Source organism: Sminthopsis crassicaudata, chromosome 2 (genome assembly GCF_048593235.1).
Source record: "Sminthopsis crassicaudata isolate SCR6 chromosome 2, ASM4859323v1, whole genome shotgun sequence".
Lineage (NCBI taxonomy): Eukaryota > Metazoa > Chordata > Mammalia > Dasyuromorphia > Dasyuridae > Sminthopsis > Sminthopsis crassicaudata.
In genome coordinates this window covers 83,341,046-83,413,134 of record NC_133618.1, presented here as the reverse complement: position 1 = coordinate 83,413,134, position 72,089 = coordinate 83,341,046, and the positions used below count along the sequence as shown (strand labels likewise).

The window sequence follows — 72,089 nt, the reverse complement described above, 5'->3', positions numbered from 1 at the left end:
ATTTTCAGATGAAGAAATTAAAGTCATTTCTAGTCATAAAAAAATGCTCGAAATCACTATTAGAAAAATGCACATTAAAACAACTTCACATCTCTCTGACTTGTTAAAATGATGGGAAAAGATAATGATAAATGGGGGATGTAGGAAAACTGGGTCACTAATATATTGTTGATGGAGTTGTGAACTGATGCAACCATTCAGGGAAGCAATTTGAAACCATGAACAAAATTGCTATGAAATTGTGCATAGCCTTTGATTTAGCAGTGTCTCTACTGGGTCTATATCCCAAAGAGATCATAAAAAATGGAAAAGATACAGCCCTTTTTTATAGTTGCAAGGAACTGGAAATTTTGACCATCAGTTGGAGAGTGGTTAAATAAGTTATGGCATATGAATGTATGAATGTAATGGAAATTTATTTTTCTATAAGAAATGATCCATAGGATGATTTTGGGAAGGCTTAGAGAGATTTATATGAACTTATGCTAACTGAAATGAGTAGAAACAAGAGAACATAGTACACAGCAACAACAAGATTATATGATGATCAACTGTGATGGCTCTTTTCAACAATGAGGTGATTCAAGCCAATTCCATTAGATTTGTGTTGGAGAGAGCCATTGGCTTCCAGAGAGAGAGGATGATGGAAATTGAATGTGGATCACATCACAATATTTTTACCTTTAATTGTTATTTGCTTGCTCCTTTTTTTTTTTCTTTCTTTTTTCCTGCTCTTTTTGATCTAAATGTTCTTCTTGTCAGCAGGATAAATGTGGAAATAAGGTTAGAAAAATTATACATTTTTAATTTACATTGGATTACTTGCTGGCTGGAATAGGGTAGAAGTGGGAAGAGAAGGTGAAATTTTTGAGACAGAAAATTTTGCAAGGGTAAATGCTCAAAACTATCTTTGCATGTATTTTAAAAATAAAAAAGCTAATATAAAAAAGGAAAATCCACTTCCTGAAAAAGACCCCAAAATGAAAACTCCAAGGAACATTGCAGCTAAATTTCAGAATTATCAGATCAAGGAGAAGATATTACAAGTGGCCAGAAAGAAACATTTCAAATATAGAAGAGCCTCAGTCAGGATTACTCAGGACGTAGAAACTTCCATTTTAAAAGATCAAAGGGCCTAGAATGTTCTGAAAGGCAAGGAACTTGAATTGAAGCCTAGAATCAACTACCCAGCAAAATGAAATATTATCTTTCAGGAAAAGATGGATATTCAAGGAAACAGGTGAATTTCATTCATTTCTGATAAAAAGACCAGAGGTGAACAAAAAATTTGATCTTTAAATATAGAACTCAAGAAAAGCATAAAAATGTAAAAAGAAAAGAAAAAAATCAGATGCATTTAGCTTCACAGAGAAATTTGTCTCATCCTATGGGGAAGTAGGAGGGGAAAAGGGAAAAGGAAAAGAGGAGGCTAATAGAAAGGAGAATAGAAGTACAAGGGGAAAGGTATAAAAAAGGAAGTGGGACTGTTAAAGGAGAGGGCTATTTGAGAAAGGCAGTAGTGAAAAGCAAATAACAGGGGAGGAGGGAAAAAAGGAAAGAAAAAAGAAAAATATAATTTGGGCAAAACAAGATGGCAGGAAATACAGAGTTAGTAATTTAAACTATGAACGTGAATGAGATGAACTTTCCCATAAAATGGAAGTAGATAGAAGACTAGATTAAAAGCCAGAATCCTGCAATATGTTGTTTACAAGAAACACATTTAAAAGAGTGCTACATTCAGAGTAAAGGTAAAAGGCTGGGTCAAAAGTTATTATGCTTCAGCTGAAATTTTAAAAAAGCAGGGATAGCAATCCTGGTCTCACATCAAGCAAAAACAAAAACAGATCTAATTAAAAGAGATAAGGAAGAAAACTACATCTTGCTAAAGGGTACCATAGATGATGAAGTAATATCAATACTAAACATGTGTGCACCAAGTGGTATGTCATCCAAATTCCTAGAGGGGTAGTTAAGAGAGCTGCAAAAAGAATTAGACAGTAAACTATATTAGTGGGAGATCTCAACCTTGCTCTCTCAGAACTAGATAAATCAAACCACAGAATAAATAAAAATAGTTAAGAAGGTAAATAGAATTCTAGAAAAGTTAGGTGTTATAGACCTTTGTAGAAAATGGAATGGAAACAGAAAGAAATATACTTTTTTTTTTCTTGGCAATACAGGGAACTTATACAAAAATTGACCATGTATTAGGTCATAAATACCTCAAAATCAAATGCAGAAAGGCAGAAATACTACATGCATTTTTTTTCAGATCATGATGCAATAAAAATTACATGCAATAAAAAGCCAGGGGAAAATAAATCAAAGAATAATTTGAAACTAAATAATCTAATCCTAAATATGAGTGGGTGAAACAATAAATCATACACACAATTGATAATTTTATCCAAGAGAATGACAATAGTGAGACAACACACCAAAATTTATAGGATGCAGCCAGAGCAATTCTTAGGGGGGGGAGTTTTATATGTCTAAATCTTCACTTGTATAAAATAGAGATAGATAAGATTAATTAATTGGTCATGCAACCAAAAAAGCTAGAAAAAGAACAAATTAAACCCCTCAATTAAATACCAAATTTGAAGTTCTGAAAATAAAAGAGGAGATTAACAAAATTGAAAATAAGAAAACTATTGAACTAATAAACAAAAGTAAGAGTTGAGTTTATGAAAAAACCAACAAAATAGTTAATTTGATTAGAAAAAGGAAAAAAAAATCAAATTTGTTGGCATCAAAAATGAAAAGGGAAAACTTTCCACCAATGAAGAGGAAATTAGAGTAATAATTGTGAGTTATTCTAAACCAGGAAAGGTTAAAACAGAGAAAGCAAATGATAGACCAATTTCTCTAATAAATATTTATGCAAAAATCTTAAATAAAATATTAGCAAAGAGATTACAGCAAGTCATACTCAGTATAATACAACATGATCAAGTAGGATTTATAATAGTAATGCAGGACTGGTTTGATATTAGGAAAACTATTAGCATAATTCACTATATCAATAACCAAACTTAAAAAAATCATATGATTATCTCAATAGATAAAGAAAAAGCATTTGACTAAATCTAACACCCATTTCTATTAAAAACACTAGAGACTATAGGAAAAATGGATTTTTCCTTAAAATGATCAGTAGCATCTGCTTAAAAGCATCAGCAAGTGTCATATATAATGGAGATAAAGTAGAACCATTCCCAATAAAATCAGGGGTGAAACATGGTTGCCTACTGTCACCATTGCTATTCAATATCTTACTGTTAGCTTTATCAATAAGAGAAGAAAAAGAGATGAAAGGAATTAGAGTAGGAAACCAAATTATCACTTTTTGCAAATGATATGATGGTATATTTAGATAATTCTAGATAATCAACTAAAAAAACTACTAAAAAATTCACAATGTTAGCAAAGTTACAGGATACCTAATAATCCCACATAAATCAGAAACATTTTTATATATTACCAAAAAGGCCAACAGCAAGTGATACAAAGAGAAATTCCATTTAAAATAAGTGTAAACAATATAAAATATTTGGGAATCTCCCTGCCAAGGCAAAGTCAGGAATGATAATAACAGAATTACAAAACACTTTCCACACAAATAAAATCAGATATAATCAATTCGAAAAAATATCAAGTGCTTATGGATAGGCTGAGGAAATATAATAAAAATGATGATATTACTTAAATTAATCTACTTATTTAGGACTATACAAATCAAACTCCTAAGAAATTATTTTACAGATCTAGAAAAAATAATAAAGTTCATATGGAATAAGTCAAGAATTTTAAGGGAATTAATGAAAAAACACTAATGAAGGTGACCCAGCTTTGCCAGACCTAAAACTATATTATATAGCAGTGGTCATCAAAACCATTTGGTACTAGCTAAGAAATAGAATAGTTGATCAGTGGAATAGGTTAGGCTCATAGGACAAAATAGTCTTTGATTATAATAATCTAGTGTTTGACAAATCCAAAGACTCTGACTTTTGGGATAAAACTCATTATTTGACAAACTGCTGGGAAAATTGGAAATTAGTATGGCAGAAACTAGGCACTAGCCCATATGTAATACCATGTACCATGATGAAGTTGAAATGGGTTCATGATATAGACATAAATAGTGACTATATTATAAGCAAATTAGAAGGACAAAGGATAGTTTACTCAGATCTTTGGAGAAGGAAGGAATTTGTGGCCAAAAAAGAACTGGAGTACATTACTGGATACAAAGTAGATAATTTTGATTATATTATTAAGCTAAAAAGTTTTTATACAAACAAAATCAATGCAGATAAGATTAGAAGGGAACTGTGTGACCCTTGGCAAGTCACTTGACACCAATTGCCTCAGCAAAAAAAAAATATATATATATATATATTAGAAGAGAAGCAATAATGAACTGGGGAAATTTTTGCACTCAAGGGTTGTGATAAAGACCTCATTTATAAAATATATAGAGAACTGACTCAAATTTATAATAATTCAAACAATTTTCCAAGTGATAAATAGTCAAAGGAATTGAACAGATACTTTTTGAGGAAATTAAAACAATTTCTAGTCATATGAAAAGATGCTCTAAATCACTATTAATCAGAGAAATGCAAATTGAGACAACTCTGAGGAATCACTACACAACTCTCAGATTAGCCTAAGATGACAGGAAAAGATAAGATGAAGGTTGGAGGGTGTTATGATTACTAAGTGAGAACTGAGGTTTTCTGGACAATTACAAGGTGAGAACTCAGGTTGACTTGATAGAGGGGGCAAGCTCATTGGCTGGGGTGGTTCTTCCCAGAAGCCCTTGCATTATCCCACGCCCATTCTCTGGGAGAATAAAAGAGAGGACTCTCAGAGAAAGAAGAAGACTCTGAATTGCATCAGGCTTGACGGGGCTCTCTGCAGGAAGGGAAGTCACTTCTTTGGACAAGAGTTAACAGCAACTGCCTGGAGACAACGGTTCATTACAGGAAGAAGAATCTGTCTGAGAGATTTGAGTAGACACACCAGTTCTCTTCCCAGAGAGTAATCCGGCAGCTTCTAGAGACGACAGCTCGTTACAATTGGCGTCCACACGTGGGGCAAGGACTTTTGCTTATCCTGACAAGAGGAGCTAGACCAGACCTTCGCAATTTGGTGCCCGAACAGGGACAGACACAGTCCTGATTCCAGTGGAAAAGCTTCTGATCTAGATCTCAGTCTCTCTGACCCAGAACCGTGAGTAACGAGGAAACTTTGTTAAAGATTAAGTGAGCGTGCTAATAGATAAATAAGGAACTTAACTTGTTAAGGGCTAAACCAGGAATCTCTTATAGTGAAATGGGGCAAACACCTTCTGTTCAAGGAAAATGTTTAGAGAGCATCATCAAGGTTATGAAAAGCCAAGGATTGATTATAATTTTAGAGGAGATTAGTGAACTTTTAAGAACTGTGAAGGTTATATGTCCTTCTTTTTCTCTGGAAGAAGAATTGGATCCAGATGAATGGGAATTAGTAGGAAAGCAATTAGGTGAACACTACAATTCCAGGCCAAACTCAATTTCCAAAGATACAATTCATATATACAATGTAATCCAATTGGCTTTAAACAATGTTATTCTAAAGGAAGAGATGAAGGAGCAAAATGGGGAAGTGTCAACTAAACTAGGTGAAAAGGATGAATCAGATAACAATGAAGTTAAGTACAATTCTGAGCAACAGCAACAGGAGCACCTCCCATCTCCTCCCTCAATTAACCCTTCAGGGGTGGAGCAAGAAGGAGGAGAGGAAGAGGCAGAAACACAAACAGAATTGCCTGTGAAGCAGCCTAAGCCTATGACAAGATTAGAAAAAGCATTGGTTAAAGCTAAGAGAGAAGGACAGGATATAAGTGATTTTATACATGCATATCCTGTGATTGAAAATATTGACTCTGTAGGTCAAAAAAGGAGAAGATATGCACCTTTAGATTTGAATAAAATTAAAGATTTGAAAAAAGGTTGTACCCTTTATGGGGCTATATCAGCTTATGTTAAAATGTTACTAGATGGTTTGTCTTATGAAGTCCTAACCCCAAATGATTGGAAATCCATAGCAAGGATATGCCTGGAACCTGGAGAAAATTTATTATGGCTTGCGGAATTTCATGAATTATGTAAAATTCAAGTCAGATGCAATTTGGAAATAGGAGTTAACACACAATTCACTTTTGAGCACTTAGCTGGTGAAGGTCAGTATGGAGAGAATTCGGAACAGATTAATTATACCATGACAATATATGAACAAATTGCTAAGGCTGCAATAAAAGCTTGGGGTGTCCTTCCTGGACAGAAAGATCGTGGAGAGGCTTTCACTAAAATACAGCAAGGTCCCAATGAACCTTTTGCAGATTTTGTGGGACGTTTGCAAACTGCTGTCAAAAGAACTATTGGAGAAAATTCAGCTACAGAAATAATGACCAGACATCTGGCTAAGGAAAATGCCAATGAGATTTGCAAAAGAATTATATGGGGATTAGACAAAGATGCTCCTTTAGAGGAGATCATAAGACGCTGTGCTACAGTGGGAACAAATGCTTTTTACACCCGGACAATGATGAATGTGGAAAGACAGGGTCCCTCCTGGCAAGGGACTTCTAGAGAAACTCGGCGATGTTTTCAATGTGGAAAAATTGGGCATCTAAGAGCTCAGTGTAGATATGGAGATACAGTGAGAAGACAGGGTGAGAGAAGACCTAAAACCCCATGTCCAAAATGCAACAGAGGACTCCATTGGGCATCAGAGTGTAAACTAATTCAGGGAAATAGGATGAGGGGCCCAGATCCAGGGCCCCAGGCAAAAAAGACTTGGGGCATGATGGCAACTGATGTTACACCCAAAGAACCTTTAGAAGGCCAGGACTCTGATTTAATCAATCAGCAGAGAAGCAATCACATGGCAAAAAGGGATTACCTGATAAGTGAGTCAAAAGGCAATCAGATTGCAAAAATGGATTACACTTGGGGAGAATACAGGCCTTTTAAACCAACAGGGCTGTGCCCAGTGCAAACAACTCCAATGTAATTGTCAGATGATGAGAAGAGATTTAGAAAGTGGTAAATAGAAGGAAATTAGATAGGTTAACTGCATGGGAGAGAGGGTTTGCTTGTATTTCTTCAGCAGGAGAAGGAATCAGATGGGTGCCAACGAGTCATATTCGCCTTATCCATCAGAGAGAGACAGAAAAAGAGAAAGACCTCAAAATAAAGGAGAAGATCTAAGAAACATCTGACACTGAAAGAGCATGGATAATAAGAAGACTGTTAAAGAACTTTAAAAACCAGCAGGAATCATTGGACTTCCTCACACAAGATGAGAATAATGGACAATGGACTTATGGACATTTATACATTTTCAATTTATGATTATTTGATTATGTTATATACTTCTAGCATGCGTTATGTTACTATGTTACTATATGCTTATGTAATTTATGTAATTATCTGTAATACTTCCCATATTGATGGATTTATGTTTCAAGGTCATGACTGTCCTATGTTCTAAATCAAAAGAAAGGGGGAGATGTTATGATTACTAAGTGAGAACTGAGGTTTTCTGGACAATTACAAGGTGAGAACTCAGGTTGACTTGATAGAGGGGGCAAGCTCATTGGCTGGGGTGGTTCTTCCCAGAAGCCCTTGCATTATCCCACGCCCATTCTCTGGGAGAATAAAAGAGAGGACTCTCAGAGAAAGAAGAAGACTCTGAATTGCATCAGGCTTGACGGGGCTCTCTGCAGGAAGGGAAGTCACTTCTTTGGACAAGAGTTAACAGCAACTGCCTGGAGACAACGGTTCATTACAGGAAGAAGAATCTGTCTGAGAGATTTGAGTAGACACAGCAGTTCTCTTCCCAGAGAGTAATCCGGCAGCTTCTAGAGACGACAGCTCGTTACAGGAGGGGATATGGGAAAACTGGGACAGTACTTCATTGTTGGTGGAACAAAGAATGGATCCAACCATTCTGTAGAGCCATTTGGAACGATGCCCAAAGGGTTATCAAACTGTGCATATCCTTTGATCCAGCAGTGTCTCTACTGAGTTTGTATCCTAGAAAGAACATAAAGGAGGGAAAGAGACCCACATGTGCAAAAATATTTGTGACAGTCCTTTTTCTAGTGGCAAGAAACTGTAAACTGAATGGATGCCCATCAATTGGAGAATGATTGAACAAGTTATGGCATATGAATGTTATAGAATATTATTGTTCTATAAGAAATAATCAGCACGATGATTTCAGAGACACCTGGAAAGACTTACATGAACTGATGCTAAGTGAAATGAGCAGAAGCAGAAGATCATTATGCCCGGCAATAGTAAGATTATATGATAATCAATTCTGATGGACATCTCTGTCCTCAATAATGAAATTATTCAGGCCAGTTTTAATAGTCTTGTGATGGATAGAGCCATTTGCAAAGAGAGAACTGTGGGAACTGAGTGTAGATCATAACATAGTATTTTCACTCTTTTTATTGTTGTTTGCTTATATTTTGTTTCTTTTCTCATTTTTTTCCTTTTCAATCTGATTTTTCTCTTGCTCTATGATATTTGTGGAAATATATATAGAAGAATTGTATATGTTTAACATATTCTGAATTATTTGCTCTCTTGGGGAAAGGGTAGGGAGGAAGGAAGAAAAAAATTTGGAACCTTAATTTGGGACATGTTAAGTTTGAGATTATTATAGGAAATATGATTTACAATGGTGGAAGAGGAAGTTGATAATGTAGAACTAGAGTTTAGGAAAGATTAGGGGCTGGATACACACACATATATATTATATATATGTATATGCACATATATACATATATATGGAAATTATCTGCATAGGGATAATAATTGACTAGATGAGAGCTGATGGAATTGTTAAGCAAGCTAATACAGAGAAAAAATATGAGAGGATCCAGGATAACAAAGTTTTTAATATTGTACTTTCTATTTAAGTAGTTGTAGACTTTGCATATTATTCATCTACATTCATTTTCTTCACTCTGCATCAATTTATAGCTTATCATATTTACAATTCTTCACATTTGTGTCTTATGGCATAAAAATATGAAATGCATTTATTTATTTATCCATTCTCCAATTTTTGGGTGAATAATTTGATTCCCATTTTGGACTATTGTAAATAGTGATATTAGGAATATTTTTACAAAGACATTTTTCCCTCTGTTTCCCACAATGGTTTCCTTAGGGGATAGTAGAAATAGGATTTTTGGGCCAGAGAATATGAATACTTATGAAATTCTTTGTATAATTCTATGTTTCTTTTCAAAAAGCTTGATGAGTTTAAATTTCATATGAATGCTAAAGTGGTAAGAACTTTAGAGTTATTCAACTTATTTTATAGATGAAAAAGGTCAGAGGGTTTTGAATTGCAAGGTACCTTTGAGATCTCCAAACTTTTCTTTCTACAGCTGAGAAATTGAGGGTCCGAGAATTATGATTTGCCTAAAATCATACAAGTAATTAGTGGCAGAATTAAAACCACAGTTGTCCTGTTTACCAGTCTAGTGCTCTCCCTACTGCACTTCTCTGCTTATCAGTATATGAAGCCTTCCCAAAATAACATGAGCACAAGTTTCTGAAACTGAGAGATCTTCTTCCTTCATTCATCCCTATAACCAGCTTAGTAAGAGAGATAGAGAGCTAGATTGAAACTGACAGGGTAGTTGAAATGGCCCTGGGTGCTGGGGAAGCTGATGTCACAGAGAATGCTTTGAAAACTCAAAAAAAAACCTGGTTGAATACAGTGATCTTATTATACTGAATGTGGGGGAACTAGCCAAGAAGATTGTTTCAGTTTTTGGTTCCTTAATTAATTTTTTTTTTACAGAAAGACAGTTCAGTACTGCTCTATTGTAGAATGATACTGCCCAAGTGGCTGTCCTTCAAGTGTGGTTGACTTTTAGAAGAAAGAGGCAAATGGCAAATAGAAAAAACAAACAAACAAAATAAGAATAGAAATTTATTTGATACAGTTCCTCTGTGATCCTGGAGAGCAGGATACTCTGTCCAACGTCCCACAGATTTTATATTTGCAGTGTGATACAGTAATTGATTGAGCTGGCTGATTTCTATGGCACCTTTCAATGCTACTAATCTATACTTTTATGTTGGTTTATAATCATTAATAGTTATAAGAATTAGAGCTTGGAAGTAACTTAGGAAGCTTCTCCAGTCTCTTTATTTTTACAGATGTGGAAACTGAGTTCCAGATAGGTTGAATAGTATTCCAAAATCAAACATAAATAATAAGGGGCAGATCCAGGCAACTGTCTTGTCTCCAATTCCAGAACTCTTTCTACTATTGCCCTGCCCTGAAGTCATTAAGAAAATAATAAATTTTGTCTGGCAGATTTTGAACATCCTGATATAGAGAGTATAATTCATATTCTTCTTTCTAAAATCATATTAACTAGAGGTATTTCTTTTATTCAATTTTTCATAAAACCAACTCTTAATTTTATTTATTAGCTCAATAATTTTCTTACTTTCAATTTTATTAATCTCTCCTTTGAGTTTCAGAATTTCTAATTTGGTGTTTAATTGGGGATTTAATTTTTTTATTTTTCTAGATTTTAAAATTTCATGCCCAATTCCTTGATCTGTTCTTTCTTTATTTTATTCATGTAAGCATTTAGAGATATGAAATTTCCCCTAAGAACTGCTTTGGCTGTATTCCATACATTTTGATATGTTGTCTCATTATTGACATTTTTTGATGAAATTATTGTTTCTATGACTTGTTATTTGTTATTTGACTCATTCTTTAGAATTAGATTTATTTTCTGATTAATTTTTAATCTACTTTTCCATGATTTTTTATTGTATCCTGATTTGCAAAGCATGAATTTGTTATTTCTGCCTTTCTGCATTTGATTATGAGGTTTTATGCTACAACATATAGTTAATGTTTGTGTAGATGTAGATGGTGCACAAAAAACTGAGAAATTATATTTATTCCTTTCTATACCCATTCAATTTTCTCCAGACATCTATCATCTTAACTTTTCTAAAATTCTATTTTACTCCTTAACCTTTCTGTGTTGTTGTTTATTTTGTGGTTAGGTTTATTTAATTCTTAGAAGGGGGGTGTTGAGGTCTCCCACTAGTGTGGTTTTGCTGTCTCTTTCTTCCTGTAACTAATTTCTCCTCTAAGAATTTGGATGCTATACTACTTGGTGCAAACATGTTTAGTATTGCTATTACTTCATTGTCTATAGTACTTTTTTTTTTTTTTTTTTTTTTTTTTTTTTTTTTTTACCAAGATGCAGTTTCTTTGTTTCTCTCTTTTGATTAGATCTGTTTTTGCTTTTACATTGTCTGAAAACAGTATTGGTACCGTTGCTTTTTTATGTCAACTGAAGCATAATATATTTCAGACTTTCATCTTTATTTTCTCTGTGTTTCTCTGTTCCAAATATGGTTCTTGCAGGACTCTAGTTTTTAATCCACTTTACTATCTGCTTCTATTTTATGGAAGAGTATATCCCATTCACAGTTATGTTTATTAATTGTGTATTAGTAAATACTATTTCACCCTATTTTCCTCTCATTTACACTTTATCTTTCTTTTCAATTTGTCCCTCCTCACTAGTATTTTGTTTCTGACCATTGTCTTCTATCCACTTTCCCTTTTCTTTTCCCCTTCCTCTTCTGCTTTCCCATAGGGTAAGATAGATTCCAACTGAGTGTGTATGTTTTTCCCTGTTTGAGCAAAATCTGATGAGAGTAAGATTCAAACAATGCTCATTCCCTCTCCTCTTCCCTCCACTGAATGAAGTTTTTCATGCCTCTTCATCTGGTAAAATTTACCCTAATCTGCCTCCCCCATTCTTCTTCTCCCAGTATAATAATTTTTTTATTTTTTCATCATCACAACAAAGTCATTTTATACTCATACCCCTAAATATTCTATTTCTAACTGCCCTAATACAGCTATAGAACTTAAGAGTTACAAGTATCATCTTCCTATATTAGGTAAATAGTTATGTATGTATATATTATATATATATGTATATACATAGGTTATGTATGTATATAAATTGTTAATCTTATTGAATAAAGTGTTTTATTTTATTTCCTGTTTATTTTTTCATGTTTATCTTGAGTCTTCTATTTGAAGATCAAATTTTCTGTTGTTCAGTTCTGTTTTTTGGTTTTTTTTTTTAATCAGGGAAGTTTGAAAGTTCTCTCTTTCATTGAATATCCAACTTTTCCCCTGAAAGATTATATTCGATTTTTCTGGGTAGTTGTTTCTTGGTTGTAAAATTCAAGATTATTTGTCTTTTGGAATATCATATTCTACACCCTCGAGTACATAATCCATATTGAAATATTTCCATTGAACAAAAATAAGTTTGAAACAAGTGTTACCCCTTACATGATTAACTTTTGGTTTTCTAGAACTACCTATTGATCTAGCCATTTCTAGAAAATGGAGAAGCTGCCAAAATAAGAGAATGCCTCTTTTCTCAACCAATATCCATTTCTGCTGAAGAAACTTTTGAGAATGCTTTAGAAAAACAACCTCATCTGTTTCATACAGAGTCCTAAGTTTTTACTTCTTTTCACATCCATCTAAACCAGAGATATCATATATAGCATGTGGCCCATCATCCTTACCCAATCCATATGAGAATATAATTTGGAAATTTTTTTTTGAGACTGGGGTTAAGTGACTTGGCCAGGGTCACACAGCTAGGGAAGTGTTAAGTGTCTGAGGTCAGATTTGAACTTGGGTCCTCCTGGTGCTTGGGTCAAGGCTGGTGCTCTATCCACTGCCTCAATTGGGAAATATTTAATAAAATAAATAAAAATACGATAAAATGTATACAGTATTACATTTTAAAAAATATCAATATATAGTCTTCCAGGATTCTTTTCTATAATTTTTGGTCCTCATTTCTATTTGTGTTTGATACTACTGACCTTAGTAGTCAAAGGAAAGTGATTGTTCAGAATTGGGGCCAACAGGTGGTAAAAGACCAAGGAGTTAATATTTCCAGTATTGACAATTTGGATCATAATACCATAGAGAAAAACCAGAAGAGAACATAGTCCTCTATATGTGGATCCCACTGATGATATAAGTCCTACTTCCTCTTGGGAGAAAAGTCTACTTCTCAGATCAACAAAGGGCGAATAGTTTATGGTCAAGCTAGCTAACAGAAATCAGGGAGATTTTCCTTCATATCATTCACTCCTTCAGTCCTGATATTCACAATGGGATCTAATTAGCCTTCTAGAGCTAAATCTGAGATGACATGGCAATTATTTAATGTGATTTTTTTTGTTAATTTTTTTTTGGTGTCTGGGCATCTTTAATCACTGACTAAATCATCATGGATCTGTCTGGGCCCCAGAGCTTCCATGTTGTCAGTTACTTTTGTAAAACTCTGCAGAGGGACATAGTGAAATACTGAGTAAAGGCAGTGTGGAGGTTGAACTATTAGGTCAATTGTCTTTGTGATGTACTTCTCTAAACATCAGCCAGAACTTATTGTGAGACAAGAACTTTCCTAAGCATGGCTGATACAATGAGAGGCAAAACTAGGAAGGACTTCCTTTCTAATGGGGATAGAGAATGCAAATAATTAATTACCTATAAGTGTAAGTGGGAGGCCTTTCATGTGTGGAAGTAAAGATTAGGAATGGTTTCTTTTTTCTTTTCTTTTTAAAATTTAATAATGTTTTTGGTTATTACATTACAAATATTTATAAATTACTCCAATTTCCTGAAATGTCTCTTTTAACAAAGCAAAATAGTTAAGTAAAATTAATAATATAGCAATCTCATCTAAAAGTACATGCAACATTCTACATCTATGGCAAACACCATCTCTTTATTTAAAAAATCAATGGAAATCTATGCTCTCTATTGCCCCATATTTCACTGAAAAAAAAGAAAAGAAAAATAATTACTTGTAATAAATGTAATTAAGTAAAGCAAATCCCTCAGTGGTTATAAATGTAAGTATATAAAATGCATATATAATACACATATGCATATGTATATGATGTACACACAACATATATATATATATATATGTATATATATATATATACATATATATATATATATATATATATATATCTTATCTGAATCCTAAATCCATCTATAAAGTTTCATAGTTTTATCATCAGTCCTTCAGAATCATGAATGGTCACTATATCAACAATTGTTCTTAAAGTTCTCAAATTTATTTTTATAGTATTTTCATTTTATAAATTGTTTCTCTCATTTCTGCTTATTTTATTCTTTATCAGTATATAAAAGTCCTCAAAATTGTTTACATATTAATCTTGATGTTGTAGTATTAAATTGTTGTTCTGGTTTTGCTTCCTCCACTCAGCATCAGTTTATACAAATTGTTTTTTCCTATCTCTGAAATTATCTTTCCTTATTATATGGAACATCATATTCTCCAACACATTCACACATCACAATTTATTGAGACATAAGTCAATTGATAATCATCTCATTAGTTTTAAGATTGTTTTTCTTTCACCTTCATAAAAAGAGCTATATAAAAATTTTGAAAACAGGACTATCAGTGGTATAACTGAGTGAAAGGCCATGTACTGTTTAATAACATTTTGTATATAATTCCAATTTGCTTTCTAGCACAGTTGTTTCTATTTATAGTCCCACCAATAGGGTATCAATGTGCCTGCTTTTCTGTCCTCCAAAATTTATAATTTCCCTCCTTTTTTTGGTTTATCTTTGCTATTCTAATGGATATGAGGTAGAATATTAGAATTAATTTAGTTTGTGTTTCTCTAACTAGTAGTGATCCCGAGTGTTTTTTCATATGGCTACAAATAGCCTGGGTCCCTTTCCTTAAGAACTGATTATAATATAATAAAGATAGACTATTTATTAATTGTGAAATGGATCATTTAATGGAGAATTTTCCTAAGATCTTTAACTGTTCAAAAATGGAACAAATTGTATCAAAGGGAAGTGTGTTCCTCATTATTGGAGATCTTCCTGAAAGCTCACTTATTCAGAAGGTTGAAGAGAGAATTTTTATTTTGGTTGGGGATTTTCAAAGGTGACCCATGTCCCTTAAGACACAGATTTAGGACCAGAAGTGACCAAAAAGACAATCCAGTCCATCTGTCTCTTTTTCTTGGAGGAAAAAACCAGGCTAAACAGGTTAGTATTCAGGGGCAAGAGTTAGTATCAGAAGCAAATTTTGAACTTAGATCTTCTTGTCTCCTGGTCCAGCATATAGTTGTTTTAAGACTACGAGATTGAAGAAAGATCTAATTCAGTTTACAGATTAAGATACTTTGGTCTATGATGATGAAGTAAATTTCCAGGGTAAGATATAAATACACTAAGTGTAAGGTATAGTATTTGAGCCCAGATTCTCTGAGCACACATCCACAAACTTCTTTCCCCGGTACTACCTTGCTTCCTTTCATAGAGTTAGAGTTGGGGGAGTGGGGATTGTGAGACCATCTAATCCAATCCCCTCATTTTACAGAAAATGTAATGGAGATCCAAGGTCACACATGTAGTGAGCTTTAGAAACAGAATTGAGCTCATGTGATCTGACTGCTGCTTCCCATTCCAACTCTGCAGTTTGATGATTCATTTCCTTGAGGTCTTGAAGAGCCAAGATTTTAATATAAAAAGCAACACAAATATGAGATATTAGTAGTTTTACACATTATTCTCTACATGCTCTAAGCCACTCAGGTGATGGAGAATGCACAAGTAATTATTAGAGAAGACAGTGTTGAGAAAGCTGGTGTCAGAAGCCCAGGCCATACATGCCCCATAGCTTGCTATTACATCCATTCTCCCTCCACAGTGACAGGACTTAATATCCTGGTTGCAGCTCTTTACTCCCACCTTGGTGATTTATGTAGGGCTCTCCAGCTTACTGGGTTGGCACAAATGTTCCACCACTCCAGAGGTACTAACACATTGTCATTAATAGATTTACAGCCCTACAGGCCCTTCTTACATACATCCTTATTTGTGAAGGCATGTACAAGCATTGTTAAACCGAAAAGGACCTGCTTGGAAAATTAAACCAATGGTCCAGTGTTTCAACAGACCCAGCCAGATAGAAGAAGGCAGAAGCTAAAAGGAATAGAAAATGATATGGGCACATTTGCATAAGAAAACCCTATCCAGTGCTTAATAATGTTTTACAAATTTATGGCCAATTATAATTTTTTAAATCCTATGATTATTATTATTTGCCTTATAACAACCTTTTGAGGTATCTGATAAAGGTATTATTATTCTTTTTTTTTTCCAGATGTCAAACTGAGGCTCAGAGAAATAATCAAGGAGGCATCCCGAGTGGGCTATACATGTAGACAATGGGGCTGTACAAATTATGGCAAGCAGAAAGGAAGCAGAAATGAAGCCAGATGCTCCAGACAAAAGCAGGGTAGACAGGTTTGGCCTGATTTCAGTACCTAGAAATGATAGGCAGAACATTGATCTTCAGTATGAGTTCAGCCAGAAATCTCTATTTCTATACTTTTCAACCATGGTTATTGAGAGTGGCTCAGTCTGTTCAATGCTAAGGGCAACTTCCTGCATCAACTTCCTGCATTTCAAAGGTCATGGTCAATCAATCAATCAACAAATATTTATCAAGTACTTTGCAGTGCTAGGTGCTGGGAATGCAGAGACAAAATGCAATCACAATAACAAATGAAATCACGTCTGCCCCTAGGGAAGTGTATATTCTAAATGAAGAGAAAAAAAAAAAAAATATATATATATATATATATATATAAAAGCATGTGCAAAAAGGTTCATCAGACTCAAGAATTCTTATCCTGAAGGTGAGAAGAGTCCTGCAATCTTTTAAAAATCTTTTTATAAATATTTCTACATAATTGTGTTCCTTTATAATGATATACAAGTAAAAACATTATTCTGGGAATCTTCATTAGATTGACAAATAAATCCATGACACAGAAAATGTTAAATATTCTTCTAAAAATAAAAGATCTTCCCTATCTAGCCAGCAGCCTTGGATGTTTGCAAATCCAGGGGATTCTTTTAGGTTCTATGGGGGTGCCTATGCATATTTGAGATGATTCCTAAAGAGATTGGTATAGTTTCTTGGGAGGGATATCTCATTCTTTTCAGGTTCACAATTCTTAACTTTCATGACTCAGTTGTTCACTGGAATAACGGGGTTTTATGGCAACTGGAAATTCTTTCTCCCATCTCTATAGCTTTCCCAGAGGAGATCATTAATCAGTACTCCAGCTGCCTCCTGGAACACTGAGAATTCATGGTTCCAGAAAATCTTCCTTAGCCATAAAACATGAGTGCTTATGGCTGAAATCCTAGTGTCTATAACCCTAAATTCCCATCCAGAAGAGTGGTGCAGAAATCAGTCTTCTGCTAGAATATGGGGAGATGATGGATAGTGGGTAACTCATTTAAATCTGACAGTTTCCATGTTATCTAAAATAGACAATTAGGGTAGGACCAAATGAGCTGTTAGAAGAGTTAACTGCAAAAAATAATTAGAGATACTTAAAGAAAGGTCAGTAGAAGAGAAAATTTATAATTACATTTCATGCTTGAACAATTACAACATTGACTAGTGAATTAGTCTTTAAAAAAAGGAAAAGTAATTTATTGTGTCTTTGCTAAAGTCCTTTTGCAATTATTTATGATGATGTGGAAATGATGCCGGACTCTCCATTATTCAGTCATCAGAACAAACATTCTGGATATTTGCACCAAGTTGAAAAGGCTCTGGGCAGAGGCCTACCAATGGGTGGTATTCCTCTTAATCAAGGACAAGTCTAGGTAAATTTGGAGTGGATCAACCCCAGGTTGACAGCAGAATAATGACTTTTTTGGCCACCACTATTCTTTAACTAGAGGGTGCTCTAGTGCACAGAGTACCAGGCCTGGAGTCAGGAACATTTATCTTCCTGAGTTCAAATCTGATCTCAGATACATTTTTTAAATAATAAAAAAGGAAAGATTACACTAAGGATAAAGAATACATATTAACCAGGTTCACAGAGTGCAGAGATGCAATTCTTTCTCTTGGGGAGACTGTGACTGGTGGATCACTTGAGCATGGGTAACAAGATACCTAACAAAAGGCAAACCAGCCCAGGATGGAAAGGAAGCAGATCAAAGCTCTGTACTGATTAACGAGGGGGGGGGGGCAGAGCTAGCAATTGATCACTGAATTTCTAGCTTGAGTGAGATAGGGAGACCCAAGCTCAAAAAAAAAAAAAAAAAAAAAAAAATCTATCTAAGAAAAAACTCCTGGGAAATTTATGTTTGTCCTAAGGCTTACCAGGGTGTGATCCTCATTTTGCAAGAACCTAAAGCTATAGAAAGACAGCAGGGGTTTGACCAGCCTCATGATCTATCAGCAATGATAATAACCTTTTCAATCTCTTTAAATGCTTAGCCTGCTTTGCCCAGGTTTCGGGAATCGGCTGATGTTTCAGTTCATTGGATCCATAAATCGACACTGGTCTTTGCCAATTATAGAACTGACACCTCCTCTCCCAACCCCCTATACTCTGTGCCTTCCATAGCATTTATACCAATCTGCCTTGTATTGTGGCTATTTGTATCTTATATCTCTGATTAAACTGCAAATTCCTTGGAAGAAGGAACAGATGGATTGTGTCCTACACATAAGACCAAATTCAGTGCCATGACCACTAGAGGTGCATCCAGATGTATTTGTTGAATTGACTTGAGCTGAATAGAACTCGAGGCATATTTTATATGAGGGATTTCTCTAACCTCTATTCCTAAGGAGGCAAATTGAAAATTTCTAGATGTCATTAAACCATTGCTTGCTTCTTTAAACCAAAAATTGAGGGAATTTAATTTTCCACTTAAGATGTAAAGTATATTCATGAAACTGAAATGAAAAAGAAAAAAAATAGAGAAAATAATCTATTTTTCTTTTTCCTTTGTCTCTTCTGCTCCCTGCCTGTTTACTCTCCAGGAATTGAATTCTGACACTCAAAGATTACTTATCTTTTATGGGATTCATCTGCTCCCAAGTCCTCATTCTCAAAACTATTATCTTCTGATCTATTGGTCTCATGTTCTTACTTTTTTTTTGCTTTGCCTGCTATCTAGAGTCTTAGATATTTCACTGACCCCTGAAATTTATATGCCAAAAATCAGAAGCAACATCTTCTTCTTCTCTTCAGTAATGACTATATGGAAAAACCACAGGGATGATGAGTGTAAAAGAAGGCATAAGAAGAGTCACTTAGATATAAATATCCAACCTTCAACAACCCTTTGAGGTCACTCCCATTTGAAGAGGCTCAAGGAGTGAGGAATTTGGGGCAGCTAAATAGTTTCCTGCTTCTTATCCTGGTCTGTTTCCCTTTTCCTTCAAGATCTTTATACTATATATTTTTAAAAGTACAAAGACTACTGACTCTAAGGAAAAGTTGTTTTCTCCCACAAAATTCTGACTACTTTGTCATCTCAACAACGAACAGACTGAAATGAAATAAAAACCTTGGTCTTGGGTTGCATTTTCCTCTCAAGCTTAGAATCACAGAATCTTAAAATTGGACAGGAACTTAGAGGTCCCTCTAAGATTCTTCATGACCATATATCTCCAAAGTGGACATTTAGCCTTGGTTGTCAAGAAGGGAAATTTTTCTTCAGAAGTAGCACAATTTACTTTTGGATACTCTACTTGTTAGAAAAGAGGAAGTAAGTGGCTCAGTGGATAGAGTGCTGGACTTGGAGTCAGGAAAACTTGAGTTCAAATATAGTCTCTGATTTTTGCTAACAGTGTGACCTAAGCAGACTTTTAACCTCTGTTTGCCTTTATCCAATGAAGAAGGAAATGGTAAACCCCTACAATATTTTATCCTTACAAAAACTATGGTGGGTAGATGCCACTATTATCACCATTTTAGAGATAAGGAAATGGAGACAATCAGAATTAAGTGACTTGCCCAGGGTCACATAGCTAGTAAGTATCTGAGACCAGAATTAAACTTAGAAAGATGAGTTTCCTGACACCAGGTCCATATTTCTAGGCACCATCTTAGCTTCTCTTTCTCCATCTATTCTGAAAACTAAACATTGAGGCTTGAAAAAAGTCTCTGTAAAACATTTTAAGAAGGGATATTTGACAGCTATATAAGTTATAAAGAATTAGATTGCTGATTATATTTATGCACAAGGAAGAATTAATACAAGAGTTAAGGAGAGTAAGAATTCATATTTACCTTTAGGAAAATAGTATTTTAGATTTGAATTGGGAAGGCCTCTGTGATATCTCTAATCCATCTGCAAAATCATTGCAGATTACAACATTGAAACTCAGAAAAAAATAATCCCAAGGTTATTCAGTAATAGGTACAAAAACTTGGATCTAAACCAAAACTTTTTGTCTCCACATCTAGGATTTCTTTTTTACCATTGAATCATGAAGTCTCCTAAGTTCTTGAATTTAGGGGACCTTCTTTTAAAAACTTCTTAAAATTTATTTTATTTTTAATGTACTGAATAAAACAAACATTTCTAAAACAGTATAATACAAAAGATGATTGCAATGAAGTATATAAAGCCTGCTATTCCTTTTAAATATACAACAAAGTTATGTATATTTCTTTTTCTCTTTTTCCTTTTATTCTCTCTTCCCAAGATGGTCACCATGTTCTGCTCATTTTGTTCTGCATTATTTCATGCAAGTCTTTCCATGATTTTCTAAGATCATTGAGCTCATTATTTCTTATAGGACAGTAATGTTCCATCACAATCAGATACCACAACTTGTTCAGCCATTCCTTAATTGATGAGCATCCCTGCAATGCCAAATTCTTTGCTACCATAAAAAGCATTGTTTTAAACATTTTAGAACACAGAGATTCTTTTTCTTTTTCCCTAATCGTCTTTGAATAGACCTAGTAGTGATAACTTTATGTACATAATTCCAGATTGCTCCCCAAAATGGCTGGATCAATTCACAAATCTAGGACCTTCTTGAAAGTTTCCAGAATATGACTTGGTGTAACTAATTATATCAATTTCTGGATATTTTTCATTCCTTACCAGTCTTAAAGCAGGTGAATTAAAGATTCAAATGAATCAGTTTATTAAGTTATTCTGCCCCCCAAAGCTCTGGAAGAAGACTTTGGGTTTTGTGAGCTTTGTTCTTTCAACAGAGGAAATGAAGAGGGATAGAGATTCTTAGGTCAGGGATCTTAAAAACTTTTGTATGGGTGTGTGGAAGGAATTTTAAGAGAGGAAATACTAAAACATATAGTTGGCATACCAAATGGATGATTCTGGGCATTGAGGCATTTGAAGCTATAGTAGGATATATGGGCCCTCATGAGGATGTATACTTTCAAATTGTTGGGTAGTCATCAAGAAAGGTAAATGAATTTGACCAAAAAGGATAGACTAAGGCCTCTTAAGGACATAGTTCTGGCAGTCCTAAAATTGGCTGATTCTTGTATGGAGATCATATATCTTAAGTCAGCCTTGTATTCCCAGGGTCCCATCCTAGATGAATATTCTATCATATCATTTAAATATCCCAGTCCTTTTTTATTGGAGCTGTGTGGTGTGTATGTATTTATGAAGGGACGATTTTAATCAGGTGTTAAAAACCCTACTTACAGAAATTGGTAACTTCTGCGAATTTATAGTATTGGATAGTTTTCTGGTATTGTGAATTTTTGTGATTTGCCTATTAGTCTTAAAAGGTCTTAGAAAGATCTTGGAAAGTCTTAGAAATATGTGTCAATGGCAAGACCTAAACCCATTTTTCCCTGACCCCAAGGTCTACAATGTCACTAGTGAGCTTGATGCCTCTAATTTCATTATCATATTAATCATTGCTGAAGTGTATCTCTAAATTAGTTCTACTTTCACTTAATTCTATTTTGATACTGGCAAATATCCTATAAAAAACAAAAACTCACATATAATTTATCTTTTGTATCAATCTGTATTTTCTCTTATGAGGTTGTGCTTAAAGTCAATCTCTCTCTCTCTCTCTCTCTCTCTCTCTCTCTCTCTCTCTCTCTCTCTGTCAGTCAATGACCTGAGAAATTCATGGTCTAAAAAAAGCTTCAATTCCCAAATCTTGTTATAAAAAGGAGGCATCTCTTTTTTCTCTCTTCCAAAAATGATACAATTGCTCCCAATTGTCCTAACTTGCATTGGTTAGGAGGACCATTAGAAGGACAGGTGAGTCATTCAAGCAATAGAGTAAGCAAAGAAATCTGTTTTCACTCCCCTCTTGTAGCAGAATTAGGACTTATTCCTCAGTCTTTCTTTCCAAAAATTTTCAACAGAACAAGATAATCATTCTGTTGAGATAGAATGGGATTCATAGAGGAAGTCTATCTCAGTGTCTGAAGGTAGCCCAGGAAATAAATGTTTGTCAGTAGTGAAAGGAGGAAAATTAATAGAGGAGAAAAATCTATCATTCAACAATAGATTATGTTGTCTCTATTACCATCCTAAGTAAATCCTAAGGGACCAGAGAAAACTTGAACAATTTTGCTGTGAAATGTATTAAAACCCAAGTTATTCCACTGCCTCCAGATATGTCCTCTCTGACCCATTAATTTCATTCTAAAGTCTTTGAGATTGGTACTTGATTTTGTTATTTTCAGATTTAAGTCAGGCAGGGGATGTCCAAAATCAGATTACGAAAGGGTTTATGTTAGAACAAGAGTACAGAACGCTACCATGTAACTCAGGGGCTTGTTACTTTCTTTCTCCCTCTTTCTCCTCCCTTTTTATTTCTTATTCTCTCTCCCCTTCCATTGGCTGTCCTTTTCCCCTGTCCTTTTCATCTCTGGAGAGAATGTTTAAAGGAGAATACCGATAGTTAAGGGTCCTTTTAAAGAAATTTTTTTCTTCCAAAATTCTCATCCTCTTCTTTTTGTTTTCATTTCCCTTTCTATTACTCCCTTTTTCTTCTTTCCGTTTTTGGAAGTGCTTTTTATAAGAATAGTTTTGCAGGATTCTCATCAATCAATTGCACTTTATAATTATAAAATATTTCCCTTTTATGGACGCATTTTATTTAGTGATGAGGAAGAAATAAATGAAACATTTTTATGTGAAACAGAAAAGTAGAAACATGAAATTTGTGAGAGAATCTAAGAGAAAAGCAACCCATCAGATAAAAGAGTTTAAAGAGAGATAAATAAATTCAGAAGCTACATGAGAGAAAATATGTCTCCTGGAGGCTAAATTACTGACTGATTTTTAAAGATTACTACAATGTATTTTTATTTCATAATTAATTCACAAATGCTTGCTTTTAGGATTTGGAGTCAAAGAATTGTTTGGGGGACTAAAATTCTATTGAATATTAACTATTTGTGATGTTTCTGTGATATGTGGATTTTGGGTTTCTCAATCTCAAGATCACTAGACCTTGATTAATAGAAGGTAGATCAGAAATCAGAAAGAAATAATAAGAAATGCTGATAAAAGAAGCTGTTACTGAAGCTGAAACCCCAAAAACAAACAAACAAAACCCTCCCAAACTCTTAAACTAGAACAGAGAAGATGATGAAGTCAAGCATAGTTGACTAAAGACTAAAGACAGGCAGATGATGTGGGGAGGTAATTTGAATGGAAGAATATGGCATCTCTTGTTGGATGAGCTGGTTGGATGAGATTACTTTGCTTTTTTACACTACCTAAAGAATAGGGCTTGAATGTAATGTCATGTGTCATATCCTATAATATTATTCTTATTCATGTTCCACCTTTTTCTCCCAAATGCAAAGTGCAAAGGGATGAGAAAATACCCATTAAAATTCTATTTCATAGAATTGAACTCTTGTTCTTGTCTCTGTCTGTCCCTATATAGTGGTTGCTTCTATGACTGTCCCTATGTAGTGGTTGCTTCTATGACACTGGAACCAAAGCAAATTTAAATCCAATTTCATATGGCTGATGAGACAAGATACTGGTTCTATTTCCAGAAGTTGGCTGACGATTTGTATAAACTATAGTCACTATTGGAAAGTGGGCTACAAATGTAGACTTATTCTTAGCTTAACTGGATTTATTTGTGTTGAAACTAATTGTGAGGTTTTGGTAAATATGGTGGTATATTTAATCTTTTTTTTTTCTATAGTATGGCTTTCTTTCTTTGTTGATGTTTTCCTGCCTCCTCCCCCCCCCAAAAAAAAAAAACGCATTAGTATTTTTTACCTATGAAGATGTTATTAAATAGATATGGCAATAACAAGAAGAGAACTGGACTTATGTCTTATCTTTGGTCCATTTTGACTGTATGGCTTTAAGCAAATCATTTAACCCCTCATTGTCTGAGCCAACTCTCTTAAGATCATAAGCTCCAGAATAGTAACTGAACTGTACTTTATAGAATTTCTTCACTAAGAATTTTCAAAACTCATGGAAACATAAACGTGTCTATGCCTTTTCTCTGTCTCTTTCCCATGCTCCCCACCATCACCCTCAAAAATAAAAACAAAAAACAACAACAAAAAAAACTGTATTTAGAGTCAGAGGATTTAAATGTGAATTTTGGTTTGCTTTTTTCTGCTTTCTTAACATTGGATGTCTGTAAGTATTTAAAATTCTAAAGTTGTAATAATTACTGATTTTTATGTAGTACTCTACATATGGAACCTTCTTTGATCATGTCCCAGGAGGTATGTCTAGAGTTTCCTTATAGATGGGCAAAATTGTTCTCTCCTGCTTTGGTAATCACTGTCCAATATGACTATTTGGTATGCGATGGATTTTTATTTACATCACCAAAGAAAATATATCAGATAAAAGAACTTATTGTCACACATGAACAAATACAATTGTACTAAGCAAATAGCTAATAGTAATATATAAATACGGCAGCTAGGTGGGACAGACTCTGGATCTAGAGTCAGGAAGAACTGAATTCAAATCTGGCATCAAACACTTAATAACCCTATTATTATAGGGTTATATATTACCCTAGCCAAATCATTTAAACCCTGTTTGCCTCAGTTTCCTCATTTGTAAAATGGATTGGAGAAGAATTTGGCAAACTACTTTGCTATCTTTGACAAAAACAAAACTCCAGATGGTGTTAGCAACATCAGTACATTCCTTTACAAGGAGGAACTACCTTACCACAAGTTACCACAAGGTAACTACCCTTTCTAGGTCTGATGAAAATATGTCATCTTTATCTTGGATCTGTCTGGTCCAAGAAATATATAACAGTTATTCAAGAAGGTAGCATGTTCAAAATCTCCTGGCTCCTCATTGAATGGTTTTACTCCGGTAAAGGCAGTATTTTCCAGCAACTTCTTTTCTTCTTGGAGAAGCATACTTTTAAGAAAATCTCCTCTTTGTAGGTGACCGACTCAGGAATTTTTAAACACAATATTACCCAGGAGATAACTAATAAGCCAAATTCTCAGAATTTCTACTTATTAATTTGTACTAAAAAATGGAAAGGTAAAATAAATAATAATGATTGGAAGTTTAAGAAACTGCAGTCTCATTTGCAAATATTTTACTCTCATTGCCATGTATTTCTGCTGTAAATTGCTGAATTAGGATTGGGATTAGGGTGGTGATGGTAGTAGTGAGAGATGGGAATTTTGCTTAAAATATAAAAGAGAGAAAGGATAAGAAAAGGGAAAAAGGTCCAAAAAGTGGTGGATCCATTTCTCTATAGTTTTGGAGAACACATAGAGAGTCGCTCCTTCCAAACAGTCTGTTTTCTAAGTCTCAATCAATAATCAAATAATTTCAGTCATTGGGAATCAATTAGGAGTTAATTGTGTACTTTCAGTAAAGCACATATGTTCAGTAACTGGCCAGTGTATATGTTTAACTCTATGGAGAAATTAAACCTTTCTGACAAAGATCTATGCTATAATTTTCAATCAGATTTATTGGGGAACTAATATAATTAGGCTATATCCTGTTTATTTAAAATGAAAATCAGATGAAGTAGATATTGCAGGAGTTATCCCCATTTTACAAATTAACTTCAATGACTTTTCTGTGGTCATATAACTGGAAAATTTTTGGAGAAGAGATTTGAAACCAGATTTTTGTAAATTCAAATCCTTTACTGCATACAAATGAATGAATGAATCAAACCCAAATCCTTTTATCAAGTAGGTAATTGAAATGATTAGTTAAAATCACATAATTAGTAATTATGGGAGCCCAAGTATTAATATTAAAGAGTTTGTCTGTTACCTAGATAGAGAAGATTTAAATGAGTTTTTGAAAAGCTTTACACTGCCTTTTGTTGTTGATAGTGAAACTTAACAAATTTGCAATCTTGTTGACTGGGTATCCTTGACTGATCTCTGGTTAAAAATAGGTAAGATTTGTGGTTTGAATTGATTTCCAGCAGCAGCATTATGTTTGTTTGTACTGATCTAGTTGCTCCTTTTTACATATATAGTATCATTTCAAACTTGACAAACACTAACAGATATTAACATTTCTATGTACAAAGAACAGAAAAAAAGGAGACTGTCTATGGAAACTAAATATCTACTGATATATTAAATTTTTTAAAAAGTAAATAATAAATTCAAAAATTCATTTCAATTTTCTTCTGTTTATCTGTTTTGTATTTGAACTTTTTTCCTACTCTTCTGTACATTTTAAAATTGCTTCAATCATCCTCCTTTTTAATATTTGCATCAGCTCTTTTTTTGTGGTAACAAGAAACTGAAAATCTAGTGGATGGGGAATGGCAGAACAATGTAATGGGATATTATTGTTTTCTAAGAAATGATGAACAGGCTGGTTTTAGAGAAGACCGGAAAGACTTACTTGAAGTAATGCTGAGTGAAGTGAGCAGAACCAAGAGAACATTGTACATAGTAACAAGAATATTTTGTGATAGTCACCTGTGATGGACTTGGCTCTTCCCAACAATATGGTGATTCAAAGCAATTCTAATACACTTGGGAAGGAAAATGCCATCTGCATCCAGAGAGAGAACTATGGAGACTGAATGAGGATCAATGCATACTATATTTCCTTTTTTTGTTTGCTTTTTCTTTCTTGTGGCTTTTCCATTTTTGTTCTGATTTTTCTTTCACAAAACGACTAATATGGAAAAATGTTTTAAATGTTTACTCTGTCATCTTCCCAGAATCCTCCCTGATCATGTCTTAAAATAAGCACCTTATTCTATTCCTCAAATCTATCTAACAATCAATACTTATTAAATGCCTATTACATGTCAAGCACTGTCCTAAGTGCCAAGGATATCACCTGTCAGGAGGTTGGAAACATGCTTTATCAAAGTCTTTACACATTAAAATCATCAAGTTTTTTTTCAGAGTTGTTTTTCTTTATAATATTGTAATTACTGGATAAATTGTGCTTTCCAAAAATAATTTTTTGGAGCTGACTGGTTAGAGTTAGGGATGCAGTTAATGGTGTCAGAATGGAATAATCAATCAATAGTCAATTATTAAGTGTCTTATGTACCTAATACTATGCTAGGTTTTGGGGATATAATGACAAGAAAATCAGTTCCTTTTCTCAAAGAATTTATTTTACTTACAGAACTAGTACATACATATCTAAATAAAAACTAAATAAATATATATAAAGACACAATAATTTGCCAGAAAAGGTCTTAGAAGATTAAAGGATCTGGAAAGACTTCATGTTGAAGGTTATTCTGGAAGTGAATTTTGAAGGACATGAGGGCTTTAATGAAGCAGAGGTGAAGAAGAAAAACATTGTAAACCAAATAAAAAGAGATATCTGGGAGATGAAGTTACAGGGATTGTCATCATTAAATAGGCTGGTTTCATTGGAACACATAGTATATGAATAATAAAAGTGTATAAAATAAGGCTGGAGACACTTGACTGGAGCCAGACTGTGAAAGAGCTTTAAATACCAAAGAGAGGTTTGTATTTGATCCTAAAGGTAAGAGGGAGTAGATTAAGTTTCCCAAAGAGGGAAATGGGATGCTCAGATTTGTACTTTAGGAATATTAATTTGACAGCTGGATGAAGGATTCATTGGAGAAGATAGAGGTTAGATCCAAGGAAAACAACAAGGGTGTTATTGCAACAGCACAAGTAAGGTGATAAGGGTCTGAATTGGAAAGGTGGCTGTATAGGTGGAAAGGAAATGGATATGAGTGTCAAGTGAACTACAAGTTCAGTGAGGTTCAAGTGAAAAAATAGTTGTTTGAAGCTTATATAATAAAACTGAATCACAAACAATTGTAACATCAAGAAATGAATGAAGCTTCCATGGATCGATCAACAATTCTAGGATGGTACATTAAATATGAAACACTGAACCCTGATACCTTTGATAGGACATACAAGAAAGCTTAGAAAAATTAATTGCACATTAAGACCTCCTAGGAAGGACAGACTAATTTGGAATTATGAATAAGCTTCTCATGGTTAATGGCTGCCTTTTGAATTGATTCTCAAGGTAATTAACTGGAATGTCATTGTCGACCCCTCCATGGTTTTTGATACTCAGCCATGCTTACTTGACTATTTTAGATGTGCAATAATAGCTTGGCACTTAACACTAAGCAAGAGATTCAAAACACTCATTTTCTTCTTTTGAAATTTTCTTTAAAAATGTTAATTATTTAAAGGCTTGAAAATCCTTTTCTATAATTCATACTGATCCTAAGGGCTATATTTTTCCGGCTTTGATCCTTTGTCTACTAGAATTAATAGATGATTTTTTTATCCCTCTTAGAAGTGACACATTAGAGACATAGCTGTCAAAATTTGTTCCTTATTGAATCTGAATTCCATCTTTTGGAGGAACATACAGCTTTCCAAACCATTCTCACTATAGAATCTGATTAGGGTTGTCAGAAAAGCAGTGGAGTGTAGTGGAGAAAAGGTTCCAGTGTACTTACTCCTTGTTCTAATCTTAGGCTCTGCTATCATTTATATGACCTTGACTTCATTTTGCTATTCTTTGTTTCAGTTACTTCATCTAGAAAATATGGTTAGATCATATGATCTCTAAGTGCCTTTTGAAAATGAAAATATTGTGATTGTGGAACAAAAGAAGGAATTAATTTTATGGAAAGTTTTTTATATGTCTTCATTTTTAGGTTTCTCTTCCATCTTAAGGAAATATAAGGGGCAGCTAGGTGGCGCAGTGGATAGAGCACCAGCCCTGAATTCAGGAGAACCAGAGTTCAAATCTGACCTCAGACACTTAACACTTCCTAGCTGTGTGACCCTGGGCAAGTCACTTAACCCCAGCCTCCAAAAAAAAAAAAATATATATATATATATATATATATATATATATATATATATATATATATGAAATATAGTTGTACACACACACACACATAAACACACACACATAGAATCTGAAAGGTCATAGAAAGAATTTCAGATTACAAATTGTGTAAAAGTTTTGAGATATTTCTGGTTTGATCCCAAATGATGTTAAGATAGCATACAAAACAAATTTTCTTGATCTCTTGCCAATTAGAAAGTACTACTATACAATTAAAAAACAATTAAAAAGGTCTAAAATATATTTCTTAGAAAAGAAACTGACTGAAATTTCCATTATGAGCTTATGTGCAGGATGACTATACGCCAGAGGCATTAAAGTCATTTGACTTTGCCATTGAATCAAGAACCATCAGTTTTGAATAGATGGAACAGATATCATTCCAACAATGAAGACTCTTCTAGTTTTCTTGAAGCAGTGTAGAACAGTAGATTGAATGCTGAAGCTGGAGTCAGAAAAGCCTAGGTTCAGATACAGCCATGGATAGTAACCAAACAAGTTGGGTCAATTTGCAATCTTTCTAAGCTTCAGTGTTCTTACTGATGAAATGAGATTAATAATTCTAGAAAGACTTACCCTATAGGGTTGTTGGGAGGTTGAAATGAGATAATATATGTAGAGTGTTTTACAACTAATCTTAGAAAACTCAAAAAATGTCAAATCTCATTACTATTACCTCTACAACTACTACTTACTATTACAACAACAATAACAACTACAACAACTACTATTATGCTATTACTATTACAACTACTACTGCTACAATAACAACTACTACTACTACAACTACTACAAATACTACTATTACTACTGTAGATACTAACAGTATCTGAAGTTATAGACTGGATTACTGTATGGACCAGTATTTTTTCCAGTGTCCTCCTTGTTTTAATTTTGAGCTCTGCTATCATTTAAATGACCTTGCCTTCGTTTTGCTATTCTTTGTTTCAGTTTCTTCATTGAGAAAATATGGTCAGATCAGATGATATCTAAGTGCCTTTTGAAAATGAAATTGTGATTCTGGAACAAAAGAAGGAATTAATTTTATGGAAAAAATGCATATGCCTTCATTTCTAGATTTCTCTCCCTTCCTAAGGAAATATAGTTGTATATATACTATCTGAAAGGTCATAGAAAGAATTTCAGATTACAAATTGGGCTTTGCTCACTTCCACAGTTACCCCTATCTTTGACCAGCTGTGTCATTCATTCTAACCACTGTACAAAAAAAGGATGGGATAAGAGATCAGAGATTGTCATTTCCTGACATATTCTAAGACCGGTAGCAGTATCACATCCTCAGTCATCATGTTTCTTGTTTTTCTTCCTCTTGATAATATCATTCTGCTTTTGATCCTCCTCAGTATTAGTAGTGGGACTCTGGGCTTAATCCTGCCTTAGTTTTCCCATTTGTAAAATGAGCCTCAGAAGGAAATGGCAAATCATTTCAGTATCTTTGCCAAGAAAACCCCAAATGAGGTCACAAAGTGTTGCACATGATTGAAACAACTGAACAACAATAAGAATAAATAAACCTAGGTATTTGGAATGACATTAAGTATTCCTGTCATTTTCAAGCCCCAAACCCTTTCCATAATTTTTTCCATATTAGCTGGAATGGCCATATCATTATATTGTATAAATGAGTCTTTTTGAAGCTGATTACATTCTCTAAAAGAATGGAAGAAATTTTTTTGTCATTTTGAATTTCTCTTAAAGATTACTAAAACAGAGATCTTATATTGAGATTCTAGTTAAAATGGATATCAGTGTAGCCCTAAAGCTAATGGTGTGATAACTTTTGGCATAAGGAAATATGGGACTACTTGATCTTAAGTGTTTTACATTCAGAGAAAATTAAATTTACTTTTAACAATAATTTAAATTTATGAAGAGCTTTACTTTTTAGGAAAGAAAAAACTGCTTGTATTTTTTTACACTCTCATATTATCTTTCCAAGAATTCAATAGTTTAATTTAAAATATATTAAACTGACGTTGTGTGCAAGCATTCCTAGGAAATTTGCCTTCCATTTGAGGGATTCACAAATAAACAATATCTAAAAGTGGGGGAGGGGGAAAAAGGGGGAAAGAGAGACAGAGAGACAGAGACAGAGAGAGACAGAGACAGAGAGACAGAGACAAAAAGACAGAGGGAGACAGAGACAGAGACAGAGACACAGTAAGAGACAGAGGTGGAGAGGATCGAGGAACACAGATATATGCAGTGAGATAGACTGACAGAAACAGTGAGAGAGATCAGGAAAGCCTTTGAGTAATGGCTGGTACCTGAGATGAAACTAGCTATTCTGAGAGAGAGAAGTGAGAAGCAAATATTTTGGAGGGAAGGGTAATAGTTTGGACAAAGACATAGAAGTGATAGCAGTTGGAATGTCTCTGTAAAATGAGGCTATTGTGCTAGAAAAGCTCTAAAGTCACTTCAATGATAGATTCTGTGATCCTAGGCAAAGTTTGAGAAATAGCTCAGTTTCATTGGAATTCAACACTTGAATTTAACAAACATATATTAATCTCTATCATAGGCAAGGGATTATGCAATGGAGAATAATGTGAAATTAATATGGAAATATATTTTGGAATAAGGTAGAAGGCTTATATTCCAGATTTAGCCTTTTAAGTCTTGAAGTAATAGAGACCTTTAATTGTTCTTATTATAGGTTTTGAGTATGGTCTAACCTGTGTTTAAAGTGCAGTTATTACTTTGAAGGCTTTGTTTATATGGAGAGGAAAGGGGAGAGAGCCTGGAAGGAAGATCGTAGCTGAGAAATTCAAGGACCAGAACAACTATAGCACTTTTCCATTCCTTTTTTTTTTTCTCCAACTTCTTGTTTTCATTGTAGCTTTGCTGCAATCATTGTTAGATTTGGAAAAGGCTTTTTTTTTTTTTTTTTTTTTTTTTTTTAATGGACTAAAAAACTATGACTATTCTGTTCAAAACAAATAATTAAATCATGAATAATTGAGTTTTGTGATCAGATTTATTATTTTTGTTAGAAAATATTCAAACAGTTTGCAAAAATGCTGTCCACAAACATTCCAGAATGATATAATTAGTCTTATAATCATGTAATACTCTGGTCTTAAATACTCTTGTAATAAATATTATCTCATTGTGTAGGCTTAAGATAACAATGGAAGTTACTATGTCAGAACAGAATGTTTATCACACAAACAAACAAATCAAATTTGTACTTTGTGATGTTAAATCAGAATAGTCAGCATCATACCACTTTAAGGACTTTTAAGGAATAAAGCTTTCATGAAGAAAAAAATTCAGACAAAAGTAGTTTTATTAGAAGAAACTAAATTCTGTTTCATCATGGATATTAAAATGTTATAATCTGATGTAGTGAATTCTAGAATTAATACTTTTGTTATTGTTTTGATTACCAGCTAGCAATTTGGAAAATTAGCGACTTTTTGTTAAGGCTTATAATTTATTTTTAAAACATTACTTAGTTTTATCGATAAATTTGTGACCCCAATATTTTGCTTTCATAATTCACTGATTAGTGCCTTTTGACTCAACTTGAGTCTCCTTGTCATTACACATGAAATCTTCTTTCTATTTCTTCAAAATCATTCCTTTTAAATTTCTCAGGACAGATATTATAGGCATCTTTTCTTTTGTATTCTAGAGTAAAACCACTTGATCCTTGAGTCAAAGTAGCTACCAATTAGTATTAATTATACAATTATAATTATCACACAATTCTTCAATAGTACAATAATTAGTATTAAAAGTCTATGTATGACAGTAGAAGCAAGGGATTCAAAATAGAATTTTACCCATTCTTATACTATACCAAGTTCTATTGATTATCTTCATGGAATTTAGATACTCATTTGATATGAATAGTTGAACATGAATATGTTCAGATACAACAGGAGAATTATAAGAATACATATATTACCTTTAGTAGCTAATACAAAATCCACAACCATTCAATTCTACTTTGAATGTTGACCATTTCTTTAATTATTTCAGTAGGAAAACTATCATTGCTCATTTGTTCTTAAAATTTGATAAAAAAATATATTTTTCTAAAAGATTTGATGACTTCTTAAGTTGGAAATAATGTGACACTTTTGAAAATGGATTTCACTGTGAGAAAGTTATTGTAGGTGTCATATATTCCATAAAACATGATCCTGACCAGTTTGCTGGTCACCAAGCATAAACATAAGTAAAATATATAATTATATATACCATTAAGGATTAAGTAGTAACTGTTGAGAACAATTTAAAATATAGACAAATAAATCCTTTGATTATAACAAAATGAAAGCTGGATATAAAATAATTAAAATGCCTATAGCTAAATCATAATGCTAACATTTTTATAGCTCTTTACACATAGTTATCTTACTTGATCCTCACATTGTGTAAAGTACTATATGTGAAAGAGGTACAATTATTATCTCCATTTTTACTTGTAAGGAAACTGAAATTAAGAAGTTAAGTGACTAGGCCAGGGTCATGTAACTAGCATGTACTTGAGGCAAGCTTCAAATTCAGGTCTTCTTCCTGATTCTGAATCCAATTCTCTATTCATTTTGCCAACTAGTTGCCTTTGTGACCCAGTGAAAATGACCATCTTTATGGGAGGGGCTTTGATGACATTCTTTGATGTATTGAATAATGCCATCTTTAAATTTTTATTGTCTCATTCAAGAATTTAAGTAAGTAGTTTTTTTTTTAAATTAAGGCAGAAATTTTAAGCATATTTTTGTTGATAGTTAATTTCTCATAACAAGCAAAAGCAAATAAGTCTGTGATTGTCTTTAGGATACATATCAATGGTAGATTTCTCATGTACATGCTCAGAATTCAGAAATATTTTAGTCTTTAGAAAACTTGTGTGATCTATGTAGGAAAGTATTATTATAGCCCCTTAAGACAGATGATGATGACCTTTTTACTTGGAACAGTAAGTTGGTCTGATTCTGAGATTTTTCAACTTCTAACCCTGATGAATAACAAAAGATAATCAAGAAGAGTCCACTAAGAAACAGCCACAAAATAATAACCCATGTCCATTCTGGGAGCCAAATGCTTGGTGTAGATGTGGTTTCTTGACTGGAAGGCATAGCAGCAACTCTGTGGCAAATCTCCTTCACTAGTGGGCACTTTAATCACCATTGCATTTATATTAACTTGCTGACTGGCACTTGGCTCACCATTCATTGATGGGAAAGTTTCTGATGGAGCAAGTAGTTCTTGTCCAATGTCTTGTGGAATGGTTGTCTTACAAAATGAAATATGGATCCAAATGTGAAAGCTTGGACACCTTATTGAAATAAATAGAACTTGATATGGGTCTTTCCGAGGAAGTTTCAAGTAGATTTTCTATTGATGCATCTTCAATGAACCCAGTCACTACTGTTACTCCTGTGGATCTCTAAATAAAGTAGTTTATATCTTTGCATAAAAAGCTTTAATACATTTAATTAATTCAAAAATAACATCCTGACAATTTAAAATTAGATCATTGAGCGGGCAAGGGAATGACATAGCAATCTCATAGACCTGTCCATTAGCATTATAATCCATTCTCTAAAATGAATGCATCTCATGCTATTGATAAAGAGATACCAAATCTAGGAATACATTTTTTAAAAAGTCCTTTAGTAACTGTAATGGTATCTACCTTCTTACCATGAAAAGTCTTTATTAATCCTAAATATAAACACACACTTATAAGCATATATTTCAAAGAACGACATTCTGAAATTTGAATAAATTTAATCTGTATATTTATATAAGATTTCCATGGTGGGAAATGAACTACTTAATTCACTGTTAAGGTTTCCCAATGTTATGTGTCTGACAGATTGGTTTAAATGCTGTAGAGTTTGAATGAGCAAAACAGAATTAAAGTAGCTCAGAAGGTTTTGATTCTTTGATTCTTGAAACTTTGACCAAAAATAAAAAAAAGCCTTGGACAAAACCAGTTTAAATTGCTTCTGAAACTACATCCGTTGGATTATCAACAATATGATTTTTTTTTTCAGTGATCCATGAAATCTGGAGGATTTTCATTTTTATACTGTTTATAATTATTTATGTTTTCCCAATCTATATGCCTAAGGCAATCTTTTAGAATTGTCTCAAGGATTTGTTGTTGAGTCACAAGAATCCCATCATCATTTTCTGTCTGAATTAGGACACTGAGCCTTTTTAAAATTTAATGAAGTGATACTTTTTTTAAAGTAATGCTTCTAGAAGCAAAACTCTTTCTAAAAGTTAATTTGTGAGACCAAGTTGTATTGATAATTAATATTAACTCATAACACCTTAGTTTCAAAAGATCCTCTTTGATATTAAGAAAACTTTTTATAAGATTACAAAGAAATCAATGACATTGAAACACAGTTTACATATATGTATGTGTATATATATGTATGTATATATAACTGAGTACATGTTATTGTACCTCTATAAATATATTTACCTAGGCAAAAATACATACCTATTAAATGCAATATATGTATAGTTATATATATATATATATGTGCATATTCTTACATAAACATACATATATATACACACACACATATATATATACACACATGTGCAAACACAAAAATATTATATACATATTCCATAGACCCTAGCCTAAGAACTCTACTCTCCTGATGATCATGGTTGAAAAGATGAAGAAACAGGTATAAGATTTTCTATAGTAGTATATATTTTAGGGACTTGAACTGGTTCTTAATAAGATTTTACAGTATTATTGAAGTAAACAAATGCCTTGTAGGTTATTCTTTGATATCCATCAATTTAGGCAACTGTAGATATTTAATGAGACCATTTGTTTAGAATATTTAGTATTTTTCTGTTGTTGTAAAGCTCTGGTTTGATCCTTCAATTTATCCCAGAAGTCCTTAAAACTAAGAAAATGAATGTCCTTTTTGTCTTTTAGTAGTTTCTTCATATTAATCTTCTCATCAACCACCTAGACTCTTAGAACCTTGAGAATAAAATGCTCTTTTCAAATAATTTTTTTTTCTAAATAAAATTTCTACAATCCTGCTTTCATCACTATTTAAAAGTTTCATCACTGGTAAGATATTTTTACTCTTTCAAAAATTTGCAAGCTTTGGGTTTGTACTTCTGGGAATACTTTTTCTGGGACCAATAAAACCATAGCACCTCTGATATCCAATTCAGTTTTTCATTTATGTGAGTTTATATACAGAAAGTTAAGGAACAGTTTTATGGCAGACATGTAGTTTGCCTGAAGTAATGTGAGAAAGATCACAGGATTTAGTTTCAACAAAGGAAATGGAACAGAACTTCACTTTTAAACTCAGAAGCAAATATATTTCTCTCCAAAATGTAAGGAAATAGGGAAAAATGAAAATCTCCTCCTTAATGAATCATGAGGTTTCCTCAGTGTCCCTTGTTTTTTGGTGTACTGATAGTGGCAGTTAGGGATAGTTGGTATTGGTCCAGGTCTTAGAGATAGTAGGTGGGTTCATGTTACTAAGGGGAAAGATATCAGAATGTGGATTTCAGGAATGGCACATATCCTTCCCTTGGGAAGGGTAAATTGTCAATAATTCTATAAATATATAATTATAATTCATACATGGCAAATGTGATTCACACAGGGTAGAAAAATATTTGGAAACTACCTGTTAGGAATGTAATTCATTCAAGGTTGGTGATAGATAAGGCAATTGGGGAGGGAAAATACCTCCCAAATGACCTAGTGAAAACCACAAATTAATTGGGAAAAGGGAAGGAGAAGGAACAAGCATTTATTAAGTGCCTACTATGCCAGGCACTATGCTAAATATTTTTAAAAATTATCTCATGTATTGAAATGACTCCATCTACAAAAAGCCTGATTATTCTCAAAATATTGCTATAATAAAACATTCTCAACTACTCATTTTAGCATGTAATCCATTAAATTTGATAGATACAAAATAGATTTGACAAGGTCCAAGCAAATACTGGCAGAAACAATTTCTCACTGAAAAACGCCAGAGATTTAGAGATTTTCTTACCTCTGGAATTGGGCCTTTGAAGTTCCATGAAAAAACAACAACAACTCTGTTACATCCTCTACTGGAAATTGATTAGAATCAAAGGTACTATATTCTTGAGGTAAATAAATGAAGTCACAAAAAGTTGTGACTTAGCAATCCAATCTATTAGAAATAATATTGTTGTTGGAAAATATTCAAACAGCTCTTCAGAAGACAGTTGCCTGACAGAGATCCTTCTCTATCATCCAAGTATCCTAGATTGACATAATTAATCCGTTCCTCATATACTATTGTGAAATGCCTCGTGGAAAGTTCTAAAAGTTACTTCCCTCTAGGGTTTTACATTAAAGTTACAACTTGGGAACAGAGTGTTTATCAAACAGAAAGGAAACAAATCAAAGTTACATTTTCTTATATTAAATCATAGCAATATCCTACAGATTTAGTGATTTGGGGGAATGAAGCAGAGATATGGAGAATCACAAAGATTCAAAAAATAGTAATTTTGAGAGAATAAATAATATTTTATTTTATCATGTATATAAAATATTAGCATCTTCCAGTGTTTTTTAGAATATTCTATAATTTGCACATAGGGTTTTTTGGGTTTTTTTTTTTTTGGATATTCAATTAGTTACTTATAAGCTTTTGTTGTTCAGTCATTTTTCAATCATGGAGTGACCCCATTTGGTGTCACTATATACTGGTTACTGGAGTGATTTGCCATTTTCTTCTCCAGTTCATTTTACAGATGAGGAACTGAGGCAATCAAGGTTAAGTGATTTGTCCAGAGTCCCACAGACATTAAATGTCTGAATCCAGATTTGAACTCAGGAGGATGAACTTGCTACTCTATCCATTGTGCTACCTAGTTGCCCACACTTTGGAGTTTACATTTCTATTAAATTTCTAATTAAGTTTTATGCATTACTTTAATTTTGACAACTTAATATTTTACTTACATGTTTGGAATATGACAAAAAACGTAGGCTTCAGGAAGATTGATTGCTATTTCTTTGGCTCTTAATCACAAAGATGATGCTAGAGGGATCACTCTGTTCCCTAAAGGGTTTGAAAAGGAACTAAATTATGCTGAATTTCAATCCACAGGGGAATTTAGTGTAGGCATGCTCTAAATTATTTCACTAAAGATGGAAGCAGTCAGCAGGGACAGAGTAACCTAACATTTCAGGATTCAATCAACAATAGCAATGATAGCTCATACTTACATCATACCTGAAAGTTGGCAAAACACTTTACATACATTATTATATCCTCCCAATCTTTCTGTAAAACAGGACTACTGTTTATCCCATTTTACACTGAGAAAATTACAAGAGGATATAATTACATTACATGAGAAAATTAAGGTTGAAAGTGGTTAAGTGATTTGTCCAGAGTCATGTAAAAAACAGAGTCACAAAAATGGACTCAGTGGCTCTTACTATTCCATAACATTTCACTTTCCTTCACTACACCTTTGTAGAAGCTGGGCTCTTTCTTAGGATGCTCACTTCTATTTCAATCTCTAATTTTCTTTAAAGCAAGCAAAAAAGATGCTTCTCCCAACATGAAAGTTTTCCTGACTCTCACCCAGCCCCAGCTGTTAGTACTTCTCCTTAACAAATTACTGAGTATATGGCATAGTGTCTGGAACATAGTAGGTCCTTCATACATGCTTTTTTGAATTAATTTGAATTGAAATATATGCTTTTTCATGCTCCACAATACCTAGCATAATGATGCACTTCATAAATGCTTATTTTTAAAAAAAAATTTACTTTCCTCCCAATTGCATATAATTTTTTAAAAATCATTATTTTTGAAGGAGTGTGTTAAATGTTGAGTTCCAAGTTACATTCCTCTCTTCTCTTCCCATTCCCCTGAGATAATAATTAATCTGATATATATTCAACATGTACAATCCTGAAAGACATCAAAAATACTTATTGATTGAGTGGATGAGAAGTTAGGGCTCTGTATTAAGGCCTAGGTCTTTCCCATGTACTGATATAATGAGAATCTTGAATTAGAGATAAACTTTTGAGAAAACTGAAAAATCAGTGTACAAATGCCTCTATGCTGAAGATGGATCATGTTTGCCTCTGCAATCCATAGCTGCAAGTAGGTGAGAGACTGCTTTGAATATTTATTTTCTCATTTTCATTTGATGGAATTAAGCTGTTGTCTGTTTGACTCCATAGGACAAAGGTAGATGCCTTCAAACCAAAGCAGCCTCTCAGTTGTGATATCAGATCTAGAGATATTTTTGTTGCAAAGTATAAGAGCCATCAGGATTCTGGAATTTTCCTTTCAGTGTTTTTAATTAACATTTTTTCTTAAAGTATAGCTTTAGGACTTTAATGTAAGCATAATCTTCTCTAACTGAATTTATGAAAATGTATTAGGATGGGAGACATTTAAAGAGCTTCAGGGAACATGTTAGAATTCAGTTTCCAGCAATGTGCATATGGAGAAAAACTATACTGTCAGCATGTTTATTTCCCCTTTAACTTGTGAACTGTATCTTAAACTTAGTTTGGTCTCTGGAGAGCAAGAAATTTGGCACATTGTGCATATTCAGTTGTAATTTAACTTTGGAGAGATGTAAGATCAATGAGGGGGAAAGAGACAATATTTGCTCCAGAGTCCTGCTAATAAAAAGCTGATTCCTGAATATGTTTATAATGGCTATTTCTTTCCTATGAGCCAGGTCACAAATGCTCAATTTTATGAAGCCATGTCCTTGAGCTTATATAAGAAAACAAAATGAAAGGAAAAAAAAAATGTAGTATCTGCTGATATATAATTTATCCATATCTGGGGGCAGCAAAATCCTATGAACTGGTGCTTCCCTGAGTTAGAATTGGTTGAATTAGTAGCTTCTCTTTGTAACTCTGGCAGTCTTCTCGTGCTTTACCCTGTGTCAGATTGGTGGGAGCATTCAACTTGAGGGTCAAGGGTAGTGTCTTGTAGCAGCAGGAAGAAGCCAAGAGACCTCATAGGTACTGGGCCTTTCTGAAGAGTCAGCTATGGCTTCTGTGAAGTGATAGTTCTTTTTTATTTTCAGCTATTCACGTAACAAATTGATACTGTTTTACAGTTTGGACTCAGCAAAAATTTACAGAGCAGAGCTTCTTCTTTACCTAGTGTGCAATTAATCTTAATTTCTGGAATTTGACTATTTGGAAAAATATTCAAGGCCTAGAAAAGCAGTTTAAGTTCAATGCTTTCTTGACATTTACTGGGGACAGTAAATCCTCTTTTCCTTTCTTTCCAAAGCAAAGAGAAATAGGGAGAGGACAGGAGAGGAAGGAGAGGAGAGGAAGGAGAGGAGAGGAGAGGACAGGAGAGGAGAGAGAAGGAGAGAGAGAGAGAGAGAGAGAGAAGAGAGAGAGAGAGAGAGAGAGAGAGAGAGAGAGAGAGAGAGAGAGAGAGAGAGAGAGAGAGAGAGCGCTTATTTATTCTGTGATATGGAATAGCTTCCTTCCTCCCTCCTCCAACCAACAAAAGTCATATAATTCTAGAACTTAGGGGTTAGAAAAGGATTTTTGGACTTTGTGATCGCTGCATATTTTAGTATAAGAAGATGTTTCCAGACCCATCCAAGAGACTCATTATAGGCAAAGAGAATAATTGTACCATTAAGCAATCATTCTGTTGCTCTGGAGAAATAATAGTTCTATGTACAGCCTCTGCAGTGTTTTTTATAGCTTACTTTAGTGGGCAGGAGAGTTGGAGAAGAGTAAAACCAGTTTAAAAACTATCCAAGATAGCCTTTCAAAAATCGTGGAAGGGTCTAGGTCTGGACACATTTTAAAAATTCATCTAGTCCAACCCCACATTTAACAGATGGGGCATCTGAGGCTCAGGGGTGACCTTCATGCAGGAAGTCAATATCAGAGTCAGAGTCCAAAAAGCCTTTCTCTCTCTCTCTCTCTCTCTCTCTCTCTCTCTCTCTCTCTCTCTCTCTCTCTCTCTCTCTCTTTCTCTCTCCCCCCTTTGGAAAGAAAGGAAAAGAGGATTTGCTGTCCCCCAAAATTCATCACTTTCCACTGAATTGCATGATGCCTACTTGCTCTGCGGCTGTTATTCAGAAGGAAAGAGTAGGAGCACTAAAAAATGATGTGATTGGCCAAAAGACTAAAGGGAAGTTTAGATTTGGGGGTTATACCAGAGTTACAGGTGTAAAAAGAGAACCTGTATAATATCTTCTCACTTCAGAATTAAATTTACAGTAACTATTAGTTTATAGGTTTTATCTATTGCCAAAAGAATTCTCTTCAGCAATCTGTAGGTATATCTATTTATACATAATATATGCATATACACAAATAGATATTCTATCAGAAGATGATTAAACAATTTATTCCACATTTATAAAATGAAGTTTAGTCAATAACTTAAATATATACATATATATATACACATAGATCTATGTATATATATATATATATACATATGCATGCATATATATATATATATATATATATATATATATACATATATATACCCAAGATAGCCTTAGTATTTTATAAATGGCAAAGAATCTGTGCATTATTATTCTTGTTCACCTGTTTATGGAGAATGAAAGATTATCACCTTGGGCCAAATTGCAGGGACATGTGAGAGATTATTTATATTGTGTGAACTCCTGTTTGGGTCAGCTGTGTTAAACTTCATAACTTGGAGTGAATTCCAACTGTGGTTTGACAACAGCCCAGGATCTTTCCTGGGTGGGTTGAAGACATATGGTAGATTTCATAAAACTATTCTAAAAAATTCATTTCAAGAATAAACATATGCCTCACAGCATATGGAAGAAGAGATGTCACAATACTGAACAACAATGACTGTAAAACAGCCACTGAAAAACCATTCAAAACAATAAGGGTGTATTTTCCCCTATTTCTAACTCTGGGAGAATTCTTCAATCTCTCACAGAATAACTGTGGCTTAGATCCTCAGGGTAATGATTACTATAAACACATGTGGTGTCTTTCATCAACGTTCCTATTGCATTAGAAGTTCTGACACATTGAATCTGGTTACCCTGGCAAATGTCAGCCCTTTTCTAGGGGTTAAGTCATGAAAGGGAATCAATTTAAAAGAAAAAAAAAAAGAAAGAAAGAAAGCAAAAAACAAAAAATAAAACAAAACACGCTGATCTTGACTTTATGATTGAAATTGCTGCTTGCCCCAAGAGTTGCTCTGTGTTGTAGAAATACATTCATTCCTGCAGGGTCTACAGTAGCTCTTGCTTCCCAGTGACTAACAACTCTGCTCCACTGCCAACACTGCAAAATTGTACAAATGCCAGATACAATCCACAGTCTACTTTCTAAAAAGTATATGGACAGACTGGTAATGGAATCCAAATGACATGTCCTTTAAACATTTTATTTCTGAATGTAGAAGCTCTGACCTTATATACACTTTAATTATCCTGCTAATTTAAGGAAAGACAAGGAAGCATTTGTTTCTCACTAAAGGGGAAAAGCAACATAATTTCCTTTTCTCTTTTTGGAGGGGAAAATTTGACCAGTTACATGGCTACTTTTAATGTATCATTTAAATTGTTTCCATAAGATATTGAACGAAAAGCAATTATGTTATTATAATATTTTCCAAGAAAATAGAATCTTGTTCATCACAGCTACCTTCAAGTGTTCCCGGAGTTGTTAAATGCAAGGCCAAATAGCAACTGTCTGTACAGAATCAGAACTGGGGGGAAGGGGACAGTTGCAAATTTTAGCTTGATGTCAAAGGAAAAATTCTTTAGAAATCTGAATTGTCCAAAACTCAAGGAGCCATTTGCGGAGTGTGTGTGTGTGGGGTGGTGGTGGTGGTAGTAGATTCTTCCTTCTTAGAAGTCTTTGAATAAAGGCTATTTGACTTTTTGTCTGGGTCTGATGTTGAGGGAATTCTTGTTCAGAGATGGGTTAGACTAAAGGGCCTCTGGGTTCTCTCTCCAAATCTGAAATATCCTGAAGGTATCTCTGCAATTTCTTCTACTAGACATAGAAATAAAGAATTATGTTAGAAGTCTTCTTGTCCAACCTCCTCATTCTGCTACTTAGGAAACCAAGATCTCATAGTTAAATAACTCATCACTGAATGGATCAGAAGTAAAATGTAGACCGACAGTGATCCCTTCCCTGTACCACTCGTCATTGTCCTAGAGCAGCTATTTTGAAATTTTATTATCTTATCACCAGGATTTCTTGGCTATTGTGCCTGGGAGGCTCATTTGCAGGAGATAAGGTTTTCATATGTGTCACCTGACAATATACCTCAGCTTTATGCCACTGGAGGTTTTCTTGCCACTAGACAATTACTATAAATAGGTATTTTTTTTCAATTAAATTTGACCATTTTGTCAATTCATCATGAATTTCAACATGTCATGTAATCTCTGTTTTGCATTCTTCATGGGCATTTAGTGGTTGCTCAAGTTGTCTGAATCATAAGCTCCTGGAGTTCAAAGAAAATAGCTGTCTTGACAACCTAGTGTCATTGGCATGTGGGTGCTCTGTGAAAGTGATTAATTTAGGGAATAACTTGAGGTCCAGGAGACACAGAGAAAGATAAAAGGCTGTGTATCACCTACATCCTGCAAATTCCAAGAGAAAGGGAAAATATATTTGTGGAAACAATTATTCAGTACTGCTGGTTTCAACAAAATGTCTTTTTGTTCAAATCTGGAAGCCTACTATTAATCAACTTGCCTTAGGGAAGATCACTACTTCCCTTGGGGTCCCACTTTTAGCATTGTAAACCAGATGTTCTGTTAGACAAGAGGCAAACACTTATAGCTGTAGTGTGCTAAGTTGAGTCAGCGGGAAGAACAAAGTTTAATTTACGGTCATGGTTCCTTCTGCTTCCTTCCCTTCTGCTGCTCTCCCACCCCCATAGCATTAACTTTTACAATGTTAACAGGTATCTTCCCCTCACCCCCTAGTTAAATACATAGAATGGAAACTATTTCTTAGCCTTGTAGGCCCATATATTTTAAGGAATGCATTTCTAAATTTTCCAAGTTGAACTATTAAAACTCATCTGAGACAACAAATGTTTTCTATGTAGCTAAATCATAAAATTTCAGCTGGAAACACCTTAAAAGTTAATTTAACCAACATTATATCATTTTTTTTTACAAATTCTTACTCTGAAGCCCAGAGAGGCTTGTTCTGGTTTACAAGAAGTCAATGACAGAACTGAATCTCAAGCTGAGGTCTCCTCATTTCCAGTCAATTGCCCTTCCCATTCTAATATGAAAGAAATCAATGAATAATGAGATCTTGACAATATATCACATATCCAAATGGTGATAAGGTGCCAGACAAGAAGAACAAATACTGGCCAGTTGGAAACTCTAAGAGATCTCTAACTGTAGTAATCAACTCTTTATATCTCTTCAGAGATGCTAATTGCCTCTTCTCACACTTTAAGGAGAATAGAAAAATAGGTTAATACAATCATGTTTTGCTTGAGGTATTTATATAGTATGGTGGAGAGAGGGCTGGATTTTTAATTAGAACAGATCTGAGTTCAAATCCTGCTTCAGGCAAATACTAGTCATGATACAATGAGTAAGTCACTTTCTGAAGCTCAGTTTCTTTATCTGTAAAATGAGGATAATAATAACACCTACTTCTCAGAGTTACTGTAAAGATCAGTGGGGTAGAATATTTATGATGTGCTTATATATTTGAAAAGATATATATTATAGTCTTTTAAAAATATTTAGACATCTTTTCAATTTTTAGTATTTTATTATATTTTATTAAATTATATGCTGTAGCGAGCTGTGGTCTCCAGAAGCTGCCGGATCGCTCTCTGGGAAGAGATCTGCTGTGTCTACTCAAATCTTTAAGACAGATTCTTCTTCCTGTAGTGAACCGTTGTCTCCAGGCAGTTGCTGTTAACTCTTGTCCAAAGAAGTGACTTCCCTTCCTGCAGAGAGCCCCGTCAAGCCTGATGTAATTCAGAGTCTTCTTTTCTTGAATCCTGGTTCTGAATCTCCTCCAGCTCTTATCCTTCTCCAGGCCGATCTGCCCTTTGCGCCCAATGCTGTCTCTTTTTATCCTCCCAGAGAATGGGCGTGGGATAATGCAAGGGCTTCTGGGAAGAACCACCCCAGCCAATGAGCTTGCTCCTTCTACCAAGTCAACCTGAGTTCTCACCTTGTAACTATCCAGACAACCTCAGTTCTCACTTAGTAATCCTAACATCTCCCCCTTTCTTTTGATTTAGAACATAGGACAGTCATGACCTTGAAACATAAATCCATCAATATGGGAAGTATTACAGATAATTACATAAATGACCTTGAAACATAAATCCATCAATATGGGAAGTATTACAGATAATTACATAAATTACATAAGCACATAGTAACATAGTAACGTAACACATGCTAGAAGTATATAACATAATCATAAATTGAAAATTTATAAATGTCCATAAGTCCATTGTCCATTAGTCTCATCTTGTGTGAGGAAGTCCAATGATTCCTGCTGGTTTTTAAAGTTCTTTAACAGTCTTCTTATTATCCATGCTCTTTCAGTATCAGATGTTTCTTAGATCTTCTCCTTTATTTTGAGGTCTTTCTCTTTTTCTATCTCTCTCTGATGGACAAGGCGAATATGACTCGTTGGCACCCATCTGATTCCTTTTCCTGCTGAAGAAATACAAGCAAACCCTCTCTCCCAGGCAGTTAACCTATCTAATTACCTTCTATTTACCACTTTCTAAATCTCTTCTCATCATCTGACAATTACATTGGAGTTGTTTGCACTGGGCACAGCCCTGTTGGTTTAAAAGGCCTGTATTCTCCCCAAGTGTAATCCATTTTTGCAATCTGATTGCCTTTTGACTGACTTATCAGGTAATCCCTTTCTGCCATGTGATTGCTTCTCTGCTGATTGATTAAATCAGAATCCTGGCCTTCTAAAGGTTCTTTGGGTGTAACATCAGCTGCCATCATGCCCCAAGTCTTTTTTGCCTGGGGCCCTGGACCTGGGCCCCTCATCCCATTTCCCTGAATTAATCTACACTCTGATGCCCAATGGAGTCCTCTGTTGCATTTTGGACATGGGGTTTTAGGTCTTCTCTCACCCTGTTTCCTCACTGTATCTCCATACCTACACTGAGCTCTTAGATGTCCAATTTTTCCACATTGAAAACATCGCCGAGTTTCTCTAGAAGGCCCTTGCCAGGAGGGACCCTGTCTTTCCACATTCATCATTGTCCGGGTGTAAAAAGCATTTGTTCCCACTGTAGCACAGCGTCTTATGATCTCCTCTAAAGGAGCATCTTTGTCTAATCCCCATATAATTCTTTTGCAAATCTCATTGGCATTTTCCTTAGCCAGATGTCTGGTCATTATTTCTGTAGCTGAATTTTCTCCAATAGTTCTTTTGACAGCAGTTTGCAAACGTCCCACAAAATCTGCAAAAGGTTCATTGGGACCTTGCTGTATTTTAGTGAAAGCCTCTCCGCGATCTTTCTGTCCAGGGAGGACACCCCAAGCTTTTATTGCAGCCTTAGCAATTTGTTCATATATTGTCATGGTATAATTAATCTGTTCCGAATTCTCTCCATACTGACCTTCACTAGCTAAGTGCTCAAAAGTGAATTGTGTGTTAACTCCTATTTCCAAATTGCATCTGACTTGAATTCTACATAATTCATGAAATTCCGAAAGCCATAATAAATTTTCTCCAGGTTCCAGGCATATCCTTGCTATGGATTTCCAATCATTTGGGGTTAGGACTTCATAAGACAAACCATCTAGTAACATTTTGACATAAGCTGATGTAGCCCCATAAAGGGTACAACCTTTTTTCAAATCCTTAATTTTATTCAAATCTAAAGGTGCATATCTTCTCCTTTTATGACCTACAGAATCAATATTTTCAATCACAGGATATGCATGTATAAAGTCACTTATATCCTGTCCTTCTTTCTTAGCTTTAACCAATGCTTTTTCTAATCTTGTCATAGGCTTAGACTGCTTCACAGACAATTCTGTTTGTGTTTCTGCCTCTTCCTCTCCTCCTTCTTGCTCCACCCCTGAAGGGTTAATTGAGGGAGGAGATGGGAGGTGCTCCTGTTGCTGTTGCTCAGAATTGTACTTAACTTCATTGTTATCTGATTCATCCTTTTCACCTAGTTTAGTTGACACCTCCCCATTTTGCTCTTTCACCTCTTCCTTTAGAATAACATTTTTTAAAGCCATTTGGATTAAATTGTAGGTATGAATTGTATCTTTGGAAACTGAGTTTGGTCTGGAACCAAAGGGTAAAATGTCACAAAGACAATTGTAGTGTTCACCTAATTGCTCTCCTACTAACTTCCACTCATCTGGATCCAATTCTTTTTCCAGAGAGAAACAAGGACATATAACCTTCACAGTTCTTAAAAGTTCAGTAATCTCTTCCAAAATTATAATCAATCCTTGGCTTTTCATAACCTTGATGATGCTCTCTAAACATTTTCCTTGAACAGAAGGTGTTTGCCCCATTTCACTATAAGAGATTCCTGGTTTAGCCCTTAACAAGTTAAGTTCCTTATTTATCTATTAGCACGCTCACTTAATCTTTAACAAAGTTTCCTCGTTACTCACGGTTCTGGGTCAGAGAGACTGAGATCTAGATCGGAAGCTTTTCCACTGGAATCAGGACCGTGTCTGTCCCTGTTCGGGCGCCAAATTGCGAAGGTCTGGTCTAGCTCCTCTTGTCAGGATAAGCAAAAGTCCTTGCCCCACGTGTGGACGCCAATTGTAGCGAGCTGTGGTCTCCAGAAGCTGCCGGATCGCTCTCTGGGAAGAGATCTGCTGTGTCTACTCAAATCTTTAAGACAGATTCTTCTTCCTGTAGTGAACCGTTGTCTCCAGGCAGTTGCTGTTAACTCTTGTCCAAAGAAGTGACTTCCCTTCCTGCAGAGAGCCCCGTCAAGCCTGATGTAATTCAGAGTCTTCTTTTCTTCCTGGGGAGTGCTGTCCTCTTTATCCTCCCAGAGAATGGGCGTGGGATAATGCAAGGGCTTCTGGGAAGAACCACCCCAGCCAATGAGCTTGCTCCTTCTACCAAGTCAACCTGAGTTCTCACCTTGTAACTATCCAGACAACCTCAGTTCTCACTTAGTAATCCTAACAATATGCTATATATTAAATTATGTATTTCTATATTTAAAAAATAAATCTTTGAATATATATGTATATATATACACACATACACACATATACATATATACATATATATATATATGTATATAGGAAGAGAGAGAGAGAGAGAGAGAGAGAGAGAGACAAACATATACACATATATGTATATATGTGTATTAGTGCATTTTTCCTCCCAAACCTTAAGGTGCCATATAAATGTTAGTTATTATTACTTTTTTTTTCTACCTCAAGCTAAGTGTCTTCATGATGACTGGCATAATTTGAGGATCATTATTCCTTTAAGTGAAATTAAGAACTGGGATTAAAGGGATGTTCTTTTGTAATATAAACATATCTTTTGATCCTAGGGCATGACTTTTCTGTAGGCCTTTAGTTAAATATAATGTTAACTCTATGGAAGTTCCTTTAAATACCTAGCATAAAAAGTAGTTAAATAAACTGGCAGACTTCCAACAATCTAAGCTGATAGTTAAGGTAATGGTTATTTGTCCTCTTCTCTAAAACTATCCACAACAGGATTCATACATAAGAGTATATATATTCTATACTTTATTTTGACTTAGAAGAAAATGTTCAGTCCTCTGCTATATCTTTAGAAATTAGGAGTTCAGAGGGATTTTATCCAATCTCCTGCCTAATGCTCTACAGCTTCTCTGATCAGCCTTTGTTTAAATACTTTCAGTGATGAGGAACAAAATCCTTAGACTGATGCCCATCCCATTATTGATAGCTCTAAATGTAAAAAAACAAAAAACAAAAACAACAACAAAAAAACCCCCACAAACATAAAAACTTCCATATATATTTTTAGATTTGGAATCAGAGGAGTAAAGTTCAAATCTGGGTTTTGCTATTTCTCCCTGTGTGGTCCTTGCAAGGGACTTTGCCTCCTAGGTCTCTGCTTCCTTAAATGAAGAATGAGGATACTGGCTAGATGTTCTTTGTAGTTCCTTCCAGATCAGTAATCATGGTTCAATGCGATCTTGGGCGGATCATTACACTGACTGGACCTCTGTCTCCCTGTCTGTAAAATGCTGACTTTAGCTAAGATGATCTCGCAGGATTATCCAGTATTTTAAACTAGGTTAAATGACAAAAAATAATCAATATATCCTCTATATAAGAGTAATAATAATATTGATTTATGTTTATTTGAGAAACAGATGGATTAATTATGGTTTGTGCTTTTTAGGTCATTGTAGGTTAATTTGTGAATTAATTATAGTTAATTGTTAAATTGTAGGTTAATTGTAGGTAGTCTTTCCCATTTCTTAGATTATTTTTAACTCAGCTGCCTACAATGATGAACCTTAGAATGCTGGTCCTTAACTTTGACTCTACAGTGGCTCTCATTGTCCCTGAATACACAATGGCTATGCTAGAGAAAATTTATAAAATGAATCAACTTTGCAAAAGCAACTTGTACTCTGAGAGATAATGTATAAACAAAATATTTGGATTGAGTGAGATAATGTGTGTAAGGTATATTTGCAGCTGAAAAGTGCTGCACATAATGGTGAGCTTGATAATAATTATAGGATATGGTCTCTGAGATTGGTATTTCTCCAAAAACTACCATTTATTGGAATACTTTCACTTGCCATCAGTGCTAAAATGACCAAGATTATTTGGCTGGACAGAAATGACATAGGAAGATTCATTGGGGGGAGATAGGAAAAAGACCAGGGACATGGAGTTGATAGGAAGGGATAGACTATCTCATAGGTTCTTTCATTGTGTGAATCATATTTCCTGTTCTTGAGCCACTGCAGATAGTAACTTCTATTCTTACAAGATAGCAGATGCAGCTTCATTCCTACCCTTCAGAAGATTGATCAACACAGTAAAGGAAGTCAATTTATGTGCTAGCCATATCCTTGCAGGTTGTCTGAGTAGTGTGGTCTGGGAATTAAATCCAGGGCACACTGAGTCATGGTCACCTAGACAAATAACCTAGAGATTGCTGTAAGTGGCTGTGATTATCCCCTGCTTCTCCCATCTTTGTCAAGCCAGTAAATTTCCTGAATTCTCTTCTTGATTCTCCCAAGTGGCAGGAAGGTGAGGCTTCACTTTGGCTTATGAGAATTGAGATTGGTTGCATGGTCCTGTTAGTTTCTGCTATTTCTACTGTTTCTGCACTTGTATTAAACTGTTTTCATCATCTCAAGAGGTCTAAGTAATTTGCTAGCAGTATTCTGTATATATCAGGGACAGGATGTGGGGGTGATATGAATAAAGAGAATATCTAGGACTTGGGGTGAAACAGAAAGTCAAGTTTTCTGGCAGGGCTTGCCCACACATCTTTGATTACATTATTATCCAGGATATAAAGGTTGTAAAAAGGTCATCTCTACTACTTCCATAAAGATAGCCAGTATTGTGCTGAATTTGTAGAAAGGAAAAGAATGATACCAGCAAGCTTTGATTCTCATTTTATATCAATTTCATTAGTATTTGTGTGTATTTCTTCTACTACACACTAGTACAAATCACAACTGCTCTGTGACTATGTAGACAATCTTTTATTTTGTTATTCCACATCCCTCTATCAAATCAAAACAAAACTGATTACCTGGAAGGAACCTGGTGGTAAACTCCATATACCAGAAATCAAGATTATCACCAACTCCATGAATGAAACTGCCTCCTTTGTACAGACCTGTCAGAATTATTGATCTGCAGCCATAATCTTCAAGAACACCTCTGTTTAGTGAGGTATCAATTGGATGGTGATCAGGTTAACTTATTTTAATTGGAAAACATTTTCAAAAGCTTTTCTTATTCATTGTATATAATTAACTGCTAACATGATAACAAATGGGAAATTTTAAAGGAATTGGTATATGCAATCATTTTGCCAAATTCATTCCTGTAGTTCTTTGGAAATTGCTTTTTAAAGGTGCTCAGAGGTCTTAAACAATTAAAATTCTTATAATAGTCTATGATGGAAATCCTTTTTAAAAAAAATGATGGGCAATTGGGAGTCTTGAGGACATGAAAGTGATTTCCTAAATTAAATAGCAAGTTAGTTGACAATGAATTTTAAAGGTTAATGTAGAAAACTCTGTTCACATAGGAAGGCCAAGCCTTTTCCTTAAATAGATTTCCTTTATGAAATCCATTTGTAAAGATAATAGGCATAGTGGATAATGTGCTGGGATTATGTTGGGAAGGAACAAGGTTGATCAGAAAAGGTTGAGAGACTTTTTGGGGAGGGGGATATTACCAGGGATCATTTTAGGAAAGATGGAAAAATTCTGTGCATAGGATAATTGGCCATGGCTAAGATTTTCTCACTAGTATGGGTAATCCAACTGGTCTTGCAAATGTATTTCTCCTTGTTACTTTTTTTCTCTCTGGCTAGTCCGAGTACACAACAAAAATGTTAAGCTAACTACATTACCATCTAAAATAATAGCACCACTACTAGTACTACCTCATGCTTATATATTTTAAGATTTTAAAGTAAGTGGATGTATTATGTGTCCCTATTTTACAGATAAGGAATAAAGCTGGGGCTCTAGTGAAGATCACATAATTACTTAGAGGGTAAGCAAGATTCAGATCCAGAAGTCCTCACAAGTGTTCCTTCTTCTGCACATGAATACCTTTCTTATGATTTTTGTTTTATTCTGAACTTGATTTCATTAGTGTAGGTATGCTTGAGTGAAGAAACTCCCTCTACCAATGCAGAGTAGCCACACCATTCTGCAAGTTGTGATACTAAAAAGATATCTGAGGAATGGAGAGATTTAATGACTTGTCCAGGTCACATCACCCACATCAGAGGCAGATGAACTAGTTTTTTCTTTTTTTTTTTCCTGATTAAAGTTCTCTCTGTTTACCACTCCAAAATGAGTCTATCATCACCATCATCATCATCATCATCATCATCATCATCATCATCATCATCATCATCATCATATCATTATCACTTTCATTGTTGTTATAATTGTTTCTCATTTCTTACATGGATACACTATACTGTATTCTCCAACTTTTCCATCAGGCTTCAGGAAACCATTATTAGGAAAAAACTCATCATCCTATAAAATTGCATCAGCCTAAGTATTATACTTCATCACTATCCTGTGACTCATTGATTGGAGGGTAGAATCTCCATTGAAGAAGGGAATTCATCTGGGACATCTCCTTCTTTCTTCCCTGATCGCATTACTTTGGGACTTCTTTGACTTCTCCTCCGTGCCCCTATGCTGCCCCTTTCATCCTTCTGTGTTTTCTCTTACCTCATTAGATTGTAAGCAACTTTAGGTAATCTTTTTTCTATTTATGTCCTCAGTGCTTAGCACCATGTGTGGCACATATTTGGAGCTTAATAAATGCCTATTAACTATTAATAATAATATTGAATAGTAATAAAATGATATTAACATCTGTGAATCCATAGTATTATTTCTATTTATAAAGTTATAAATGTCATGTTTAATTCTTTCATTGTAATTTTGGTGTAATCTGAAATTCATAGAGCAATATAACCAAAGTTTAGCTAAATGCAAAAAGACCTTTTTGTTTTTGCCTGTGACATTTGGAAGTTGTGTAGCTGTGACAAATCAAGTCCCACATCAGACACTTATTTGCTGCATGATCCTGAGGAAAATCACTTGGCCTTTCGGTACTTCATTTTCCTTGTTTGTAAAATGAGAAAATTCAACTTAGTGACTTCTAAAATGTTTAAAATGATAGATTCTTGAGGATAGGGCTTATCTTCCTCTTTTATTTCTATTACCAGCACTTAGCACAGTATTGATAAATACTTCATTCAACCATTCACTATAAAGTCCCTTCCAAATGTATAATGCCATAAGGTCTTTGAGTCCTTAGTTAAATTTTTATTTTGTGATCAGGAATTAAAATACTTGTATCTGTCTGACAGGATTGTTTTAGGCTCAAATGAGATAGTGTATAAGAAGCAGTTTAAGAGATTTAAAGTGCTGTGTGAATGTATATCAGTTGTTATCATTATTATTTAGAGGAAGAAAAAATGCTCTTTAAAAAATTGAATTTTTGTTTTCAACTAGTAAACTGTTTAGGTCAAACATTTAACTTGGCACATGCCCTGGGTCTGAGAAATCTTCAGCAGGCTTGGAAGAAGTTGAATGCTACCCTCTTTTACCCTCATATTTCTTCCATTCCTTCCTTTGCTTTTCTTCTGAAACCTGTCAATCATGCTTTCTGGAGGAAATTTGATTGCATTTTCAGGAATTCCAGCATTTAAACCACTTAGTCACGTAACTTACACATACATGCACACACACACATACACATACACACACACACACACACACACACACACACACACACACACACACACATCCTCCTCTCCCTTTCCTTGTTCCAAAAGTCATTGTAATTCTGCAAATGGAATACCAATCATATGGGTACTAGGGTAGACTTAAATTACAAAAATCTGTGAGAAATAGGTGCTTCATAGCAGAGTGAGTAAGCAAAGTGGGAAATTGACATATTTCAGGCTAGGAAGCAATGAAAAGGTGACAAAATCGCCTTTTCAAAGATCATTCAGATGTAAATTGTGTCTAAAACTTGATTAGATGTCAAGTATAAAAACTCAATACTTTTTCCAAATGACAGAACCAAGAACAATGGTTTCTGATAGGTATAGTTTGTTTTTTCGAATATGGTTTCAAAGCAAAAAGAAAATATTGAGGCAGTAAAGCACATACTCCAGTAACAGAATTTTTTCCCCTTTTCATTGTGCTTCAATGGAATGGCTCTAACCGAGTTGTGTTAAAAAGAGTTGTGTTATCCTTATCCATGGAGAAAGTGTTGCCTTTATCATGCTTAAGTAAATATATCAGATTTTATTAAAGTGTTATTTTCCTTGATCAGGAGATGCAGATTCACCAAGAAACTATAGGTGAAATGGCAAATATTAACTATAGTAAGTAAAAATAATTCTGGAAAAGAGTTTATAATGAATAATTGGCAAGAATCATACTTATTTATTAGAATTAATATGCTTGTCTAGGCTAGAACTGGAAATTCTGTTCATCCATGACAATCTACCCACTTGCTTGCCTTTTTTCCTTCATAATGCACTCTCCCACACCTCTAATTTGCAATTACTTTTTAAATACAGTCATGCTGGCTGAAATTACTGAGGCTTTCTCAGGCTATCTATAACTTCATTTTCCTTCATTATCTCAAAATCTTCCTTTCATCTTAGTTTTGCTTGGCTGATGTCATCCCTCCCCACTTTTTTCTGAATTGCCACATTGGCTTTAAGTATGGAGTTTGAAGGAGATGAATGAAAAAGGGGTGTGTGTGTGCTCAGGTGTTAGGGCTTGTTTCTGGTATTAAAAGGGACTCAAAGAGGAATCAGGTCAATTCTGAAAATAATAGGCCCTTTGATTTGGTATTTAAGGGAAGGCACAAATAGGAAGAAGATGTGGCTTAGGTGGAGACTTGCAAGGGAATGAGATGTATTGACAACAAGGGAAGGGTATAAGGTTTACTCAATTATCTCCTCAAACCAGAACCTCCAAACCAGGGCAATCCACTAACTTCTTCCATATTGGGACAAGACTAATATCATCAAAGTGGGATTTGGAGTGGGAAGCTCATGAGTGAAGCTCATGTTAATATAACATCTTAAGACTTTCAAAATGCACAATTACTTGATCCTCACAATGATATAGTTACTATTAATTCAATTTTAAAGATGAGAAATTGAGTCTTAGTAAGGTAAAGTGATATACATACCCAAGCTACATAGCATAAGTGCTTGAGATGGAATTTTAATTTAGGGCTTTGAAAAGGATGGTTTATCACTTTATCCCCTATATAATACTACTTCTTCTAACCTGAAATCTATCAGGAATGTCACTCAAAATAGAGAAAGACTAGGCTACAATGGTACATGTCAAATATAATTCTGGTCTACTCATTAAAATGTTATGGAATTTTGAAGATGACATTTTGATTGGTTGTATCTAATATGATTAACCATTAGAAATTGACAGTGCCAGTTTATTGCTTTATTGTGTCATTTGACTCCTTTGAAGTTAAATAATAATACTGTTTTCTTTGAAGGAAAATGATAACATAGAGATATCCTAAAATACTTTTGTATATAATAAAATATTGATGTCTATATATTTTTGACCATAGATGGACAATCTATTATGTATATCTATAGATATGTTACATATATATGTAAAATAGAGTATCTATCTATGAACAACAATACAATCTCACTGTTCTAGATCCATCTTTCTTTCCCTCAGATGATTCTCCAATGCACCTTAGAAGAATGGAGAAGGGAGAGAAGCCTTTTGATAAGGGCAAAGGATGTTTCTGATAAACAGGAATGATACCATATTCCAAGAAAGGCCTAGGGGATAGGCCTGGAAAAACTATGAAGATCAGGTGATTCTGAAAAGAAACAGGTAGATGTTGGGGATAAATTGAGAAGTAATTCAGTCATGTCTGGCAGAGAGGATTAGAGATAGACAAATTCTCCTCACATCATGATCTATATTTAGAGGGTAAAAAATACACCCATTTAGAGAAATATTTTAATAAATAAGGCACTACAATCTCTCCTCTGAACATATCATAATTTAAGATATTTCTATCATAGAAAATTTCAGGTAATGGCACCTCTCCAAAGTGTCTACATCTCTGTAATCATCATTTCTGAAGGGAAAATCAACTTAATTCAATTAATATTAATTAATACCCACCATGTGAAAAGTTCTATTTCAAGCTCTTGATATATAAATATTAAAAATAACAATGCCTAGTTACTTTTGAATATTGTTTTCAGTTTTTGTTATCACATCTTGTGGAAAACATTGATAATGTATTTGGTGAGCAACCAGAAAAGTCACCAGGATGTTAAGGGACCCTGAGATTTTTCCACATTGAAGCAACTAGGAATGTTTAGCCTACAGAAGAGAAGATTTCAGGGAAATCCAATAGGAAATATTATTTTGTGAAAAGGAGGCATTTAGTTTGTTCTATGTGGTCCCAAAGAACAAATAAGGGGGCAGTTAATCAAATTGAAATAAGGACAATGGATTAAAATTGAAAAAACACAAGTTTATATTTGATGTGAGTAAGAACTTTTTAACAGAGTTACACAAAAGTGACCAAGAATGTTTTGGAAATTAGCCTTAGCTAGTAATTTTTTGGAGGGTGCCTGAGATAAGTATCTGGTTTGACCTGAAGTACAGCTGCTAGGGGAAGGAACCCCATCACAGGATGCTTCAAAGTTTCTTTGCTGCTAAAAGATTGGCTTCTATTTAGGGAGAAGAGAAGTGGGAAGAAGCAACTTTAAATTTGTAAAAAACAAAATAGAGAAGAGCCTGAGCTGCATGATTGATAAGAGCATTTATGATGAACTAATCACTATTTCAATATAATTATCATTTCATAGTAGGTTAACAACATAGCATAGTGTTGTTTTGATCTAAATTAAAATGTACACAAAGTACTTTAGGTGGAAAAAAGAATAGAAAGGTCTAGCAGTATTACTTTTGAACAGTAATAGATAAAGAATAAATGAAAAAAAGAGGAAGGATGAGGAAAAGTGGATAATTTCTTAGAACAATATTCCTATCTCAGATGGCAGGGGTGGGAAGAGAGAGAAATAGTTGTTTTGCAAAATTTCTGGAATGAATAGTATAAAACAGATTCTGATTTTTTTCCTGCATGTGTTTTAATGTTGGAAAATTATTATTAGAACAAAAAAGGAAGCATATATTTTAGCAGTTTTTCAAGTTGTTAGTTTTGCTGAGGGCATTATGAAATTTTTGTGGTTGTTATTGAAGACAAAAGAAAATTAACAATATAAATTTTACTTCCTCTGAAGACATTGTATGTTAAGCATAATTCATAGATTCATAAAATTTGTCTATTACTAATATGCATTTATCTTAAAGCATGAGAGATTTTGAATTTTTAAAGAACTCAGCAAAAAAATTGCTTCTGGTGATGGGAAACTGCACACATTTTGTTGTTTCTCAATCATTTCAATAATTTGTAACTCTTTGTGCTTATATAGTCCTAGTTAGGATTTTCTTGGCAAAATGTTTGGCACAGGAGTGGTTTACTGTTTCCTTTTCCAGTTCATTTAACAGTTGAGAAAATGGATGAAAATAAGGTTAAGTGACTTGCTCAGGATCACAGAGCTAGTAAGTATCTGGGACCAGATTTGAGTTTGGGAAGATAAATCTTCCCAACTTTAGGCTCAGCGCCCTATTCACTGAATCATCTAACTGCCCCTGCATATGTTACTCCCTCTGGATTTTTCATGTTTTACCAACTTAAATGTCCAGTGCCATGATTTCTCATGGCAAAGGATATTGTCTTTCAAGCAAAAGCATTGAGAATTACTTTTGTATTACTTTCTAACAAGGGATGATTTAAGAGAGTATGGAAAAAGTTAAACAAAATGGACACATTTGATTACATGAGAAAAAAAATAACATGTTATATATCCAGAAAATATAGAAAACAGTTGGAACCAAATTGTTGCTATAGACATTTATGATAGGAGTGTGATGTGTGAAGTCTATAAGATACAATATCAATTATGAGAGTAAGAATCATTCCCATTCCCCAAAGGATGTGGTAGAAAAAACAAACAAACAAACAAACTTATAGACAGTTCTTGATATAAGAAATATAAATTAATAATAATCATTAGAAAAATAATCAAACCCTAGAATAATCAGAAAAAACAAAACACATAATCAAAAATTGATATGAGTTACCTTAGCCCAATTAAGTTCGCAAAGATAAAATCAGATACAAATAAAGCACAAAAAAAATGGGTGTGATGTAAATGAAATGCTTCAAAATGAAGAAAGTAAAGGCTCGAAACAGAAAAGGGCAACGAATTGTATAATTTACTTAACATGGTGAAAAATAAGGGATGATAGGTCAATTAGCACTGAATTCTTGTATCAGAAGAAAGTGAAGAAAGCTTTCCATGTTGGTTGACCCCATAGTGATGAATTAGTGAAAGGACAGAAGCAAGAGATGTATAAAGTGAGCAACCATTTATGGACAGCAGTCTTCATTATTGAAAGGCTTTAAATTGCTGAGATCACAGATCTATGTGAATACTATGCATGTATGAATAAGAACAACATTAACAACAACAACAATAATAATTTTGACCTGTGATTTCACTGGCATAAGGAAATCCCTGGTGAGGAAACCCCTTCTTCCAATGTCAGTCAGCACCTTCTTTGCATCTTACTATAATAATCTTTAAGAATTGCTTGGAACAGTGAAGTGAAGTGATTGGGTCAGGTTTACACAACTGGTATATGACTGAGTAGGGACTTATATTCAGGTCTGGTTTTGAGTCTAGTTCTTTATTCATGATTAGGTTCTTTAGCATCCTTCATGCATAAAACAAATTGTAAATAAGGAAAGCTTACAGCTTTGTGCACATTATACATTTTAAACTTGTTTAATTTTTTTAAAGACTTGTGTTTATTGGTAATTATTACAATTTTTAAAAAGGAAAACATTATTCTCAAAAGCCATCCATTTTGAGCTGACTTTTTTTATTAAAAAATTTGGATTATTGATTCAAATTTTCCTTTTCTATGAACATTTTTAAATGTTTTATACAAATCCAGAGATCACATAAGAATGATCCATGACCAGTGTTTTTCTTAATAATATTTTGTTTTTTCAAATACGTGCAAAGACAGTTTTCAACATTCACCTTTGAAAAACCTTTTGTTCCAATTTTTTTTATCTGTCTCCCTCTCTCCTCCTTCCCCAAGACAGCAAATTATTTGATATAGTTTAAAACATGTGGGAGTCTTCTAAACATATTTCAATATTTGTAATGCTGGGCAAGAAAAATCAGATCAAAAAGGGAAAATATGAGAAAGAAAAAAAAAAAACACATAGCAAACGAATAACAACAAAGGTGAAAATACCATGCTTTGATCCACATTCAGCATCTATAGTTCTCACTCTGGATGAGGATGGCACTTTCCATCTTAAGTCTTTTGTAATTACTATGAATGATCTCATTGTTGAAGAGTTGATCATCACATAATCTTTTTTTAACTTTGGTTCTGCTTGGTTCTGCTTACTTCACTTAGCATCAGTTCATATAAGTCTTTCCAGGTTTTTTTGAAATCAGTCTGCTCATCGTTACTTATAGAACAATAATGTTCCATTACACTCATAACCTATTCAGCCATTGCCCAACAGATGGGCACCCACTCAATTTCCAGTTTCTTGCCACTACAAAAAGGGTTGCTACAAACATTTTTCCTTCCTTCCTTCCTTCCTTCCTTCCTTCCTTCCTTCCTTCCTTCCTTCCTTCCTTCCTTCCTTCCTTCCTTCCTTCCTTCCTTCCTTCCTTTTTTTCTGGCAAGGTAATTGGGATTAAGTGATTTGTCCATGTTCACACAGCTTGCAAATGTCAAGTGTTTGAGACTGGATTTGAATTGAGGTCCTCCTGACTTCAAGGCCAGTGTCCTATCCATTGTGCCCCAGAATTTTTCTTTTACTCTGAAAATAATTTCAAGAAGGAATTCACTACCTTCCAAGACTGCTATTACCTTTACTTTCTCATTCAGCTCCTTCTCATTTTGTCAGAATACTATCCAGAAAAGTAGTTCTCATTTTTTCCTCTGCCTTTTGAAGATTAAATATTGACAAGTCACGTCAAGAATTTATCAAACACTTTTATTTGTCAGAAGGAGAGCTCCTGCAGCTGTCCACATTAGTGATGTTGCTCATCACTAATATAACATACATCTATGCCAGGGTTATGATGTTTTATTAATTTCTTCATCTATTGCCTATCTCCTGGTGATCTATAGTACATACTCTCATAAGAATATTGTGTCTGTTTCTTCCACCCATCTTCAGCCATTTGGCTGTTCTATAATTTGTTTCTATCTTCCAATTTTATATTTTCTTACAAAATATATGAAAATGGCAAACCACTCCAGTATCTTTGCAAAGAAAATCTCAAATCAATCCATACGTTACTCAGTTCTATTCCTTTTAAATAAGGTATATGCTTCCTTATCCATAATTCCATCCACTGAAGAGTCAGTAATACCTATAAGTCCTCAAATTGACTCTTTGTATTAGCTTTTTTAGGTCACATAAATTTTGGTGAGAGGTAGAGAGGCAATTGGGGTTAATTGCCTAGAGTCACATATCTAATAAGTATCTGAGGCTAGATTGGAACTCAGGTTCTCCTGACTTGGGAACTGGTGCTCTATCCACTGTTACCTATTTGCCTCAGGTCCCATGAATTATTATTACCTATCAATTTTACATTTGTGCCTAGATAGTAAGTATGGACAGAAGCTTTTCACATTGGCTTTCTTTTTGGATCTTTCCCCCTGAAAATTCTTGGTCTCTTTGATTAATTATTTTCTCTTATAATTGTCTCCACAAGTTATATTGGAATGTATATGATAGTTGTTTTCTCTTTTCATTTTCAGTTTATAATAGTAACTCATATTTATACAGTTACTTAAAATTACTTTTTACAGAATAACTTTATGAGATAGATACCTACAAGTATTATCTCCAATTTCAAAATGGGAACGGAAGAATGGAGAAGTTAAATGACTTGCCAAAAGCATACACCAGTAGCAATTTGTAGAACCAAGAATTTAACTCATCTTGACTATAAGTCTAGCTCTCTGTCTTTTTTTTTTTAACTTTAAAAAGTTTAAAACTTCTTTGGCCAGATTTAAATGAATATAAGTAAATATATACTTTCTGTTTTTCTTCTATCTCTAAGAACCCATCATTCTAATATTTTAAACCAATCTTGAAACAGAAACTTCATTCTCAGACACCATCCTCTGACTGATTGTTGATTTCCTAAGTCCATTTTTGTCTTTCTCAATCCAAGCCTTTAATTGGCTATAGGGAGAAAAATACCACCTGTGTCCCAATGATCTTCAATTTCTTGCCTGAAGAAATCATATTTCTGAATTTATAATTGTTATTGATGCTTTCTAAGTTCCTTGTGGTGACAACATACTTAGTTCCTACATGAATCCCATAAACAAGCTGTGATTCTTAGATTTAACAAGTCACTCTAACCCATCCCAGACACAGCTCTTGAGATGACAGAAGTTCTCTCTATTGTTTTTTGTCAGGTAGACATATGGTTGCTTTCACACTTTTCAGCAAGAAGTCACAATCCCAATTTGTTCTTCTCTTTCTCTTAAAAGTACTAGAGGACTCTGTAGGTTCACATCATCAGGCAGGATCTAAATAAACTAGATGAAAAGGATGAAGAATCAGATAAGAATGGAGTTAAGTACAATTCTAAATATGGTACTTCACAGCAGGAGAAATTAGGTCATTCCCCATCCCCTGACCTACTTCCCTCAATTAACCCTTCGTGGGTGGAGGGAGAAGGAGGGGGAGAGGCAGTGACACAAACAGAACTACCTATTAAGCAACCTATGACAAGATTACAAAAGGCATTGGTTAAGGCTAAGAGAAAAGGACAGGCTATATCTGATTTAAAAATAAATGCATACCCTGTGATTGAAGAGCTTGACTCTTTAGGTCAAAAAAGGAGAACATACTCTCCTTTTGATTTGGAAACAATTAAGGATTTGAAAAAGAGTTGTTCTCTTTATGGGGCTACATCATCTTATGTTAAGATGTGACTAGATAATTTAGTTTATGAAATCTTAACCTCTTGTGATTGGAAATCATAGCAAGGACATATTAAGAACCTGGACAAAATTTGTTTTGACTTTCACCGTATCATGATTTAGTAGGATTCAAGCCCAACGAAATAGGCAAACTGGAAGTAACATACAAATCACTTTTGACCAACTAGCAGGTGAAGGTCAGTATGGAGAGAATTCAGCACAGATTAATTACCCCATAACAGCTTATGAACAGATTGCCACTGCTGCAACAAAAGCTTGGGGTTCCCTCCCCAGACAAAAATATTGAGGGGAAGCCTTCACAAAAATAGAGCAAGGTCCCAATGAACCCTTTGTGGATTTTGCGGGAAGCTGCAAACAGCTGTCACAAGAACCATTGGAGAAAATGCAGCTACAGGAATAATGATCAGACATCTGGCTAAGGAAAATGTCAATGAGGTTTGCAGAAGAATTATATGGGGACTATGCAAAGATGCTCCTTTAGAGGAGATAATAAGATGCTGTGCCACAGTGGCACAAATGTTTATCATACCCAGACTATGATGAACATGGGAAGACAGGGTCCCTCTTGGCAAGGGACTTCTAGAGAGATTCGTCGATGTTTTCAGTGTGGAAAACAATGCTGGACATCTGAGAGCTCAGTGTAGGAAAAGAGATAAAGTATGAAGACAGGATGAGAGACCTAAAACCCTATGTCCAAAATGCCACAAGGGCATCCACTGGGCCTCAGAATGTAGATGGACCCAGAGAAATGAGAAGCAGGGCCAGCTCCAAGATATCATACAAAAGACATGTGGGGTATGACGGCAGCTGAGTTTATATCCAAAGAGTCTTTAGAAGGTCAGGACTCTAATGTGATCAATCAGCTGAAAAACAATCACTTGGGAGAAAGGGATTACATGATCAATCATCAGAAAAGCAATCAGATAGCAGAAAGGGATTACAATTGGGGAGAATACAGACTTTTTTTTTTTAATTTATTTTTTAAATTTTATAATTATAAATTTTTTGACATTATATATGCATGAGTAATTTTTTTTATAACATTATCCCTTGTATTCATTTTTCCAAATTTTCTCCTCCCTCCCTCTACTTCCTCCCCTAGATGACAGGCAATCCCATACATTTTACATGTGTTACAGTATAACCTAGATACAATATATGTGTGTAAATCCAATTTTCTTGTTGCATGTTAAGTATTAGATTCCAAAGGTATAAGTGATCTGGGTAGATAGACAGAAGTGCTAACAATTTACATTCACTTCCCAGTGTTCCTTTTCTGGGTGTAGTTGTTTCTGCCCATCACTGATCAACTGGAAGTGAGTTGGATCTTCTTTACATTGAAGATATCCATTTCCATCAGAATATATCTTCATGCAGCATTGTTGTTGAAGTGTACAGCAATCTTCTGGTTCTGTTCATTTCACTCAGCATCAATTCATGTAAGTCTTTCCAAACCTTTCTGAATTCATCCTGCTGGTCATTTCTTACAGAGCAATAATATTCCATAACCTTCATATACCATAATTTACCCACCATTCTCCAATTGATGGACATCCATTCAACTTCCAGTTTCTAGCTACAACAAAAAGAGCTGCCACAAACATTTTGGCACATACAGGTCCCTTTCCCCTCTTTAGTATTTCTTTGGGATATAAGCCCAGTAGCAGCATTGCTGGATCAAAGGATATTCACAGTTTGATAACTTTTTGGGCATAGTTCCAAATTGCTCTCCAGAATGGCTGGATTCTTTCACAGCTCCACCAACAATGCATCAGTGTCCCAGTTTTCCCACATCCCCTCCAACATTCATCATTATTTGTTCCTGTCATCTTAGCCAATCTGACAGGTGTGTAGTGGTATCTCAGAGTTGTCTTAATTTGCATTTCTCTGATCAGTAGTGATTTGGAACACTCTTTCATATGAGAAGATATAATTTCAATTTCATCATCTGAGAATTGTCGAATACAGACTTTTTTTAACTCAATAGAAGGGCAGTGTCCAGTGTGAGCAGCTCAATGTAATTGCCAGATGGTGAGGAGAGATTTAGAAAGTGGTAAATAGAAGGGAATTAGATAGGTTAACTGCTTGAGAGAAAGGGTTTGCTTGTATTTCTTTTTTTTTTTTTTTTTTTTATTATATATATATATATTTTATAATATTATCCCTTGTATTCATTTTTCCAAATTACCCCCCCTCCCTCTATTCCCTCCCCCCGACAACAGGCAATACCATACATTTTACATGTGTTACAATATAGTCTAAGTACAATACATGTGTGTGAATATCATTTTCTTGTTGCACAATAAACATTAGAATCCGAAGGTACATGCAACCTGGGCAGACAGATATTAGTGCTAACAATTTACATTCCCCTCCCAGTGTTTCTTCTCTGGGTGTATCTACCTCTGTCCATCATTGATCAACTGGAAGTGAGTTGGATCTTCTTTATGTTGAAGATTTCCACTTCCATCAGAATACATCCTCATACAGTATCGTTGTTGAAGTATACAGTGATCTTCTGGTTCTGCTCATTTCACTCAGCATCAGTTGATTTAAGTCTCTCCAACCCTCTCTGTATTCCTCCTGCTGGTCATTTCTTACTGAGCAATAATATTCCATAACTTTCATATACCACAATTTACCCAACCATTCTCCAACTGATGGACATCCATTCATCTTCCAGTTTCTAGCTACAACAAAAAGAGCTGCCACAAACATTTTGGCACATATATGTCTCTTTCCGCTCTTTAGTATTTCTTTGGGATATAATCCCAGTAGTAGCGCTGCTGGGTCAAAGGGTATGCACAGTTTGATAACTTTTTGGGCATAATTCCAGATTGCTCTCCAGAATGGCTGGATTCTTTCACAACTCCACCAGCAATGTATTAGTGTCCCAATTTCCCCACATCCCCTCCAACATTTGTCATTATTTGTTCCTGTCATCTTAGCCAATCTGACAGGTGTGTAGTGGTATCTCAGAGTGGTCTTAATTTGCATTTCTCTGATCAGTAGTGATTTGGAACACTCTTTCATGTGAGTGGATATAGTTTCAATTTCTTCCTCTGAGAATTGTCTGTTCATATCCTTTGACCATTTATCAATTGGAGAATGGTTTGGTTTCTTATAAATTATGGTCAGTTCTCTATATATTTTGGAAATGAGACCTTTGTCAGAACCTTTGTTTTTAAAAATATTTTCCCAATTTGTTACTTCCCTTCTAATCTTGTTTGCATTAGTATTATTTGTACAGAAACTTTTTAGTTTGATGTAATCAAAATCTTCTATTTTGTGATCAATAATGATCTCTAGTTCTCCTCTGGTCATAAATTCCTTCCTCCTCCACAAGTCTGAGAGGTAGATTATCCTCTGTTCCTCTAATCTATTTATTATCTCCCTCTTTATGCCTAAATCATGGACCCATTTTGATCTTATCTTGGTATATGGTGTTAAGTGTGGATCCATATCTAATTTCTGCCATACTAATTTCCAGTTTTCCCAACAGTTTTTTCCGAATAATGAATTTTTATCCCTAATGTTGGAATCTTTGGGTTTGTCAAAGATTAGATTGCTATAGATGTACCCTTTTTTGTCCTTTGTATCTAATCTGTTCCACTGATCTACCGGTCTATTTCTTAGCCAATACCAAATGGTTTTGGTGACTGCTGCTATATAATATAGCTTTAGATCAGGTACACTTAGACCACCTTCCTCTGAGTTTTTTTTCATTAGTTCCCTTGCAATTCTTGACCTTTTATTCTTCCATATGAATTTTGTTGTTATTTTTTCTAGGTCATTAAAATAGTTTCTTGGGAGTCTGATTGGTATAGCACTAAATAAATAGATTAGTTTGGGGAGTATTGTCATCTTTATTATATTCGCTCGGCCTATCCAAGAGCACTGAATGTCTTTCCAATTATTTAAATCTGATTTTATTTTTGTGGCAAGTGTTTTGTAATTTTTCTCATATAATTCCTGACTTTTCTTTGGTAGATGGATTCCCAAATATTTTATACTATCAACATTTGTTTGGAATGGAATTTCTCTTTGTATCTCTTGCTGTTGCATTTTGTTAGTGATATATAAAAATGCCGAGGATTTATGTGGATTTATTTTGTATCCTGCCACTTTGCTGAAATTTTGAATTATTTCTAGTAGCTTTTTAGCAGAGTCTTTGGGGTTCTCTAAGTATACCATCATGTCATCTGCAAAAAGTGATAGTTTAATTTCCTCATTTCCTACTCTAATTCCTTGAATCTCTTTCTCGGCTCTTATTGCCGAGGCTAGCGTTTCTAGTACTATATTGAATAGTAATGGTGATAGTGGGCAACCTTGTTTCACTCCTGATCTTACTGGGAAAGGTTGCAGTTTATTTCTATTGCATATTATGCTTACTGACGGTCTTAAATATATACTCCTGATTATTCTAAGGAATAATCCATTTATTCCTATACTCTCAAGAGTTTTTAGTAGGAATGGATGTTGGATTTTGTCAAATGCTTTTTCTGCATCTATTGAGATGATCATATGGTTCTTATTAATTTGATTATTAATATGGTCAATTATATTAATAGTTTTCCTAATATTAAACCAGCCCTGCATTCCTGGAATAAATCCTACTTGATCATAGTGTATTATCTTGGAGATGATTTTCTGAAGTCTTTTTGCTAATATCTTATTTAAGATTTTAGCATCAATATTCATTAAGGAGATTGGTCTATAATTTTCTTTCTCAGTTTTCGATCTACCAGGTTTAGGTATCAGTACCATGTCTGTGTCATAAAAGGAATTTGGTAGGACTCCTTCATCCCCTATTTTTTCAAATAATTTATATAACATTGGGGCTAATTGTTCTTTAAATGTTTGGTAGAATTCACATGTGAATCCATCTGGCCCTGGGGATTTTTTCCTGGGGAGTTGATTAATAGCTTGTTCTATTTCTTTTTCTGAAATGGGACTATTTAAGCAATTTATCTCCTCCTCTGTTAATCTAGGGAGCCTATATTTTTGGAGGAAGTCATCCATTTCACTTAAGTTATCAAATTTATTGGCATAAAGTTGGGCAAAGTAACTCCTTATTATTTCTCTAATTTCCTCTTCATTGGTGGAAAGATCCCCCTTTTCATTTGTAAGACTATCAATTTGATTTTCCTCTTTCTTTTTTTTGATCAAATTTACCAAAGGTTTATCTATTTTATTGGCTTTTTCATAAAACCAACTCTTGGTTTTATTTATTAATTCAATAGTTTTTTTACTTTCAATTTTATTGATTTCTCCTTTTAATTTTTGTATTTCGAGTTTAATTTTTGGTTGGGGGTTTATAATTTGGTCTTTTTCTAGCCTTTTAAGTTGTAAGCCCAATTCGTTAATCTTCTCTTTCTCAATTTTCTTCAAATAAGCCTCTAAAGATATAAAATTTCCCCTTATTACCGCTTTAGCTGCATCCCAAAGATTTTGATATGATGTCTCATCATTATCATTATCTTGGGTGAAATTGTTAATTGTTTCTATAATTTGCTCTTTCACCCAGTCATTCTTTAAGATGAGATTATTCAGTTTCCAATTACTTTTTGGTCTATTTACCCCTAACTTTTTACTGAATGTAGCTTTTATTGCATTGTGATCTGAGAAGAAGGCATTTATTATTTCTGCCTTCCTACATTTAATTTTGAGATCTTTATGTCCTAGTATATGGTCAATTTTTGTATAGGATCCATGAACTGCTGAGAAGAAAGTATATTCCTTCCTATTGCCATTCAGTTTTCTCCAAAGGTCTATCATACCTAGTTTTTCTAATGTTCTATTTACTTTTTTAATTTCTTTCTTGTTTGTTTTGTGGTTTGATTTGTCTAAATCTGAGAGTGCAAGTTTGAGATCTCCCACTATTATAGTTTTACTGTCTATTTCTTCTTGCAGTTCTCTTAACTTTTCCTTTAGAAAGTTAGATGCTATACCACTTGGTGCATATATGTTTAGTATTGATATGGCTTCATTATTTATGCTACCTTTCAGCAGGATATAGTTTCCTTCCTTATCTTTTTTAACGAGATCTACTTCTGCTTTTGCTTGATCTGAGATAAGGATAGCTACCCCTGCTTTTTTGGCTTTACCTGAAGCATAATAGGCTCTGTTCCAACCTTTTACCTTTACTCTGTATGTATCTCCCTGCTTTAAGTGTGTTTCCTGTAGGCAACATATTGTAGGGTTCTGCTTTTTGATCCAATCTACTATCCGTCTCCGTTTGATGGGATCGTTCATCCCATTTACATTTACAGTTAAAATTACTAATTCTGTATTTCCTGCCATCGTATTATCCCCAGATTATGCTTTTTTCCCTTGACCCCCCTGATCCCCCTCCCCGATATTTAATTTACAGACCCCCCTTGTGACGCGCAACCCTCCCTCTTTTTTTTTTTTTTTTTTTTTTTTTAGGATCCCTCCCCCCTCCCTCCAAGTCCCTTCACTTATTCCCCTTTTCCTTTTCCCTTTTCCTCTCCCCCCTTTTAATGAGGTGAGAGAAAATTCTCTGAAAAACAAATATGTTAATTATTTACTCTTTGAGCCTCTTCTGATGAGAGTAAGATTCACACAATGATTCTCCCCCTCACTAAGTTCCCTCAGATATGGTGTATTTTCTATGTCTCTTCCTGGGATGTAGTTTCCCTCTTTTTATCACTTCTTCCCCTTTTTCTGAACCGACCTCCTTCCCTTTACTACACCCCCCTTTTTTTCTTGCTTGTATTTCTACAGAGAAAGAAACACATCACCTTCTTTTTTGGGGTTCTCACCTCCTTGAGAAGTCAGAGAGGTCATGACCACCTATATTCTAAATCAAAAGATGTTAGGATTCTTAAAAGGTACTAAGACACTGGAATTGATAGAGCCGATAATTATCTAATTTAGCATAGTGCTTAACAGTTCTCTAGTTCAGTAATGTACTTAGTACTTACTAGAGTTCCACAAGATTCACACCTTTAAGAGAACATATATATAAGCTGGGAGCCTCAACCAGGATGCACTCTGGGAGATTCAGAGCCAGGATTCAATCGAGTAGATTCATAAGCCAGAGAAGACAGACCTCTCAGAACCAAGGAGAGAGATAGGGTTCCAGAAAGCTAATTGGGCTACAGGAAAGGAGACAAGACTTGGAAAGAGACAATAAAGGATTTGGACTTTTATCACCTGGCTGCACTTGTGATTATTGAACTGAAATGAAGGCTGCCTCTCAGAAACCCCCCAAAAAACCTGCTCCCAGGGAATGATTACATTTTAAAGAAGAATATATACCCTCCCTACAATGTTACCATTGATACAGGATATACATGTGTAATCATGTATATTTCTAGATTAATTATGTTGTAAAAGAAGAAACAGAAGAAGAGAAAAATCCATGAAAAAAGGAAAAAGTGAAAATAGTGTGCTTCAATCTGCATTTAGACTCTATCAGTTCTTTTTCTGGAAGTAGATAGCATTTTCCACTATGAGTCTTTTGGGATTATCTTATATTGTTGTATTGCTGAGAGAAGAGCTAAGACATTCATAGATGATCAACATATAATTATTCTGTTGTGTTCAGTGTTCTCCAGGTTCTGCTTACTTCACTTAACATCAGTTCATGTAAGTCTTTCCACCTGCTCCTCATTTTTTATAGCACAATAGTATTCCATTAAATCATATACCAGAATTCAGAATAATCTTTTTACAATGCATAAAGAATATATATATATGTATATATATATATATATATATATATATATATATATATATATATATATATATATATATATATATATATATATATATGACTTGAAGGGAAATAAGATAAGTGAAAATAAAGATGAGCTTTTATATCTAAGTTCATAGAATCACTGAAATCTACTCAAGAACACCAGTTCTATGGTGTTCTTTTATACTTGTTACCTAGTGGAAAATAAGTGATGAAGGGGTTCAAATACTCAGCCTGACTTCAGAGAAAACTGAATTGAAATCTGGCCTCAGACACTTACATTTAAATGATATATGCTTCAATTTCTTCATCTATAAAATTGGGATAATAATAGCCACTATTTTCAAAAGTGTTATAGGGATAAAAGGAAATAATACTTCTACAATGCTTTTGGAAACTTTAAAACATGATGTAAATGTTGTTATTTATTGGATACCAAAAGCTAATGTTTTTTCCTTCATTTTCTGAGAGACATTCTTTTGCTCTCCAGCTTTTTGACATTGGTTAAAGTTTCTCTCACCTTTTTTCCTTTTCATTATCCTTTTGGTGAGTTTCTTCCACTCTTTCAAGAAAATTTTTTACCTTTTCCTCTAGGTGAATGATCAGTTTCACCATCAGTCTTGCCTCTCAGTTTTTTGACACCATCATAAATTTCACAGCCACAGAAGGTAGCTTCTGGGAGCAGTTTTGGTGATTGAAATAAGATTTTACCAGAGTGAAGTGGGTAGGAGATAGTGGACCTCCTACTTGGTCACGATTGTCCTTTTCTTAGAATTTCTTTGTATCCAGAAAAATCTAAGATATCAATAACCTTTGTGGCTTTGGGTAATAAATTAAAATAGCTGTCAAAATAATTATGATGATGTAGGGCAACTGTTAGAAACAAAGGTAATTGGCTTCTTTAGGGAAACCATGCAAGACATCACTGAGAAGGAGGAAGCATGGATAATAAGGTCTTTTGATTAGGGGATTACCATTATTTCTCTCACTTGTTTGTGGGTTGCATTGATGGCAGTTACTAGGACAGGCAAAGATGACAAATGAAAATCTAGCTTGAGATACACTATGGGGACAGTTGTATCATGAAAGAATGCTGGTGATGTTGGAGACAGCCTAGTGGCCATAGGAAGAAGAGACTATTCAATTAGCAATTACTTAGGAAGCAACTATTCTCTCTATGGGAATTTAATGGAGTTGCCATTTAGAGTGTGGCCAGAATTTTATCTCTTTATGAATATAATATTGGGGCATGTTAGACCTGTTCTACAAATGATAACAGCTTCTAGCTGTTCACTTGACAAATGAAATGTTCAAATTTCAGACTTGTGGTACAGAGAAAGTAGAATTGTAAATATCTTTATTTTTTTTCTGATAGCATTTAATAAAGAGACTCTAATTTACAAGGAAAATGTGTATTTTTTTTTTGGGCTATGTGAAGCTTGAATGAGATCATATTCTTAATGGGAATGTGAGAATAAGCCAATTTTGAGAAATTTAGGAAATATTCTATCTTAATTACCTTTATTTTGAAACTTTAACTCAAGCTAGTTGCAGGCACTAGAGGACTATTGGCACTTTGTGGCCCATCTAAGCAGGGAGTCACTGGCTGTGCATTTCAAAAGAATATCCCATATTTCCAAACTGCTTAGATCAGTTATGGCTTAATCTAACTTGGTAGCACTATGAAACACTTCCATAACACAGGCACAAAGCCATAAATATGATGGGATGAATAGGAGTTTGAGCTAGGATGATATCCAAAAAACTTGATTTTTCTCCATGGTGACTCTCTGGCCTGTTGTTCACATGCTTTGAAGACCTTTATTAGTCTGGTATTCCCAGAAGCACATCTAAGAGTCTCTCCACTCTCCTAGGGATCTCACCTCTGGGTCTCCTGATCAGCACTTCCCTGGATACTCTTTTCCTCCACCATTTTCCAGTGTGCATGAGAGACACCAGAATGACTTTCTGGTGGCTTAATGACCTTCCCTCTTGCATCAACTGTACCCTACTAAGGCACATTGAGCTAATATATGCTCTTGAGCCAGTACCCCTGGGTACAAATCTGAGAAAAACCTGAACTTGAGGTCTGGGAGCCTTAAGTTCTGCTTTTGCCTCAGACACTTACCAGCACTCAAGACTCA

At 34.4% G+C, this 72,089-nt stretch overlaps 1 long non-coding RNA gene across 1 annotated transcript; it reads right to left on the bottom strand.

The window, feature by feature from the left end:
• Positions 1-32,307: 32,307 nt before the first annotated feature.
• LOC141553229 (uncharacterized) lies at positions 32,308-37,613 on the bottom strand. The gene is made up of 2 exons (XR_012485330.1): positions 37,371-37,613; positions 32,308-34,750 (listed from the first exon to the last, which is right to left on the bottom strand). It is a non-coding gene; the product is annotated as an uncharacterized LOC141553229 (long non-coding RNA).
• Between the last annotated feature and the right edge of the window lie 34,476 nt (positions 37,614-72,089).